The sequence below is a fragment of the Ixodes scapularis genome, unplaced genomic scaffold (genome assembly GCF_016920785.2).
Source record: "Ixodes scapularis isolate PalLabHiFi unplaced genomic scaffold, ASM1692078v2 PGA_scaffold12__126_contigs__length_90152505, whole genome shotgun sequence".
Classification (NCBI taxonomy): Eukaryota; Metazoa; Arthropoda; class Arachnida; order Ixodida; family Ixodidae; genus Ixodes; species Ixodes scapularis.
In genome coordinates, this window is record NW_024609838.1 from 69,038,395 (window position 1) to 69,110,483 (window position 72,089).

General features: G+C 44.8%; 1 protein-coding gene across 1 annotated transcript; it reads right to left on the reverse strand.

Annotated features, from left to right (window-relative positions):
• Positions 1-21,623: 21,623 nt before the first annotated feature.
• LOC115312498 (arylsulfatase B-like) lies at positions 21,624-47,765 on the reverse strand. Its single transcript, XM_040218729.1, has 9 exons — positions 47,746-47,765; positions 45,407-45,500; positions 37,298-37,457; positions 34,410-34,522; positions 33,574-33,684; positions 33,342-33,464; positions 30,628-30,754; positions 27,398-27,691; positions 21,624-22,069 (listed from the first exon to the last, which is right to left on the reverse strand). Exons 1-9 carry the CDS (start codon positions 47,763-47,765, stop codon positions 21,624-21,626), a joined length of 1,488 nt encoding a protein of 495 aa, XP_040074663.1.
• Between the last annotated feature and the right edge of the window lie 24,324 nt (positions 47,766-72,089).

Genomic DNA, 72,089 nt, shown 5'->3' on the forward strand with positions numbered 1-72,089 from the left:
TTCTTCAAGAGAGTATATTTCAGGAGACAAGTAACTCAAACCGCAGAAAGGGCGCTTGCAATTTGTTAGTGGAGTTCTCAAAAATACACAAGACGTTAAAAAAAAAATTTGCGCAACCTCCTTTTCTTGTTTCATTTATATCTACACCACAGCTCCTTAATCATTTTCATATCGACGTACAGGTTGAGCTACCGCCGCACTATCATCCTCATCCTAGTGTGGATGGAATTATCTTAGAGTAATATAGCAAACGTAAAGATTAGAAACTTCTGTAGGCCCCAGCCATAGAGTTATTACAATATACGCTAGAGGCTCAGCTGGCGCTAGTGTCTACGGGACTTCCGGTTGCAAACTGAAGCAGACCGCATGCAGTCTACATTTCCAGCCTCCCTGTGTATTCCTATGGGAAAACGCGCGTGAATTTTGTCTCTTCGCCGGAAAATAACATTAATAACGTTTGTTATTTCGGTTGTACCGGATAGTATGTACCTTTATTAATATTGTGAAAGTGTAACTGCTTTAGTTACAGCGTTTTTCCTTTACCACTGACCGATGTTAAACTTCGCTCTACTTCAGGCCCAAACCTTTGTTTCAAGAAAGGTATGTGAAAACGAGCGACGATTCTAAGCAAACTAACGATCGAAAGGAATGTAAAGTGTGTTCAAGGCTTTCTAGCATTTCGGTGGTGCTTATATAGTGCTAATATGCCCGTCCTGTCGTTGGATGAAAATTACTCCGTCGTGCATCTTTACGGACGGTTAAAACATTCCAAATGTAAAGAATAAAGCACGTGAGCTACGAAAGGTGTGTCTTTTTATTATTCTCTATGTCGGGCGGTTTTTGTCGGGTACCTGCACTCTGGCTCACCCTATTTGCAAACATTTGCAACGTGCGGGTGATGATTTGAACCCAGAACAAGCATCTTCGCACATATTCATGAGCAGAAAAAATAAGGCGGTACTTATATATTGAAAATCTGACTATATTACGTGGCTTTCAATTTATTTTGATCGTCTACGTGCACAAGGAGTTGCTTATCCAGTGTTACTGCGTAGTTCTTGCCGTCTCTCTTGGTTTCCCACATGTCCTTCGTTCGTTTGGCACGTATATCCCCCATGCTGGAAAGCGTCGACGTCGTGTTCGCGCTAACAGTGTCCGACAGTGCACATTTACACGTACGAAGTGGTTTTAACACCGTTTTTCATGCCACGAATTTCAAATAAAAGTGCTCTAAATTACCAATTATTTCGTCTGCGTGACTGAAAAATGTTCCAATGTGCCTAGTACGTACAAATTAGTCGTGATATTCGGTCTTATAATCGAGCGCAGAGAGAAAATGCACTCACTTTTTGCATAGAAATTGCATTACCGGAAGTCAGTTTCTGACTGCTTGCTGTCTGATTCAAAATGCAACAGCACACTAGCGCCACCTGAGCCTCTTGCGTTGATTGTAATAACTCTATGGTCTCAGCGGCCCATCTAGTGGACGAACAGGTAGGAGACCTAGCAGATGGAAGAAGCTCTAAATAAGTTTCGTTTCCGTATTTTTAGCTTTTGCTTGGCTTCGCTTCCGAAATTCTCTTTTAAAATTTTTTAGCTTACTTTCTACGTTACCCGCTCACTTTTTAGTTATTTTGAAGTCACCATTTAGAGCTAATGACGGCCTTTTTTGCGGTCAAATCTTTTGTTAAAACCTTATTTTTCTACGAACACAGTTTATCTAACAAAAATGAGTACAGCCACCGTATTTTAAACCTGTTGGCTTTTGTTTGTTTGTTTTTTCAATGGAAAACACAGTCCCAGTTCTATACAAAAATCTCTTCAGCTTTCATAACAAGAGCTAGATGAGCGATTACTAAAATAAAAAGCGCTAAAGACAAGAAGACGAGGGAGATGCACAGGACAAGCCCTTACTCGCAACTGACGTAATTCGGAAGCCCACCATTTCCTTTTGTTTTAGATGCGGAGCATCTCTTGCTCGGGTCTATGTCCCGCGGTGTCGTAGTCCGCACTCACACTACGTATGCGCAACTCTCCTCCTTCCCTCTCTCCAACAGCTGCGCGTTATTCTCTCCGCTCCTCTCTCTACCAGCTGCGTGCATTTCGCGTGCGTTCGCTTCTACTAACACCGCGCGCGCATGCGCAACTCTCCTCCTCTAGTTTCCTCTCCTTCAAGTGTGACCATAAGCAGCGGTAGCGCGCTGCGCGCGTTCAAGGGGAGGAAGTGGCCGAGTGGGCTAACGCGTCTCAGCTCGGAGCGTGGAGCGAAAGCTTGCGCTGGGAACCTCCTGGGTTCGATCCCCGCCGCCTCCGCCCGTTTCGATCTGGATGAGTTTCGTACCGGCACGCGTTCGTGTGATCACTACTGCGTGATGCACGTTAAAAACCCCAGGTTGGCAGTTGTACTGCACAGGCTAAATTTCTCATCTGCAGCTAAGAGACCGATTACCCGTTGAGGCGCATCTCCATCAAGGCTGTATAAACATAAAGAGCAAACCAATTCTGCGCACGTTCAGTTCACCGCTGTTGACTCCACTTCACTCCGTTCTTCCGATGAAGTGCGATGGAAGCGACAGTAACGATCCGCGATGCTCCGCATCACCCCATGGTTCCCCTCGGGAAGATGCATGTAATTTTTACTAATTTCCTTTTTTGCATTTTTTTTTTATCCTCAGTCTTTTCAGATCATTTCGCTCCTTTCTCAGAAGTAATTGTAGTTTTTAACGTTAGGGTCTTTTATGTCTTCGTCTTCCTCATTTTCCGAAATAAAACGTCAGTTCCGAGTAAGCGCTTGCCCTGTGTAGCCTTCCTCTTGTCCTTGTCTTTTGCGCTTTTTATTTTAGGAATGTTTAACCAACTAGGCCAAAAAATTATTTTGCTAGATGACCGCCCATGCGTCTTGTTGTAAGAAGCAATATACCCCAGTGCAGAAACTAAAGGCGACAAGTGATCCAAATATAGTTTAGTGTAGGCCGAATCATGTTCAGGCAGACGTGCGGCATGTTGTGTATCTAAAAATTCCTGCACGCGAAAGCAGGAGAAAGCTTGCGCATTTTTACTCGATAATTTAAGGGTGTGGTTCTGGTAGGCTGAAATATTTTATCAAGAAAGAACAAATGTGCGGGGAACGACGGCGTCCGGCGCAGTGTTGTACGGAACGGCGTTCCAAGGAACGGCGTTCCTGGAACACGTTCCTTTTAGGAGGAACGAAGGAACGCCGCCGTTCCATTTTGTATCGGTGGAACTGGAACGGGAGGTCGTTACATTTTTACTGAAACAGAAAAATGAACGGCGTTCCTTTTTTCCGTCCAATGGGGTATTTTTTGTATTTTATTTCTAAAAGGGAAATTCTAAGAGTACCAAAACCATATCTTTACAAAGAGCAAAGTTTCGTTAAATTTTTGGTTACTTAGGGTTTATTTTGTGTAGTCCTCGCTTGGTAACAGTCGGGTGCAGGAGACCTAGTGGACATTTATTACTATTGCAGTGCCCGAGAGCGCGCTACGAAACGCAAAACGTTTAGTCGAAGGAAAAGACACAGAAAGAGGGACCTTTCGAATTTCAAACTTAGCCACTTTCTTTTCTTCCACGAATACTCATAGACCCAGAAATCTAAGGCCGACTACACACATCACTGAACTTGCACAAACAGACTTACAGTTACAAGAAAAGGACAGGTTACCTGACATCGAACGCACCCTTGTATCCCAAATATTGGTCATTTAAATTATACAAAAAATAATCTTTACTTCGCCCCTTCTACCCAACCTTCAAACAGAACAACGAATCTACACTTCAAGAGTAACCTTCAAAAGCTGTACCCTCTTCTTTACTTGCTCCTCTTGCGGACGCTAACATCGAGAAGCAACCATTGTTAAGTTCGAACAAGGTACTTTGTTAGATTGAAGCGTGTGAGGTTGTTGTAAAAAGCTCGTGCAATGTGGGGTCGGAGTACATTTGGTTCGTCTGAATCGCCCATCCCAAATAGGAATATGGTAAAACGCTGAGATTTTTAAAGGTGAATATATCAACAAAAAGAGCCCTGCTGTCGTGTCTTCTTCTCCTGTTGCCCTGCCATGACTGCATTCAAATTCGTATGCTGCTATTTAATTGGATAGATAAAAAAAAACTTTGCTTGATCTAACTAATTATGGCAATCAGAAAAATCCTAAGGTAACGTATATGTAACGATACGTTCCATTTTTTAACTGCAACGGGGACGAGTTCTTTTTTCACAGATGGAACTTGTAACGATAACGCGTTCCAAAAATCAGATTGAACGAGGAACAAGCTTACGTTCCTTTTTTTTTTTTTTTTTTTTTGAGGAACGTGTACAACTCTGGTCCGGCGTCTAGCTCTCCCGAACTAACGCGTTCGACAAGTGCAGTAGCCACAAAGACAGAGGCTTTTATCTTCTACTCTCCCTCAGTTTCTCGGCGCATGATAAAGAGTTTTATAAAACCACGAGCAAGTTCCACTGCCGGTTAAGGTGCAACCCCACCCCTGGTTAGTGTGATTCTGAACCAACAGATGGCGGTGGGATCGCCTTCCAGGCCTGTACATCAATGCGAGAAATCGTGTGTGGTGGCACTTCGATACAGTTGGATATTCTTCTATATCCAGAATTTGACATCCCTGGTCCCTTGCTTGGTTTTCTCTGCACGAGCTTTCTTTGGAACGCGCACGGCTGCGCCAGTTCTCGTGCAAGGGGGCCAGTTGCCACGCTCCGAGCTCACGTCTCCAGCAAATGTAGGCAGAACAAAACGCGAAAATCGTCCTGAGCCAAATGGCGAGACACATGCACAACAAAACTACCGGCGCGTTGAAAAATATAAAATTGCCTGTGCGCCGTTATCGGAGATTTCAGAGGCCAATGACACATATTACAATGTGATCAGATTTATACTGATACAAATGAAGGTGACGAGAGGACGAACAGTGAACTGAAAAATAAAGGTTTAATTGGCGAACTTGTTCCAAACAAAAAAAAAAGTAAACAAAGAGCGTCGAGGCAGCAGAAAAGCAGGCGGTGATTCGGCAGCGTAACAAAGAGCGAGAGCGAGACTGACTCGACAAGGTCGCTGGCAGCCGCTCATCTAGAGTGCGTCACGTCACCATCTCGAAAGTTCGGCAAAGAAGGTTCGAGCGTCGCGCATTCGGGGCGAGGATGAACTGGCACCTTCGAGGACAAGAAAACAGGGCGGAAGTTCCGTCTGGTGCAAGAATGAACGCGAATCTTCCAGAAGTTCGTGACCGAGCGTTGCTTTCTCAGCTCTGCGGGCGGCAATATGACGGGCCGGCCCTTTTATCGTGCATGTGTTTGGATCTTTGTGGATTTCCAGCAAAACGTGATGACGTCATAGTCTGGTTTCCAAACTTCTAGGTTGAGGAAATAACTACCTAAAGGAAAAGACTATTTTTTGGGCGGTCAGGTGTCTCATTTAGGTGGCTGGGTGTTTATTTGGACCCAAACCACGAGACTGGAAAACACAGAAAATGACACTCAGGTTTAGATGTTGAGTTTGGTAAACCCAAAGTAGGACTGGTGCGGGGGTCATAATAAAAAAATGCCGAGGTTAAAAATAAACTCGCAGCAATAAAGAATAATTATTAATTTTAATACGAATTCGGTGATAAATGCAATGACTGACCATGCAAAGGTTCAGGGTCTGTTGATAGCTTTTGCACATAGTTTAAGCAACTTGCAGGGTGTCGCAAAAGAAAAAAAAATACAGGTTTTTTTTTACCGCAAGAATAAACTAGGCATCGCCGAACTCTCATTCTCCGCCCATAGGTAGCGCTAGAGGTACAACCAGATGTCAAAGTTTCAGCCCAATACGATACCTTCTTCAAAAATTATAGGTGGTTTTCTGAAAAGTTCAATGGGAAAATTGCGGCCGACGGAGTTTTCTAATACATGGGGCTCTATGGCACCAGAAACAAAAAACAGGCAAAAATGGGCTCCATTTTTCCCATTGGAATTTTCAGAAAATCGCTTATAACTTTTGAATAAGGCGTCCGTTCGGGATGAAACTTTGGCATCTGGTTGTGACCTAGCGCTACCTTTGGGCGGAGAATGAGCGTTAGGCAATGCGTAGTTTATTTTTGCGGTAAAAAAAAGCAACCCTGTAAATTGTTTTTGTGACATCCTGTGCCAGTCTTAATTTGGTGATTCATGCGCGCCAGTAGTGGTGTGCAAAAATGAAAACAATGCAACCGGGTAGGCTTTGACGTTGTATAAAATATAGTGTAAGCACGCACATGGTACGCTGATTAAGAATGAAAGAGCCCTACGTTTTACACTAGCGCTGAGCGTGTCAAAAGTTAAGGGTGCATCAAAAGCTAAAGCTTGTACACATATACTGCTCAGGCCATTGTGTTTGAATGCTCGTAGTAATTTATTACCCTCAGATTTGGTGTAAGTTGTCTCCTGATTGCTTGCAACAGAAAGAAGGAAACATTCTAACTCTGGGTTGGTAGAAAAACTCCACCTGCTGACGGCCACCAATCATCTCGGCGCCGATTATGAGTATTCACTGCATGCCAACGGTCGCGTGCTTAGAACGAGTTTTTCCCACGTGATTTCATACGATCGCAATTGTTCTTGACAAACAACGATGTTTAGTCAGGCAAGCGGTCATATGTGATGCTTAGAATATTTTCTATTGGTTGTGGCACACGTGGCAAGTTGCATAGGTTTTTTTTATTTTTTTGAATTCGCGAAAAAGAAAGCTCTTGGGTTACCTTAGTCTCTAATAATTCATGTCGCACACAAAAGAGCACGAACTGAATCGCTGTGGGAAACGAAAACAATAATGATAAACAAGCGCGTAATCACGCGAAAACTGAGGGCATTGTACATATACAGAAGGTAAGCTTTGTCTCACTAAATACATTACCAATAAAGCATTTGGTTTTATCCTGCGGGCGAAGCGGAACATACAAGTGCGAGCATACTGTCCTGAACTACACTTCCAGTGAACAAGCGCACCATCCAAAGCACCGAGCTCGCTTTTATAGCGTTTGGTGCGCTCAACGATCCCCCACTGGAACAAGCGCACCATCCAAAGCACCGAGCTCGCTTTTATAGCGTTTGGGGCGCTCAAACCTTTGAAAACAAAATTATAATCAATTCTATCATTTCAATTATTTTTATTAAATGCGCCTTTGCGTTTTTTTGTGTTTTTTTTTTTTTTTTTTTTTTTACTTTTACGTTTACGTGCCATTTTCTTAGTTATAAAATATTTTTCCAGAAGTCTGACAACTATAGTCTGTCTCATTATAAGTGAGAGCCACATAATCAAAGATGTAGACAAAAAAAATTAAAATAAAAAAGAACGCGAACACACGTTAGAAAACGGCGCATTCAAAATTAGTCGTTAGTTTTTTAGAGAGCAGCAATTTCGTAGGACGACATTGTTACCCGATGAAGGTTATAAAAAGCGCAGTGGAACTGTTATTTCGGGGTCTTTAACGTGCATTACGCAGCATATGTGATACACGATCGCACGACGGTAGGATGCGGATGGGCGACTGAACCCAGGGTCCCTGCTAAAGCCCCTTGATAAAGGCGTTTTTTAGAAGTACCGCCAACCATTTTTGTGAAAACGCGCAAGACACGTGCCACGAGCGGGTGCTCCGCCGCCTTTCGCTTTCAAGGGCCAGTCATTATATAGCCGTGCCCACGGTGCCCGTGCCACACGGGACTCGAATTCCATTTACAACGAATGACATTTGAAGGATCGGACAATCAGCGCGCGACACTCCGTGCGTGGGGCGTTCCACGCGCGACAGATCGCGAGCCGATTCGTCGATCACATGAATGTCATTCGTTGTAAATGACATTCGAGTTTCCCGTGTGGCACGCGTGCCACACGGGCAATTTGAATGTATTAGTGCTGCGTCGCCATTTGTGTCCAAGGGCCGGTCGAGACACGGGCTTCGTGCACTGGCACCTTTGAGGTTATTTGAAAGACCAACGCAAATACATCGAGGGGATTTAGTCCCTGCACGCTCTGCAGCGGGAGCTCCGTGCTTTAAACGGAGCTCGCACTCAAGCATTTCTCCACGTGCTCTGATCTGCGGTGCCACAACACACGCGGCCAACGATCCCCCACCGCACTTGATTTATCCTGTGAGCTAGACCAAATGAGCTACACTTAGAGTATCGGCAATTTTTTCCCCGATATTGTTTTGGGCGCCTCCATGTTGGTGGTTAGTAACAAATCAAATGCAACTGCCGGTCGTCATGATTCAAAAGTGCGACTTCCTCAGCAATAGTTTCGGTGTCAGGAAGTGCACGTAATATTGATTTGGTTTTTCGCCAACTGTTTAAACATTTGTGGAGGACGGAAAAGCGTTTCCTGTGATTTCAGACAAAGCTTCAGATAACTGACAACCATCATTTTAAGCATTCATATCTGTATGAAGCGTAGATTATTTCGTGGGTCTAGTTTAGCCCGACCGCATAGGCACAGAAAGAGAACGAACAGCTTAACTTGGCGCTCTTGGCGCTGCTTCAGGGGCGTCATCAGCCCGTAGCGTTGGTTGCGCTCCGAACTAAGGTAAAGCAAAGAAAATATTCAGATCTTAGGGTTTCACAAGCCAAACCAACGAAAAGCACTTAACACGCCCAAATAAAAAAAATTATTGCGGGTTCATTTTGACTAACCGTAGATCTTTTGACGTGCAACCGAAATCTCAGATTGGCCTCCGTCGGATTGCGGGCACCTCGGCCGATATTTAAACCCGACAAATATCGATTCATAGGCCAGCGCGTTGGCTGAGAGGAACTGAGACGTTGTAATGTCATTGCCACTTAAGAGCCACCGAGGTGGTTTTTGAAACAAAATATAGTCGGACCATTCCGACAAGCATAGTTGGATATCATAAATGATTTATGCAAGTGATAAAAACATTAAATGTTTTCGCATACGTGGCGGAATCTGAAATGACAGAATGCATTTCATGGCGCCCATTTCATTTGGATCGCGTCGGGAATGCGTACCGACGCACAGTAGAACGCGTGCAAAAGTAGTTGTGGTGCACCCGCAGCCTCGCGCTTGTTGTTCTCACATCTCTGGCTCGCTCACTGCGGGCATCCAGGCATCTGACACCCTGACATCTGGCGCTTTTTCTGTCTTTCACGTGGCGTTCCAAGCGGCACACGACGGAAAATGCACATCAAGCTGTTCTTGAACACGTGTCGCCATCTGTACTTTATATTAAGAAACTACAATTCGCCGTAACTGAATGGGAAAAGTTTGAGGTCTTATAACATCCTTAACGTGTAATATATCGATATGAAAGTTCTGGAAAATGTAATATCGAAGGATGCTTCATAATTTAATGTCTCGTTATTTTGATTAGTTGACGTGATTTCGTTTTTATAGCGCCATAAAATATTACAATTTTAAACTTTATTTTTTATTTTAAAATATACATTATCTGTATAGTTCGTTGCTTACTTTTTTTATTTTATTACATCTAACCGAACGCTCGCGTAAAATATCGTGGACGATGGGACGTTATAACTCGTTAAATATTTTTTTCAATATTAGAAACTGTGGTCTATCAAAAGCCAAATAAATAACTAACAACTAAAAATAATCGTGATATCAAGACAGTAAAGCATTGTTGAGAAACTTCTCTCTAATTTGACACTAACTTTATAATTGTAAGATGCATAGAAAGAAAGTTATAAGCCGTCGGAAAAGCACCAAAACGTCATGCACGGTGGGGTTGCACCTTAACGCACAGCGCTCTGCCGTGTTCGCCCAACCAAAGCCTCCTCTAAAGACCATTACATTTAGCGCTCTCAGGCCGACGCCATTTTGTTAGACCGCAGCGCCCTCTCCACACATCAGGAAAATTCAGCAGGTTCGGCGGAGTAAAACGAGAGAGAGGGCACGCACCCGACTCTGCTAGCAGACGACAAACGGGAAAGTTGCCGATCCCCATTTTTGCGCTGTACCGGCGGGCTGTACCGAACATCAAAATATCGCTCGTGGCTGTTGTTATGAAGTGGTTCGCGTTCTTAGAATATTTATGGCTACTCGAATATCAACCTTTAGTGATCTGTTGTTTTATTTCAGTAAATGATCAAATAGCCTATCTCTAATCCGTTACTTCAATAGCAGTGGAGTCAGCCGGCAGCTCAACCATTGCGTCTATTGCACCAGGAGATAACGTTTTTATTTATTATTCCTGACTTCCACTCATTGTCGCAAAGGGCCAACACCAGTACAAACTACGTATATTCAAATAGATACAGCAACCGGATTTACTTTTCGCCGGAGCGACCGGCAACTCTAACACAGTTTTTCTTCTTTTTTCTTTTTTTTTTTTTTTTTTGCTTTTTTGTTTGCACGCGTGTAACATTACAATTAGGCTCAGTTAGTCTTTTTATCGAGCATCGATAACTTGCATATCAAAATCCGCGCATCTGGCCCACAGATTTCTAAAATGACACGATTTGAAACCGAGTTTGAACGCCAGCCGGATGTTAGGTACAGCCCACCGGCGGAGCAGACCACGCGTAAGGTGAGAGGGGGAGGGCTATTTTTTTTTTCTCCGTTCTTTCTAGTGGAACCGTCTATACTCACAAAGCCTGGCAGTTCGGCGACGGAGCCATAGAGTGCCCGGTCCCGAATCGGAGAGCGAGGATCTGGTGGCCCAGAGCACCAAATAGCCATTTCTCGGGGAACTTGGACGTCAGCGCAGAGCTTTTGCAGCGGTGAGGACCCCAAACACTTTTGTTCGCTTGTGAGAAGTGATTTTTGGTGTCTCGCCGTAGCGGGCGTCAGTCACGTGTCTCTCCTCTCATCCGTTGTCTGCTGCTCCACCATTTCCATTTCGGCGGCCGCTTCCCGTAGCCATCAGCCAGGCTTGGCCCAACGCGTCAGCCCTGCGCCACCTGTCTCCCCTCCTGCAAATCAAGCAGCGAGCTCCCATCGCGCCGATGCAAAGCACGGCGGAAACTGGGCAGTCATGGGCGGTATCGGTAGCGCGCTTGTCGTGTGCGAGAACTATTCGCAACTCTCAGCGATGGTGGTAACGCGACGTTAAGGATCGCGCTCTCTAACTCCTGGACAGAGTGTCGAACCGATATTTTTATCGGTTCGGTTCGGGTTCGGGTTCACGGCTTTCGGTTCAGTTCCGGTTCAGTTCCGGGGCGCAAAAAATAACGGTTCAAACCGGTTCGAACCGGTTCGAACCGGTTTGAACCGCTAAATTGATAATATATTTTCCGCTTTGTTCTGTCATATGCACTATTTAGGCCGTGAAACTAACTGCTGTAAACGATCTGATTTTTGCGAGGACTTATTTTTGAGAATTTCGCGAATTGCCTACAATCCGCGAAAAATGGGTCCCGCGAAAAATTTCGGTAAAATGTAAACAGATTGAAATTTATATTGAGATTCCACCGCGTCGAGAAAATTACAACCCGCGAATTATTCCGAAACTTCAGCTTTGACCTAAATCGCGAAATATTGAGCCCACGAAAAATAAGTCGTTTACAGTATATAGATTTCTTCTTTTTTTATCGTTTGTTCAATCCAGTTTTGTTTTCAGGTACAAAAATGATAAAATTCTGTTATTTATACCTACACAACAAGAAAGGAAAATCTACATTAACATACAAAACGTCGTGTATATACGACTCAACATTCCTTCGTTTGCCAGAGTCACATACATTGTACCTGAATCGAAATGTTTTCGCGAAGTGAAGTAGGTTGCCTGAAATACCCGTGATTGGTACAACTTTGTATCGCAGTATTAGATGTTGATTCGTGGTTTTGCCCTTGAACTAAGGAATTTATTACAGTGAATAAAATCATGAAATGGGCAGTTCGTCGCCGTATACACCATAAAATGTGTTTTATGGAATACGTTTCACAATATATATATGATGACGAGACGACTGAACTCAAGGCAATATAATTTTCAAGATGTCACGAACGTCACGGGACAAGTCCTTCCAGTCTATATTTTACAGAAACACTAAGCGACAATCGCAATGCTTGTTTTTCTAACTAGCATTGTTTGCTCTCGGCAGCATGATGCGGGCGACGAATCATGCGAAAAGGAGTGGCTGAAATTATTCACGCTAACCTATGATCACCTTCGTACTGAGATCGAATCTGACCTAAAACAGTGCTTACCCATGTGAACATTTTCTTATATTGGATAAACTGGCGTAGCCTGGTTCTTGAGGTTTGCTCTTGACAAAATGCCGGTCAATTTAATTTGCAAATAAGCATCACCCTCGCTAATTGATGATTTTTGTTAAACAGAACAAAGTGGAATTTCATGCTCTACTCAATTCGGAAGCTAATTAATTGGACACTTTCTGAGAGTTTAAGTGTGCAATCGTCATAGTTCCACCATTCGTTCCAGTAAAAAAAGGCGATAATAAAAACACATAAAAAACGCAATAATAAACTTATATATATTTGAGAAGTTATATATGCGTGAGGAACACATATAGTTATTTAAATTAGCTTCAAAATAAAAAAAAAACATTATTTAAAGCTTTTCCAAATCACCTATAACGTGTCTATTGAGGATAAAAGCGCCGGAAAAGATTTGCAGAACATCTTTCAGATGATTTAAAGGTTCATTTACTTATATATCTTTGAGGTGACGATCTTCTATTTATGCTGCCAAATCTTCAGACAGGAATTAAGTATATTTTTATTATCATCGATAAATTGGACTTTATGAATTTCACATAACCGCCTGAGGCCGAGACGGAAGGACGATACTCGAAAATACACCAGCTGTTGAGTCTTCGGAAACGTGCTTTCGTTAGCTGTTTTGCAGTGTAAAATACTGGGTTGCAGGGTATGCAAAAAACACTGTGGTCACATGATATATCTGAAAACAAATACACGAAATGTGCAGAAATAAGGAGATGACACGCATTTTTTTCTAAATAATCCCTTACACAACGCTTTACTGCAAAAAGAGATGCATAGAAATGCATAAAATGATATTCCTAATTAAACCTAGATTCCGCGCAGGGCAAACGAAGATTTTTAGAATCCTAATATAAATCACTTTTGGGCATCAGCTTGCCTCAGCTCGAAACGTCGCGAGATACTACCTCGGGAGGCTAATGTTATCTTAGGTTTTACGTACACTTGTTTTGGGACCTTACTTCACGACTCTGTTCTTTATCAGTCATGTGCTGCAACATTTCATTAGGCTGCCGTATATCATCGTTTGGGAGCCTCAATGGCGTGCACACATGTAAAATGGGTCGTGCAGCATTTTTTTTTTTTACCTTAAGTTCAATAAATACCGCTAAGTTGTAATCCCTGACATTTATAACTTGCAAAAGCATCCATTAGTTTGCCCCTGCGCGAAATGGCAGACGCAGTCAAAAGAAAGAAATCAAACAGCTTTCCCTCCTCAACTCGCAATTAGAACTATCAGCCACGTGATCTGATCCTAATATATGCACCGTCAATGTTTATCATAGTCCTACGCAGGGTTGGCAGAGCAGAGAGCAGGGGCTAATCTTCAGGTATAGTTTTAGTTCGGCTATAATGGGGCCCGAGCCCCACTAAAGCGACAAACAGAAACAAACGACAGCGGCTAGCCTTAAACCAGAGAATTTCGCGATTTGACAGGCTTTGTAGAATAAAGAAGGCTATGCCAAAACACGAGTATCCTTCGCACGATGGTACCATTTGCAGGCTTGTAAACACACGTGCAAGCTTCGCGAGCTCCGAACAACTCAAAGCCGTATAAAGGTACCATCCCGAACATGCTGCATGTGTCTGAGGCTTGTCGCTTTCGTTTGTTTCTGTTTCTAGCTCTTGTGGGACTCGGGCCCATCATACTTTTTGAGTTGAACACGAGCCGTTACCCGAATGTTTGGCGATACTGGTTGTCATGAACCAGGGCATTCGACTCGGGATCATGACAATCGAGTACATCATGGTGTCACGTGACTCTCAGTGCGAAGTTGTGATGTCATGTGACGTCACGGTATCAACAACGTTAATAGATCTAGCGACGTTCTCGATTTGAATCGACTTAACGCGGTGAGTCACGTGACGTCACGGGGTCACGTGATGTGACATTACTTGACAGCATGTCTTAACATCATGACGTCACGTGACGATGTGACACATGGCTAGTCATAGTGCCAATAAGAAAGCGCCGCAAAAAACCAGGATTTATTATACATTGCAATTCTGTATATGACGATTTGATCAATACGTAGAGGAATACACGTGCCAATTTTTTATTTCCAAATAATAAATTTGTAATACTAACAAAAAAAAGTACCGTGAACCGTTTTGAACCGGTTACCGTTATATTTTTTTCCGGTTCAGTTCCGGTTCAGTTCCAAGATGGCGGCGAAGATTTCGGTTCTGTTCAGTTCCGGTTCGGCTAAAAATAACGGTTCTGTTCCGGTTTTCGGTTCGGTTCGGTTCCGGTTCGACACCCTGCTCCTGGATGATAAGCCTCACAATAAAGGTGCTTGGTTACACGTTCCTGATGCAAACAAATAAAGTAAGGCTCTCATACTGGTCGTATATATAGCAAAAGTACAAAATACGCGTGTATCATTGGGCGCCTTTCAACCTACCCTTCCCCCCTCTCCTCGGCGTTGTTTCGCGGCGACGTTGCGCGTGTATCACGGGCGTGTTTTAGCCTAACTAACCCCCCAAATGTGCGTGTGTATCACTGAGGCCCATGAATGAGCCGCCGCATGCTGTCGTCGCAAACCGGCGTGAAGGGAGGAGGGGAGATAGGAGAAGGTTAAAGCGCGAGCCAGTGGTACACACGCGCAACGCGCCCACAGGCGGCCGGCCCAGCAACCGCTCGTTGCAATGTGTAGCGACACAGCGTCCTCGTCGAAGAGGAACCAGTACGGCGCGACCGGTGTTGCCATGCCGCATATCGCCTACCGTTTACAAATACTCGTCCCGTTGTGGGGTTCGTGCCAGCCTTGAAATATCTCTTTTCGGAGACTGGTAGGAACTACAAGTAGCCAGCTTATGGTGCTGGTCCCGAATTTCTTTTTCAATAGGACGCTTTTTCGAATAACGAAGCCTGATAGATGTCGGGCAAAGACGCGAGGGACTGCACTTTCTCGACCTTCGATGTAATCCATCACGGAGCGGAGTTCAGGGTTATCGCGTTGAAGGTTCGCCGTGTCGTCGCCGTTTACTACACCGATCAACACCTCGTCGACGTCGTTGTCGGCACATGAACGAGCGCACTCGACGGGTGCACAAACAAACAGTCCGCGTGATTGTGCTTGCGACCGGACTTGTATATTACGATCATGCCAAACTCTTTCAGTCAAAGATTCACCGAGCGATGCGTCCTGGTGAATCCTTGATGTTAGTGTGCCAGCAGAGCGAGTGGTGGTCTGTGGTAACTCGAAAAGGACCCCCACACACGCACTAGCGGAACATCGTGATACCCCAGATGACAGCAAGACATTCTTTCGTTTTCGTTGAGTAATTAATCTACGCCTTCGACAGGGTCCCGCTGGCATAGGTCATTCCTCGTTCTATCCCCTCCTACAGTTAAACTAGTACAGCGCCCAGTACGGTATTACTGGCGTCCGTGTGAATTTCCGTTTCTGCAGACTGGTCGAAATGGCCAAGGATGAAAGATGTCTGGAGTCTTCGTTTCAGTTCATGGAATGCCCGCTATTGTTCTTTTGCCCAGTGAAGCCTCCAGTCATCTTTCGTGAGGTGTGTGAATGGCGCCGAAATTTTGGCGAAATCTTGAACAAAGCTCTTGTAGTACGCACACCGCCACAGGAATCTGCGGATGACCTTCTTGTCTTATGGTCGAGGAAATCCGGCTTTGGCGGATGTTTTCGCTGGGTCAGGGCGTACTCCCTTGCTACTTCCGACATGGCCGAGGACTTTCAGTTCGCCGTAGGCGAAACGACACTCCGATGTTTTTCGATGGAATCGAGAACCGACTTCTTTCTCGATGGCTTCCCTCTCCTTCACAGAGACTCCGTACGGCGACTGATGAGCAGGGGGCGCGTCGTCGTCATTAACAATCCGACGCTTCGCAACCGCTCCTTGACGTACCTTTGCGACGTGGCAAAGCACTCACTGAACTAGTCGAGAACGTCAGCCAGCTGTTGTCATTGTAGAGCTGGGAGGCTCGGGTCGATGTCGAGCTCTGAAGGCAGCGTTTTCTTGTGTTGCGTCGAAGAGGAGTCTTCTGAACCAGGCCGCTCGCAGTTGGGTCCCGGAGTTCCTCGACATTGCCCACGTCCGTACCCTTCGTTAGATCCTGCGACTCTGTTTGGAAGTTCGTCACAAGAGCCATGGTACGCTCATCCTTGATCTCTGTTATGCCCCGAGCAATGCCGGCTCCCCTTCTTATAGGAGCAGGTGAAGGGTTTTTTCCAGCAAAGCTTCACCGCACATGACTGTCTCGGTCCCGACAGGCACACAAACACGGGACAGCGGTGGCAGGTTCACGTGGTCGGGAAGGACGCGGACCGCGGCAGATGTCACTTCGGTCTTACCCTGCGTGGAGACCGGTTTTAAAGCGAACGCCTTAAGGCTTGTTTACACACTTAAAACCGAGAACGACCGAGAGAGACAAGAACGGTTTTTAAGCTTCTTGCAACGTCTTAGGACCGGGAGCGCTGCTGCGGAGCTGGTCTTAAGACGTCGCAAGAGGCTTAAAAGATCGGTCTTGTCTCTCTCCGTCCAAATCGGTTGCAAGTGTGTGAATGGCGCTTTAAGCGCCGTTCGCACTCTTGCAACCGAGTAAGACCAGATGAGACAAGACAGGTTTTTAAGCCTTTTGCGACGACTTAGGACCTGCTCCGCAGCAGCGCATCTGGTTCTACGCCGTCGTAAAAGGCTTAAAAATCGGTCTTGTCTCTCTCGGTCGTGCTCGATTGCACGGGTGTGAACGGGCCTTTATATGTCACATTACGAGAAAAGGCGTCGGCATTGTGCTTGTAAGATGATCACAACAACGCGTCATCAAGCGCGCGCTGCTCAAGGTCAAAGCGGACGTGCCTCTAATATAAAGCACAACGAAAAGCACAGCAACGCCAATGCTTCGTCACGAAAGCCGTGAGGCTGGCGGAGGCCAGCCAGCCTCACGCAGTAAGGGGGCGTGATATCACCGCCCGAGCGCCGTGTGAAAAGGAAAACGTGGCGCGCTGCTTGTAGAAATACGCTGCGTGTAGAAATGCCTTCGCATTCCTACACGTAAGCCGTCTTAAGTTTCTTTTGTGTGCGTTTTTTTAAAAGCATCAACCTGTTCGCTCCAAGGTCGATCGCGCCACCGTATCCACAAAGAAAGTAAATTCTAAGAATGACGTCTCTTTTCCCTTACTTACTTATTTACTGCCCTTGAGGACGACAAATTTCACTGTACAAATCCCACCTTGGACATCGGCGTGAACAGTGCATCTTCCCGTTGTTGTGATGAGATGTCCCCCGGTTGTTCGTCTTTGCAGGCCATCCTACGGCGTCATCACTTTCCGAAGGCGGTGAGTGAGCTTTCCGCTTAAAACAGAGTATCCTGCTCCGGTGTCAATGAGTGCCGTCCCGTCGTGGCCATCGATAACCACTTCGACGTTGTTTGACACCGTTGCAGAAGCGTTTTTCCGAGGCGCGGCGTTGTGAGGGGTGGAAGCTCTCAGTCCTTTTTGAATGACTATTACTCTTCTACGGGCAAAACCACCTCCCGGAGTCGCCGCCTAGTTTTCATGACGATTAGAGAGAGGTGACGAGCTGTCCTGGCGAGACCGGCAGAAGGGTGATGATGGACATCGGGGTGAGGGCGAACGGAATCTTCGACGGTGAGGCATCTCAGGAGATGTCGAGCGGCGTAGGTAGACCTCGACGTCCCGAGGTCGCTCCCCAAGGCGTGGCCGAGGGTCATAAGGCGCAAACCCTAGCAGGTCAGCTGGCGGTATATGGCATCGTTGGTTACCGTGGTTGACTTCACCGCAGTGATAGCAGATGGGTCGTTGGTCCGCCGTCATCCATACGTCGGTTGTTTTTGGCGACGGTTGGTCTCGGCAGACGTACTGATGTTGTTTATCGTGGCGTTAGGGGTACGGCTGCGCTGGTGAGTTCCTTCGTGACGCCACCGGGTAATGTTGAACAGCTGCAGCGGTTGTCGGTTCATTACGGCGTAGGTCAGCGTCGGGTCCTCGGGTGCGGCCATGGTGTTGTGGCGGTACGCTGAGCCCGGGTTTCTCTTGGGCAGCATGGTAAGACCTCTGGCGTACGGCAAACCTCAGGAAAGACTTTATCAGAGAGGTAGTCAGTCGAGAAGGAGAGCTTCAAACTTAACGACAGGTTTATTTTATATCGAAATGTTCAGATTGAAGACGATCGTCTCTCGAACGGTCGGGCTTTTTGTTGACAACTGAGAGATAGGAGGGGTCCGTCGGTGGCGCTTCCACTAAAGTGACTGACGGTAGCCTGACGAGTCAGGCCCCGCGTGTTCGGCTAATCCTGGGCTAATGCATCCCCAAAAATGGTCTTAACGACTGGGAAACATGGTCCGACCAGCTTTCTACGCACTCACAAACACAGGGAGACGAGGACGGGGGACGGTTGCGCGCAACGCAGATTGGCCGGGTCTTGCACCTTGGACGATTTTCTTGCAGAGAGTCGGCGCCGTCCGATTCCCGTTTGCTCACCGTGTCTGGCAGGTAGCCGGGAGGAAAGGCACGCGCATTATCTCAATCCGCCCGTTTGGCACCCGCCGCCGTAGAAGCCAGACGCTTTGGCGGGTCATAGCATCTCCGCCTCCCGAAGCCGTTTCTGAGGTGAAGCCGATCACCAGCCGCTCCGCCGAGGGTCGTTCAGTCGTTGACGCTGGGAGGGTCACGCTATAATCCCAGCCGCCTTAAGTCCTGCATCTGCCTCGCATTGGGTCGGTTCAAAAACAATGAGGGCCAAGACTCACGTTGGCGATAACCACAAACCACTCAGTAGGCAAGTGCCCAACCTATCCCTCAAGATAAACCAGGCTTAAAATAAACGACGCAAATGTGCTAGTGACGTAATAAATAAAATAAGAAATACACAACCGACACTCAATACAAAACGGTATCGCAGAGCAAAAAATATCAATTCCCCACTCCCAATTTTGTCGGCGCACAATTGGAGTTTGGCTCGCGGGCGTTCCTGGAGCTGCGCGTGCGCGTGTCCTGGGTCCAGCAACACTACCTCGCTCGTGTGTTGTACAGAAGGCAACGGGCATAGTTGAGCGGAACTGTCGCCCTCTGGTTCCATTCACTCCATCACAGAGTGCAGTGAAGACCTCTATATCGCCGGTCTCCGACACACCAGCTGCATCGACATTGCCTCCAGTGCCTCCTCCTGCTACTTCGCCGCCTTCGCAACCCCTACAGCACTCCACTGGGTCTCGGCAGTCTCGGGCGCAATCCCCTACGCTTCGTGCAGCATCAGGCCGCAAGGGGGTGCCTTCGTCGCAGATACAAGTGCGCCCTCAGCAACAGGGCAGAGTTTCTCACTTCGGGCGACTCATCAAGACGCCCGAGAGATTTAATGTATGAAGACGACAAGATTGTGTCTTTTCCTTGAACGGTAGATTAGAGGACGCAAGTGGCTTTCCCTCGCCCTTTTCCTCCTTTCGGGGCTGCGTCTACGTTATCACTCGGCTGAATAAAGAAGGGGTCACTCGCCGGTTGGAACGCTGCATGTCTGCGTGTCATCAGAGTCCGCGGCACAGACTGCCTCGTGACCATTTTTTAGTTTGTGCATCTGTGTTTGTATATCTCTAGCCTTTGAGTGAGCTTTGGCTCGTGATGAAAGAAAAAAAAATGCTCCGTTTCGCAATAGCTACGTCGGAGCCCACACTACGACTCAATGCAGCCAATCAAGCAGGGGCAAATGTGCAAGGTCCGGCGCTCGTCACCTTTTTTACTGTGTGTGATTGTTTTACCCGGTAATAGATCAAACGCATGAAGACAACGAGCGCAATGATGATGCACATTTGGTGCTTTTCGATTGGCTCCGTCAGATCGTAGCGTTGACTGTGGCCAGACCTAATGTCGTATACTAACTGTCAAGACCGTTTATAATGAAGTCGACAAGAATTGGAAATCACACCGCTATATCCGCTATTTCGTTGTAACAAATTTCCGTCATAACGAAGTGCACAAGGAAACGGAAAAATGGTGATCGCTTCGCTCGCTGTTGCCGCTATTTTGTTATAACCGAATTCGTTATAACCGGTCTCGACAGTAATAATCATTTCTCGCATATCTTCCATCGTGAGCCTCGAAGAAGCTTTATTCCACCCAGGGTGACCAGACGCCTCCGTGATTCTCTGGAAAGGCGCGGGGGTCGGAAGGAACGTCTAGCGAAGGCACCATCAGGCTCTCGTACGAAGACACTTTGTTCATTAAAAAGCGAAGTACCTGTAAAAAAAAATAAAGTGCATGTAATCGAGCGATAGTTCTTCATCTGTTCTTTCGATTGATCTGTTTTCTACTTTACATTCTACGCATAATTTGTTCTTACATTATAAACTTCACATTTCGGTCTTAATTTTTATTTTCATTGCAATTGGGCACACATCTTTTTTTTATAAAAGACACAAATGTTCAGCAAAACCCTTATTGCGTCATTATTTGACCATTAAACTGCCAGAAAGTGTAATACGGACAACAATAACGCTGCTGCCTCTAGTTTCAAAATTTGCATTGCCTTGTGATGTGTGAGAAGTAAGGGATAATCTCTGGCACAAGAAAAAAAAATCACAGCACCCAAAGGATAATGCATAAAGTTCTCAAACCGGGTTCAAACAAACTTCGCTAGAGTCGGCGCTACAAGGAACATTATGTTGCGCAAATATTTTCTTATTAAACTTAGCACTATTAACCAAAAATGTTACATTACACACTAAATAAATTTAAAACCCAGCGTCTGTGTCTGCGACGAGCTATTGACAATAATATTATGAAAAAGGACCTTTGACTTCTGTACTGCGCCTAAATTGGTGCGCCTACTTGCGCTTGTTTGTGAGTGTGTATTAAATTCAGGGGTAGAGGGGAGGGGGGAAATGCCTGGATGAATTTTAGCGGACGAATTCAGATAACTGGATGTGAGATTATAGTTTCTGAACTATTCATTGTAGTATTAATCATACACGCTAGAGGCGTTTTAGTGACCCAGGAAGCTGGCCCTAACGCTCATGTACGCGCCGTATTTTCTGCGGGCTATTAAAACTCCGTCTAAATCAAACTTCGGACTCACTTGTGACTGTTGAAGAACGTTCAACCATCTTTACCTCCAAATTTATATTTATAAAAATGTTGTATTTACTACAGTGACTTAGAGCTCCAGAAATACCGTGCGTAACTTATGCTCGCGCTTCTTGCTTTGTGATTTGTTCCTCTGCATCCCAAGAGACTAATAAGGCAGCCTCACTGGCCGCGGGCTGTTAGCGAGATGCTCGTGACTTGGCACGCCATTTTATCTCCAAGATATAGTGACGTGGACACAACGTTTACAAGGCTAGTACTACCAAATAAATACTCTCTCTCAAAAAAAAAAAAAAGAAGCATTCAGAGTCCAGTTAAGGACGTGCTGAGTCGCCATGTGGTATACAAAAAAATATATCTAACCCACCCTTCGGTTTATACCAGCCAGGTTGATTCTCTCGCAGGGATCTCGCTTCACGTCAAACAAGTATGGTGATTTTCCGGACACAAAGTTACTCCAGCGCTCTCGACCGCAGTCCACTATTTCCTGGTTTTTCGACTTGAACGATGGCAAGTCACTGGAATTGTACAGAGCTTGAAGGACCTTGGACACCGTCGAACGTCGTCTCAACTCGCCCACATAGCTTGCCGGCCGGCTTCCACCGGGAATTTTAAAGTGGGCGTCTCCCTGACCGTCGACGCTCGTGCCCAGGACTAACTTGTAGTTTCGGTACCGCAATGCGGCTGTTCGGTCGGTGGGGTGTATGTTGATGAGCACTTCCTGGCGAGGTGAAGCCGTGGCTTCTGACAATGCTTGCCACATGTCGAATCCATCGCTCTCGCCAAGGAGGGATATGTTTCCGCCTAGACAGAAGACAACAGCTAAACGTCATTGATAGTAGCCGGTGACCACCAAAAGATACTGTTTCCATTTTTACGGTAATAAGTATTAATTATAATTAACTTTTTATTGATCAGCTTAACCAGTAATTTAGTCACTATTCCTAGTAGCTATGGTATTTTACAGTTAATTATTCAAAGTTAAGCTAATAAGCTAGCGGTTTTCATCTAAGCTAAAGAGCTAGCGGTTTTCAGCTAAAAGAAAAACTAACCTAAATTATTCTATCTTGAACTAAATTCAACTAAACTAACCTAAACCGACCTGAACTAACCTGAACAAAACTCAACTGCTAACCTAAACTAAATTTAACTAAATGGAACTAAGCTTTACAAAACTAATCAAACCTAACCAGACTTAAGCAAACCAAACTAGACCAACCTAACTTGAACTAACCTAAATTAAACTAACCCAACCTAACCTAAACTAACCAATCCTTACTAATGGACAAAGTGCGTATTGGTGCGGGTCAAGATTGAAGAAAGAATAAACAAGTAAGACGACGACGAACGATGTGATTTTGTCGTCTTCGTCTTACATGATGATTTTTTCTTCAATCTTAACCTACCCTAATTAAGAGCGAGAGGTCTAAACTAACCTATTCTAATTTGTGCGAAGCTATATCAATCGAACTATTGGAAGCTGACCTAAATAAATATGCCATAACTTATCCAAGTCTAGCCTAGCCTCACGGAGTCAGGCAGAATATCATGCGAAAGAGACGCTCTTTTGAAAGCAAAAGCCAAAACCACGACAGCAGCCTCAGATATGAGGAGTCAAATATACGCGCGTCGTAAAACTGATCAGCAAAAAGAAAGTATAACGTGCAGAAGTGCCAACTTTACGTGCATGGAAGCCTCTCGAAGGCACCAAGTTAATATTAATTTTGGTTAATGCTGCACGGGGTAGGGGTGATCGCGACATGAGGAATGCTGTCTGCTGCAGATGTAGAACACCGATACAAAGGATAACACGTCGAGGAAGTGTGTTGTCAAGGGCAGGAGCCGAGCTACCCAGTTACAATACTGCCGCGTGCATGACCGAGATGAAACGCTTCTCCATGCACCCAGAAGATTTGGGTTTACCCTTACCCCGAGTGTAAAAGACAAGAAGGCCAGGATGACCTTGCCTATACTCCCTTGACCCCTAAGCTGAGACTACAGTAGGAGCTACTTGCCAGCGGCACCAGTTAGCCGCCTCCCTCTTACCACCTGACCCTGCTCTCCGCGCGCGTGGGGGAGGTGGGAGGTTGATGACGTGGCCAAAGAAACGAGTACGACTGGTCTAACGAATACGTAGCTTCCACCGTAGTCTCAGCAGCTGAGAGTCGGTCTCGCCCTAGCTCACTCCCGAACATTCCAGGTCGAATAGTCCAGATAACGAGTCTTGTTGATAAGGAGCTGAGTGTGGCCGTGCCGACTCACACTCCCGTCGACGACACACTCTTTCTCCAACGCTCGAATCTGGCTTTTACGACCACGATGCTCTGTACTTGACTATATCCCTATTGGTTGTTCGTTTCTTTCTGGCAAAAGTTCGCCGTATAAACCCTTATTTTCCGTTTACGCTCGTCTAGCTTTTTTCTATTCGCGACAGTAATAAGACTAGTTTATTAAGCGTATAAATATGGTGGTAGTTAGGAAAACAAGCTGTACAAGCAGCTTGACTGGTCCCCAGCCTCCTAAACAGACTCACAGTGGTGGCGAAAATATTTAAAGCAGGGCCGTTTCTTGATAGAAAACAAACTAGAAACGAACAAAACACCAAAAATATCAACGATAACAAGGTTGCGAGCAGGCATAAGCCTGAAACAGATATGCAACAGTCGAGGGCCATACCCACTGAAAAATTACATTACGTAAAATCCCTCTGTTTCGCGGTTAGTTGAAGAATAAAGCAGTGTACAGTATTTATCTTGACAGAATAAGATTGCGTGAGCTTATGAAGTTTATATCGATATTTGTTTGGCATGGATGTGTTTAGTAATGAAGTCAAGGTTTTTTTTTTTTTTTTTTTTTTTTTTCAATTGTTAGAGACCCATACGTTGTACGCTATGGATTGACTATCAAGAAGTCAGGCTGACGAGTGGAATATCTTCATGGTTTTGTTCTCTGAGGTGCTAACAATAAAAATAACTATTTGTTTTGAGCCTTTCTTGTTTATATTTCTTGTTAAGCCTGTATTCATAATGCTCATGTATTTTCATTACATCCAGTGTTTTAAAAACTCATTCTGCGTGAGAATAATAGGGCACGTTGCGAAAAACTCATAATTCTTTTCTTTTTGCTATAAAACTATTCTGTGTAGATGTGTTTTAGTTATAGTGCCCCAGACAAGAAGGCAATAATTCAAAGTCTTATACAAAAGCAAATTAACGCTTAATGGAGGTATTAGGTGATGTCGGTGAAATCTGCCAGAAATGGCAAGCGAGTTTTGAAATAATATGATATGATATGTGATATGATATGATATGATATGATGTGATATGATATGATATAATATGACAATCTGTCCAAGACCGTTCAGCCCTAAACTTACGTGGCGGTGGGAGCTACGGACTTGCCAGACCAATCAAACCTCTGCATTTCCTCACCTGACCCCGCTTTCTGCGCGTCGGTATGGAAGGAATGGCGATCACATGGCGAAATGTCGACGTATGACTGGTCTGATGAAACACGTAGCTTCCACAGCGCTGTCACCTATAGGGAATGCAGTCAGCCAACCGTTCGTCCGTCCAAAAACAAGAGACAGCATTCGCGCCTCGTTTTAGATGCTTCTTGAATGATCATCTGGCTTCTCGATATCATGTCCAACTTCGTTAATAATCAAGCGGGAGAATGTTCAAATCCACGCGAGATCTCTTAGTGAGGCAAAATCACGAAACGCACTATTATTCTTCTCATCCAGAAGCTCAAACTAGGAATTTTGCGAACCTGTCACGTTTTCAGTTCGACCAGGGTCGACATTTTCAAAACATTTACGCCGCGCTCGATTACGTAGTTTGATAAAAGTTCGACTTTAGTTCGACTGTTTTGCGCATGCGCGGAAATTGGATAATGAGCTGACGCCGCCTGGCAGAGGGAGATTGCAATATTTAGCTGTTATATAGGATAACAACTTATATCCTTTCTCTTATATTTCTTATATTAGATAATTTGATAATAATTTATTTCACAGAATGTTTACATTGTCTTATAGAACATCATAATGTAGAAAACCCGAGACTGTGGTAAAAGCAAGGAAACGGAGTCGAAGAAGAAAGACAGGGGAAAAGAACGTCTCAAACTCAGCTATTGCGTTTATTTCCTCGAAGTCTTTTATACCCACACTCTAACCATCGACTTCCAACGTCACAAGGTCATCCTTTGTTCTCTATACAATCCTACCCACACTGGTTTTCACCTCCACCGTACACGGTGACCTCAATTCCAACTGAAAGTTGAGGACCTCGAACAAAAGAACCAATACAAAAAAAAAAACAAAAAAAAACGGAACCATTTTTTTTCCAACCGGAGTGCAAAATCTAACCGAGAACCGATAAGACTTCCGACTGAACCCCTGCCCCTAAAATGACTAATCCCACGTTCACTTACAACTATTACAAAAAAAAAGAAAAAAAGAAACCTTTGGATTTTAAGAAATTTCTTTTAACCACTTCCGAGTTGCATCGAAGCATGGCTGATACAATTGCCGATGGATTTGATACGAACTGTCTCTCTTATGAGCCTCTTAGTGTTGTTGCGTTCTCTGTGCAGAATGTCAGTTTGCGACCAATGTGCCGTACAATTGTTACACTCACTAATGTGTCTAGCAATCTCTGAATTGGAAGCGTTTATTTTTACATTTCTTCTGTGCTCTACCAATCTATCATTTACACATTTACACACCTTGCCGTCTGCCCCACATACTTGAAACCGCATTTCAGTGGTATTTGATAGACCACCCCTTCCTTGCAATCAACCGACTTAACGCGGTGCGCTTTCTGACACACTTTCTGGCTCGTCTGAAACGGCGTCAAACGGTTCAGCTTAAAGTCGGACTTAAACGCTACATCTATCCCAAATTTTTTTGCGCATGCTTTAAGGTTATGAGAAATTACGTGAAAATACGGAATAACCGCATAATGCTTTTTCGCTTCCTTTTCTGGTCGTTGCTTAGCCTTTTGCTGTAGTTCCAATTGCCTTTTTATGAACACACCGTCATAGCCTGCATCCTCTAACCTTGACCACTGCCTTTCTACCGCACAACCCATAAAATGGGCACACGACTTATCCAGTGCGTTGCTGATAAGAGATTTGACTACACCTGCTTTTACTGATTTAGCATGACAACTTTTCCTACTCAAAACGGGTTTTGCGGCCATTCTTCCGTACTCCCAACATAGACCCCCCTCCACGTGAATGCGTAAGTCCAGAAATTGTAAAATGTCATTGTCCGGCTTTTCCGGACAATGGCACAATGACAATGATTAGTCATTTTGGGGGCAGGGGTTCAGTCGGAAGTCTTATCGGTTCTCGGTTAGATTTTGCACTCCGGTTGAAAAGAAATAGGTTCCGTTTTTTGTTTTTTTTTGTATTGTTTGTTCTGTTTGAAGTCCTTAACTTTCAGTTGGAATTGAGGTCACCATGTACGGTGGAGATGAAAACCAGTGTGGGTAGGATTGTATAGAGAACAAAGGATGACCTTGTGACGTTGGTGGTCGATGGTTAGAGTGTGGGTATATAAGACTTCGAGGAAATAAACGCAGTAGCTGAGTTTGAGACGTTCTTTTCCCCCGTCTTTCTTCTTCGACTCCGTTTCCTTGCTTTTACCACAGTCTCGGGTTTTCTACATTATGATCAACATCCACCAGCTCACCTGCGCACTCACAGATTTTTCGTTTTATAGAAGTTGGTAACTTAAAAAGACAAAATAAAAATAAATTAAGTGTCTGTATAGAACACCTATGTCACAAAAAACGAAAGAGAGATTTTCCCGAAATAAATAAAAAGTGCAATATTTAGGTCATTAATCTTAATCTACGTGAGGAGCGATTCCTAAACTTTGGTAGGTCGTTCCCAATGTAAGCATGTCGCTATACTCAAAATGAGTCTCGCAATATAAATAAACTCGATTTATTTTTAGCGAGCGAAATTCTCTTTTGTGATTGTATGCTCCATCTAAATCTTTTAAAAGTGGAAAATATTCTATTACTTCTCTTCTTTTTGAATCCACGGAACTGTCAAGTGTCGTAATTCGAAAGTTCACAGATTGAGTCGAACTTCCAGTGGGACGAAAGTTTACGACATTTTTACCAGCAGCCGAGAGGAGAGTTGGCAACCAGTCCGTGATGTGCATCATCTGGTCTGAAACCCTGGCACGCCTCCTGAGCCTCGTGCTCCAGACGAAGGCCGGCACCCGGGTTCCGCCTTCCCACAGCGTCCCCTTGCCTCCCCTCAGGGGCCAGTTGTAGCCCCGGTTGGACATGTAACCATACGGCTGGCCGCCGTTGTCGGAGCTGAACACGATGATGGTGTCGTTGAGCATGCCGGCAGCGCTCAGGCTTTCCACGATGCTTCCGATGGATTCGTCCAGGGCGTCAACCATTCCTGCGGAAAAGGGTGAAACTCGCTTGTGTGAGGATTAAACAATCGATGAAACTTTTTTTTTATACAAAGCGAGAAGAATGTTTTTGTGGGAGATCCAGGAGTTACTGCTAGATAAAAAAAAAAACTTTAAGATGCTCTTAATAGGGTGTTCGAATGTATTGCTTGCTAGATTTGCCTTGCTGAGAAAAAAATTCTCGCCTGACAGGGTATCGATATAATTTGATAGCCTTCTAAAATTTCTCTGCTTTGCTGATCTCTATATCTCCTTATTATCTTTTTCTTCAAAAATTGTTGGTGAGTGTATGCACGGGAAACAGTGTGAATTTAGGAGGCCTCCCACCGTCGCATGAAGGGAGTAAAGATGTTCTCGTAGTCGGCCGTTTAGGCATCGTCCAGTCTGTCCTATATGTGACAACCACCATACGTTAGTTGGATCTTGCACACAACACCCTCCGAGCAGGGAACCAACTTCTGCTTGTGACCCTTTTGTCATTCGGCTGTTGAGCGATTGTAAATTACGAACCCCACCGTAGAACAAATATTGGTGACCTTTAGAGAGCAAAAAGCCTTCCTGGAAAGCGCCTAGAACAATTGATTTCGGCTGACCCAGTATTTAATTCCTCATTTTTTATCAATTTTTATCTAATTTTTTTTTCTTCATCAGCGTTTTGTGTTTTTTACTCTTCTCTTTGTCACTGCTTGTGAGCTGTTCCTATTATGAATTTTTTGGGCACCATTATTTTCATAAAGCAAGGGCAAACAAGAGTGTGCTTATTGCTGTATAGTTATTTCTCCATATTTTTTTCAGTTTTGATGGTGACGAAAATACAACTGGTCCTAACGAAGCGCCAATCTACAGAGACGTATTTATAAAATTATATAGCCTAACGGCAACTAGCTCTAGAGCCCCTTATCTGCCGCCAACTGATCGACTGGACCCAAGCTCGAAATGGGCACGCCATGACACTGTTAGCACGAACAAGCGATCACCAGCTTGTTCCGTTTGAAGATATTAATCACATTCTCTTAGAGTGCCAACGTTTTGCCACTGAACTTCACGGGATGAAAATTCGTCTTGGACTGCTGGACAGGCGTTCTGTCATTAGCAAATATACTGAGCCCTTCGCAAGGCACTTAAATGTAAACATTTGACTGAAATCTGTCAGGTTGGGGAATAAAGTATTAAAATAAAGGACAACCAACCAAGCCCTAAATGCGGGACCGAACGTTTCGAGGCCGGTTCGACCTATTCTTTAGGAGTAACTGTAGTGGAAAGGAGCAATACTTCGTTTTCTTCCATGATAGTTAAGGCGTTGTTTTTTTTCTTCAACTTCCATGGTCGTTGTTCCGTAAAGTGTCAAAGCCCGTTGACATGCACAGATGGCAATGCTCCAAGGGACCTATTGACGTTTCCCGGCGTAGTTTGAATGTGCCAGGATTCCAGGAACAGCCTTTGGCGGGAATTAGTATTAGCCTCCAGGATAAGCGTATTGGTGAAGTCAATTTGATGGTCATTTTTGACGCAACGTTCGGCAACCGCGCTGCGTTCGTGGTCGAATTTTTTCACGTCATGTTTTTGCTGTCCGATCCTTTATAGATAGTGGCTAGGCACTCCGGGCAGGGAATCTTACAAACTACACCTTGTGCACTCTATCTAGATGGTCGATATTTCGGCAGTGGTAGAAACTTCACGAGAGTTGAAACTGGCTTGTGATTACCTTCCTTTGCTAACATACGTGCCAGAGCTTCGCTGGTCCCTTTATGTAGGGCACGCTGATACGCGTGGCGGGCCGGTAATGCGTACCATCAGGCAACTGCAGGCGTCGTCAAGCTCGGTTTTGGCGGCGGGCAGTGCGGTGCATAAAGCTACCCGGATACCCGTTCTCCTTGAATTTACGGATGACCGTTTTTCTTCGTTTCATCTTTCAGATTCAAAAACGTAAATGCTTTTTGCCTTTGGCAGGAGCGTGGTGACCAGCGACAACTTATAAGTCGTTGGGTGGTTTGAGTCAAATGGGCGGTAGCGCCCAGTTTGCGTTGGCTTTCTGTTGACTGAAAAATTCAGCTCTTCATGAGCACATCGAGGAACGGTATGGTGTCTTCGTTTTCCCGTTCCAAGCTGAATTGTATGGCGGGCTCGATGGAGTTGAGATGTGCTAAAACGTTGTCTACTTCAGAATTTTAAAGGATGCAGAAGCAGTCGTCCACATATCGCAAGAACACTTTGGGGCTAATGGCGAAGGACTGGAGGCCCTTTCGCCTTATGGCTTCAATGCAGAAATTTGCCTTTGTGACGGAGATGGAAGCACCCAGTGGTGTTCCGCTGGTCTGCTTAAAGTGCTCTCCGTTGAAGCTTAAGTAAGTTCTACGCAGGGAGAACTCGAGAAGGCGGCAAAGATCATTCACACTGAGCTTGGTCCTGCTGCTCAAGTCACTGTCTCTCTCCAGGGCGGTTCTGGTTGTGGTGATTGCTAGGGAAACCACCACGCTCTGGATTTGGTTGAAAACTGGTAGAAAAATTAGATATAGAACCTTCAGTGGTACTTCACTATAATGCCTTTCCCTCCTAAGAGTATATGACCTATTGTTTTGGAATTCTTACGTTGCAGACTGCAATTCTTGCTTCGCAGGTATCTACAACTATTGACGCAATATTGTGAGCAGCTGTACTTGTGTTTAAGCTTTTTATTTGGGGATACTTTTTTTTACGATATTGCTCCTTCATCAAAGTGTGGCAAGGCGTGAGAACCTCGTCATGGTGCAACAACAACCTTTTGTCCTGGTTCCGACTTGTTGTAAAAAGACAAAAAAATGGAAATGAAACTCTCGTAAACAAAATCATTGTATTTTACGTCACAATTTTCTGTAGGGAAGTAAATTTACTTGAGTTGCATTTTATTTAACTGCATCCACCGCATTCCAGAACAGCATCTTACCCGCATAACGTGTTCTGTTCTTTTCTCCAATGTACGAAAATTTGCCAATATTTTCTTGCGGAGCCTGAAAGAAGTCTCCAGGAAGCGCGCAGTGCACGGATTGATGCGCCAAGTAAAGGAAAAGTGGCTAGGAAAGAGAAGAGCATAACATATAAATCAACGTATGACGGTGTTTTAAAAGAGCCGTGCAACAAGTTTTAGACATTCAACAAAGAGCAGTTATATACAATCTTTGACACTCTTAACCTAAGAAACAAAAGTTAGATCCCTGCAATGGCAAATATTTTTTTTTTCATGGATCCCTTTTGTCTCCAGGCTATTCCATAAGATACTTCTCTTAGATGTTCCAGAAATAATTTTGGATAGATTTGTAACCTAGAAAAAAATTGCCTTGATCATAATTATAATGCAATTAAATGCAAAGAGGCAAGCGAGCTGGACAAGAATGGCGAAATTAATCCCTGGAGAAGGGGACAAGAGGAACAAGGGACAAACATAAATCTCCAAACACAGCTAGGTGACTGGTGAGCGACCGAAAAAATCCGCCTGGTCCGGGTATTTAACCCGGGACCTCTCCATTACAGGTGGTGCGCTCTACCAACTCAGCTAACCAGGGGTTAGACGTCAGTAGAGCAAACGGGTTTTATCAGCCGCCACCAGTCTTACACCAACAAGGGTGAAGCTTGCAATTGTCCCTTGTCCCTCTTGTTCCCCTTCTCCGGGGATTAATTTTGCCATTCTTGTCCAGCTCGCTTGCCCCTTTGCATTTAATTGCATTATAATTATAACCTTAAATTGCAAGCTTCACCCTTTTTGGTGTAAGACTGGTGGCGGCTGATAAAACCCGTTTGCTCTACTGATGTCTAACCCCTGGTTAGCTCAGTTGGTAGAGCGCTCCACCTGTAATGGAGAGGTCCCGGGTTCGATACCCGGACCAGGCGGATTTTTTCGGTCGCTCACCAGTCACCTAGCTGTGTTTGGAGATGTATGTTTGTCCCTTGTCCCTCTTGTTCCCCTTCTCCAGGGGTTAATTTCGCCATGCCTTGATCATAGCGCACAGATAAAAAGAGCGGTGACGTTGTTGGCATTTTCAATATTCGGGGAGTATAGAATATTCCGTCAATCTTTTTTTATCTAGCAACGGCGCTTTACAAGAGGCCATGAGCATTGCGTGTTCAGAAATGAAATTAAGAACGTCCTTCCACTCTGCTAGGGTGAGACTTTATAGGCGGTGGCTTACTAGGATATAGCCGAACCACAACATCGCGAACGGACATTCCATCGAACCATTCGTCGAGAACTCAGCGCGTGTCTACATAATCGCTTGTAACCGGAAACGGAAATTAAAGATAGGTACATTTCTCTGTCGTAACAGTGAACACGATGGAGTAGTACTTAATCCTTTCACAAATTCGCTTGAAGCCAACTTGGATCTGAAAATTTCTCCGCCAGACCACGTGATTTAAAAAACACATACATTAGAAAGAAAAAAGAAGTTAAAACGAACGATAAGGCATGCATTCTTTTTTCAAAAAATATTTTTTGCGCCCTTAGATAACAGTGTAGGTGGAGGTCAAGGCCCGCTCTAAGCCCCACCCACAGATGAGTGGCCCAACCCGTAACTACTTGATTGGCTTGGCTGTCCGGCCGAATATTTTCGGATTACAAGTGGCTCCTATAGTCACTGAATTTTCTTAGAAAACCAAAACCCCCAAGCTCCGTTTCAAAGTCGAGTTGCGGCGCAGCAGTCGCGATCTCCCATATGGTGCTGCTCTGTGGGGTCAAAGCGAAGAGCGCAAGTGTAGCGTTTCGTTCTCGTGCGAGCTCTCAAATCCACTCTCCTGGTCTGTCGCGACACTGGTTCCTTTTTATTAAATGTATTTTCTACGTTCCGTGCAGTGCGTGACTTGCTCGTCGCTGCCTCGTGTCTTGTCCCGAAACAAATCGAAGTCGAGTGTTAGGCTTAGCGTCCTAGGCGCAGAGTTTGAAACGCAGCACCAGCGCAACCGCAGCGAGCAAACGAGCCGGCAATCCTCTCTTGGCCAACCAGATTAGCAGCTACTTCATTTAAAACATAGAAAAGATAAACGCCCACATTTATTTCGTCCTACCTGATCGATGCCTAGAACTCTCACCCGTGAGTACTCACAGTAGCCGTGGTAACGTGGAAACGTTTTTTAACGTTGTTTGTTGTTTTGGGCCTATTCCCAAAATGGCCGTCTGATAACTTCCGCCACGGTATAAACCAGCCAATCAAAATTGAATTCGGCGAGATTGACTTCCGGTAAGTGGACTGAATGGAATTCGGCACTCTGCTGATATCATTCAGCGACTCTAATGTCTCCTTTTCGCGATATTCGGTGCGTCTAGTCTGCCGTCTGACACCGCCAGCAAGTTGTGCGAGCAGACGTGTGGCAGCCTAAATATGATTACTGGATGGAGAAGCAATTTTGCAACGAACGATCCCCACATCATTCATTTTTCAAACCCATGAAAGCAGAGAAATAGAGCGTAGTTAACTATGTTTCTGAGTGGGTCCTAAAGCGGGCTACCTCCCTTTAAATTGCATCAAACGACGTAAACATTTCTCTAATCGATTTTTTTTCGTTACAAAAAAAAATATGTGTCCCTTCTAGGCTTCTTAAAAAAAACATTTTATTTTTTATTTTTTTTTTATTTTAGTGTTTGCACAAGAGAAGCCAATCGATCGTTACCTTCGACTTGTCGTGATGCTGAATGACCGACTTGAAACGCCTGGTGAAAAGGTGCGTTGAATACTGACCACTCTCGTTAAATACCGGAGCTTCGTTGTCTCGAAAATCCAGACCTCTATGATCCTGGAATTGAAGATTGGGTAAAATATATATATTTATAAGAAGTCCTTACTGTAATATGTCCTTAAATATTTGAAACTGATCTGTAAAATTCTTCAGACATTATTCATACCTCTCCAGCTGTGTGGTCGTAATAGTCTGCAGCGCCCGTATAAAATCCATAAAATGAATCAAAACCCCGATACAGTGGGGTGTATTCTTTTTCAAAAAAGCCGAGGTGCCACTGATGGAAGAAAGAAATGCATACAAAATAATTGCGTGTATGTTTAAACTATTATAAACCTAAACTATGGTACAATCAATAGAGGCATGCAACCATCTTAGCTTCAGGATAAAGTTGTTTTTATATGTTAAAAAAATAAAGTGACTTCGTTAAGTTTTTATTTAATGCGAACTTCGACGCTCACATCAAAAGTTTTCTTTCAAAGTTCATCAAATTATAACAACCTCGATGATGTCTAGATATACATATACTAATCTTTGTTTTCTTATATTTGCTTTCTTAATAATAACGAAATGAATTATTTTGACTGGGATTTCGTGAATTGCACTGTAGTTATGTCATTGGAGGATACTGTTTGACTCTAAACGTAATATAAATGTTTAAATCCTTAGTTCCTTTTTGCGCTGAATTTTTGTTTATCTTTTATGCGAAACCTTCCAAGATCCCTCACTTTTGGTTTTCTTTATTGCAGACTATACCTTTATAATCCAACCGCGAAATTTTAATACAGGTTAATACTAAGACGATACATTACATGTATCATAAGTATGATTCAAATGGCAGTAGAAATGTTTCCGAAAGCATTGTGATATGACAAGCTTTAGAACTTTTCTTCAGGTGCGTGTCCTAAAAGCACCAGGTTACAACGGGCCAAACTCTCAATCTATCAAAGCAAGCAGATTTGTTTGTGAATCATGCAACCAAAGATGAGGCAAACGGCTTACTTTGCCGATCATGTGAACGGCATAGCCGAGCTCTTTAAAATGTTGGGGCATAATCTTGAACTTTAACGGAAGGCCCCAAGGTTCGTCATCCTGGATTGGTCCCTCCTGCATCCCTAGGAGTAGCGGACAAAGGAAACATTGCCAACTTAAAAAGTACGCCTTCCTTCTGTTTGCCGCCAAGGGAGATTTAATGCGATGGCATTTGGAACCGTTTGCACCTTTCCAGAAGTTCAACGAGTTCGACGCATTCGGTCTACTTTAGTGCGGGGCTGTTGCTTCAATTTTTCTTTCATAAAAAAGGTGCATAAGTATTCACAGATCCAATTTCTCCGAGCCATTTCAGAACATTTATGAACATCACATTCATTTAGACATCATGTCAGTACTTTCGCAGCCGGAAAATTTAAAAGAGTTGAATTCTTGTGAATGAAGGTTGGGCAATAATTTTATTAACTGTGTTCCGAATATTCACTGAATTTTACAAAAAAAAAAGTATGTTTTTTCCTTATGGTATGGATAGACATTATCTTAAATACTTATTTTGTGGAGGTTAAATTTAAGAATACTGTATTCCTGCTAAGAAAAATGGAGGCGGTGTTAACTGCGTTCCGAATATTCACTGTATTTTGGAAATTATAAAAATTGTTCTTGTGGTACATTTGTAAATTACGTAGAGCATATATATTTCCCATAGAAAATTAGAAAATAGAGTAGTTTGTGTAAGGGAAAGTTAGCTAATATTTACAGCGTTTCAAAGATTTACTGAATTTTCCAAACTCTATGATTAATTGTTTCTATGGTATATTGAGATATAGGGTAAAGCACTTTTTTTTTGCGACAGAGAAACAAAGAATATAGATTCGTGTGAGCAAAAGCAAGGCAGTAAACTTAACTGTGTTCAAAAATCTACAGAACTCGGCAAAATATAAAGCGTGTTGTTTTTATTGTGCATTTGGTCATCGAGTAAATCAAAGGCCATATTCACGAAACGATTTTACTCCAAAGATCTGCGTACTACAAACACCTAAGAAGAAATGTGTACACGGGAAAAGAAATTAACTTAAGTTTTGCGTACGTTATGATGGAATTTTACGACAGTTCCAGAGTTGTGTTACTCACTTTTTTACGTTCAAATCAACATGGTCAACAACGTCGCTCAGCCACTTCGTCGCTACGACCAACGAATATTTATTTTTCTTCGTCCTCCTCACGAACGTCTTGACTTCAAGCAGCAAGAAAAGAAAGCGATACTTGAAACCGACCTTGACGGAGATGAACGCTGGATCCACGGGCTCCGTAAGAAGCCACAACGGCAACGATTTCACCGACCAAGCGACCCCCAAAGGCTAGCTTTGCAGGCTATCGACTTAGCAAGGCACTCCGACGTAGCTTTGCTCCGGCGGTCCCTGGTCAAGATGGTCTGCCAACGACCGACTGACTTGCTCAATGGAATATGCCCGCGCGGCCCTTGTGGACCCTTCCCGTATGAATAGTTTAATCGCTGACCTCGCCTTTTAATTAAAAGGTCAATCTTTTCTTTTTTTTTTTTTTTTTTGTCCGCTTCTTGTTTTCAGAGGCAGCGATGGCGAACACACTTGTCAGAAAGGGACACTTTCATCGATTCTATCTCCTTGTTTCGTGTGATTAGAGCTCAAATAAACCCAGTATGAATAACGTTCGTAACATATAGTAGTATAATTCGTTATTAATATGTTTTTATTCTGACATGACGGTACGTCAACACTGTTGAGCTAGTGCAGTTCGTGGGAGCTGCGCGATGCCGATCCAACCTTCATCTGCCCAGTGTAACGTCAGCATCGAGTTGCAATCGTAAAAGATTGGTCCCGAAGCACATACCGAGATCGCAGTCCAAGAGCGCGGATTCAGCGCTTCGATCAAACTCGCGCGTGTGCGCTCCCAATGCAAACATGCATTTACGTGGCTCTTGTTGACTCGTTTAGTTAAAACGCATCTTCTTGGGCGACCATTCCCGATGCCGCCATTCCCGATGCCACGAAAACGCCGTAGCGATTAGTTTCCGTGTGCGCCGATTTCCAAACGAGTGGCGCGGGCCGACTTCTTTTTTTAGCAACGATGATAGTTGCTTTGACATCGTAACGATCGAGTTCGATTGCAGTTGACGAAGGCGATTATCTAGGCCTCGGCATTCGAGTCCGTTTAAATCATGGTAGCGTCGACATTTCACTGCTAGGTCACGATCCACAGACAAGCGCTGGCGAAACGGCCGCCTGCGTTTGTTAATAAAAATCCACGTGGTCCGAACCATGCCGAGTTCCTTGATTGGTGGTTCGTGTTGCCGAAGACGCTGTCGCTATAGCAACAGCCTGCTCTCGAGGGTATCGGGAGCTTGCGGGACATCGGAAGTTCAAGTTTTTCCGCACAATGGCGTCGCTTTCCTCCTCTCGCTACGCGTCTGTGAATACCAATTTCTCCACTTCTTTCGATATGCATAACTTACGAACTGCTTAGCTAGGTTGTCGTAGCCTAAGAAGTATTTCGTAAATCTGACCTCAGATCTTTTGAGGCAGAGTACTTTAAAAAAAAAAGAAGTGTAGCGTCCGTGTAAGAGTTGGTCAGCTAATAACTGAGTTCCGAAGATTTACTGAATTTTACAAAACAATAAATGTACTCGTTCTTGTGGTGTTATTGGGAAAGAAGCGAAGCACTTTTTTGTGACAAAGAACAAATGAATTAAGTGATTCGGGGGAGCAAAGGTGAGGCAGTACAAAAGTCCAAATTCCGAAGATCAACAGAATTTTACAAAATTTAAACATCATTCTTCCTTTGGTGTATGTGAATATCGCGTAAACCACTTGTTTTGGCGAAGAGAGTAAAGACGGTACCTAGACAACTATATTATTGAGTACCTGTACGAATCGGATACAACCCGGTGAGCAACGCTGCTCTAGATGGTGTGCAGTAGGGCTGCACGTAGTGGTTATTTAGTAGAATCCCGTCCGCAGCCAAAAGGTCCATATTCGGCGTGGGAATTTGCGATGAACCGTGGAAGCTCACGTCGCCCCAGCCCTAAAAAGAGAAGCAAGCGAGTCACTCCAAAGTCAGAAAGTACGCAAGAGAACCGTGTGAAGCTTTCTTCCCAATCGCATGCGACTTCAAACTTGGAGCCTCAAGCCCGATTTGCATAAAGCAATCTCGCAGTTGCGACGATGACAAGAGCAACTTTTACCGCGCTGTTTTGCGTGTAATGACACAACTGCGAAATCGCAAGTAAGATCGCACCTTGATGTGCGTGCGATATTGCGGCTGCGACTTCCGGCACCAGAGCTACCACCCCGGTTTTGTATTACACAACCGACGTTGTCACTGCGAAATCGCAAGTAAAATTGTACCACGTGAATCAGAAATCAAAAGTGACCTTTCATTGAGCGGTCCATTAGATGGCATTTGTTTGACTAATATGCTAGGCGCTCTCCACTCACCTTTTGACTCCACTAACTGTTCAATCGCGTTTGAATAGAGACAGGCAACTACAGGTTTGAGTCTACCCACTGATAAATATAATCAGAGCTTGGTTCTCTTACCTCCTCCACACGATTTAATCTCCTCTTCATCAGTTTTCATCCGTAATATATAAGCGTTCAAACGCGTTTAACCAGCCCGTAGGGACAAAGACAGCTAGCTTTCCATCTATTCGCAAATTGTTCAACACCAGAGCACGGTGCTGCGACGTTTTCGCGCGCTCTAACGTCCTCCTTTCTCCCTCTCTCGCTTTCTATACGTATGGTGAAAGACAGGAATAGAACCGCAGGGCGCCTCTTTCAGATGCTCGGCTCCTGGAACAGGATCTTTGCTTTTCACTGTGCTTTGGCTGCGCGGCACGCTCGATATAGACGCTTTACACACGTGCCAAATTACAGCCGCCATTGCTGACCTTCTTTTGTCTTACCGAGATGCCAAAAAACTGAAACGGTAGTTGACGATCCTCTACAAAGGCCGATGCTTTAGAAAAGGACACCGTTGAATCTAATATGGCAATAACCTGGCCTGCTATGGTAATGATGAAGTGAAATAAACGAAATAAGAGGAAACAAAAACTGAAGGTCAGTTATGGCGGCGCCCATGCACAGCTGCTGCAAAGCGTCTATACACGAGACGCCGAAGCCGCTGTCGAAAGTAGGAAGCTCGCACTTGAAACCAGACAACTGAAGGACCACACTGCTGTTGTAATCCTGAAAGCTTATTCACAATTAAAATGGCAAGACACTGATGCAAAAAAGGAACTGTGCATACGTTCAATAGACCCTAAATTAATTAATTGGGGTTGTGTGGATATTTGTGCAGCATCTATTTGGTCAGACATTTCAAAATTTAGGCGAGTCACTCGCTGTAGGTGAGCAATTTAGCCAGTCCAGTACAACCGCTCGCCTGGGGTCTTTAACGTGCACCAGTCAGTAGTGATACGCGACCTCACGCCGGTACGATGCTCATCCAGATCGAAACGGGCAGGGGTGGGGATTGAACCCAGCATCCCTGGGTTCTGCAGCGCGAGCTTTCGCTCCACGTGCTCCGAGCTGGTGTGCGCTATTTATTCACTCGGCCACCGATACTTTTTTCTTTTTTTATGAAACAGCAAGTTTATTGAGAGTTTGGAAGCTTATTCCGAACAAAAGCAGACAGCCGACAAGCCGGCTGCTTTTCCGTTAGAATATGAGCAGCCTGAACGTTATATTATTATACGCTAAAACTTCACATACACCATTTCTGGAGACGTCTTTCGATTAAGTCCCAGTGCTCCTTGTCCTCTGGAAATATTTTTGCCGCAACACTGAGAGTCCACCTCGAATTGGTCGCAAAATGCCACTATGCTCGCTTGGCACGGATGTCGCACTCGAGATACGCAGTTCGGGATCGCCAGATCGCGTGCAGTCCGAGCACCACTAAAACACGCAGCACAGTTGGAGAGTGCTTCTCGCTATCAACACACAACCATTTGAAAACGTTCCAGACAATTTCAAACTCTACAGTGAAGAGGCACTTCAGTTCCGCCCAAAAAAAGGTCAGCGTTGCTACTTTCCACAAACACGTGATGTAAGGTTTCAGTCGCCCCGGCACAAAGCAAAGTTTAGCGACCACGGCACAAAGGATCCTTTCCTATCAAGCCACACTTTCACAGGGAGCACTTCAACATAAACACGGACGAAAAAATCTTTGCTCCTTGTAGGCACAGGCAGCTTTCTCAGCTGCTTAATGTCATCGGATGAGTTGAGAACGTTGACGCACTGTCGGTAGAACTGCACGGGTAAAACTGCTCAGACAGTGTCCCCGTAAAGTGTCTTCCGTTTCACCGTCAAAAGATACTCCTAAGAGAAATGAACCAAGAAGAACCTGATTGAGTCGGCAACTTCCTTGTAATATCCAAGATGCCTCGACGTGGTCGTCCGACTCGTGGTGCTCGCCATTGATTGTTGCAGGTTTCCATATCCTAAGCAGTGGAATGCGCTCGTAAAAATTGGATCTCTTTGATCTCTAAAAAATAGAAAACGCTGCACATAAAGTTTGAGGGTCATATTCAAGCCCGAAGCCACCACTTTCGAGATTCCAAAACAGGTTGCTGTTTCACATCTTTTCCATTTGCGATTGCCAAATCAAAGTGGCCCAACGTCTCTGGATGGCGTTCACTGTGCCTGCGCTACAATAAGCCACTTGCGCCACGTACAGGATCGCAGGGTATGACACCGCGTCGCAGACATAGCTTCTAAAAAACATTGACAAACGTTTTGCTGTCCGAGAAGACAGTTTTAGTTGTATGGTCTTCAGTTTCTGATTCCACTGTTGTGACGTAGGTACTGACAGATCCATGGACACGCCGAGGTACTTTCCACGCCTGTAGACCATTTGGCGCCCATGAACTCCAATCGCTTTGTGGCCCACTCTCCGAGCCAGCTCCCTTTCGACTTGTTCTTATTGGGTCTTGCTCCGGAGCACCGACCGTAGCTTCCCTGGTTCATCCAAGACTGTATCGATTTCTCGCTTTGAAAAGCATACAAAAGAAACATCGTCCGCGTACGCCAGGAGTTTTACAGATGCTCCCCCAGGTTAAGACCGGAGATCGACTTGTTGCGCTGCACCTCGAGGCATAGTGGCTCCAGCTGTAGAGCGAAGAAGATTGATGACATGGGGCAGCCTTGCCGGACAGAACGCTGAACCGAAACTGGCTTTCCTTTCTTCCCATTTATTAAAAGCCGCGTGGTGATGCTTTTGTAGCACAGCGCTATAGAATCTCTCCTCACTTCGCCCACCCCACATCGCTCCAAAATCTTCATTAAAAACTCGTGGGACACTCAATCAAACGCTTGACCGGGATCCGTCTGCAGCATTGCTAAAGGTTGATGACCTTGGCTGTCGCTTCACAGACAAAACGCATGACGTGAAGGTTCCGATAAATGTACCGTCCTTTCAAGCCATAGGTTTTGTGCTCTCCGATGACGTTTTTCAGTCCAATAACCAGACGCCGTGCCAATATTTCCGCCATAATCTTGTAGTCTGTGCTTAACAAACTCGTAGGACGGTTTGTTACTTCGGGGATTTCCCCGCAGGTTTGTACTTTTAGAATCAAAACAGTGAAGCTCTCTTTCATCGATGGGGGAAATACCTGTCCGTCTTGTATGTCTTGAAACACTGTCAGCAGAATGGAGCAGAGGAGGATTATTAACATCTTATAAAACACGGAGCCTATTCCGTCCGGGCCCGGAGCTTTGTTTGCTGGCAGATTCTTGATTGCCCAGTTGACTTCTGCTGTACTGATTGGCTGATCCATGCGGTCCTTATGTTCGTCTGACACGTGTCGCAGATCGTTGAGAAAACTATCGGTGATGTAATTATCTATATCTTTTCTTCGAGACAACTCACTGTAAACGGCTGCAAACATTTTTTCAACTTCTGTTTGTCCTTCCGCTATGACATCACCGTTTCTTGCTTTCAGAATTGTACTTTTTTCCTTTCTGTTCTTTCCAGCATTGCGAAAATGTTTGTCGGCAGCCCTTCTTCGGTTAACATACGAGTGCGGCTCCGGACTGCAGCACCATTTTGCTTTCCTTCCAGTAACTTGAAAAGTTGTGCTTTACATTCTTTTATGTCATCCTAAAAAACTCCAGGGCTTCGTTCATCTTCGACAATCAGTGTCTTGAGGGTCTGTACCAACGCCCTTTTCTCTCGCGTGCGCTGGAGCTGTCGCTACTGCGAACAGTCAGTTGCGTTCGAAAAAGGAAACTCGGCCACCGATCCCCTAATAGGCCCTTTTCTATGCAAGCTTTACAGACCTGATCACCATGCGGTGCTTCAGTCTTTCACGTCCCAGCGAACTTCCAGTTCATGTGCATAGAAATTTTATTTGCATTGTGTACATCAATCTACATGTATGGGTCAGTGAGATATTTTGTGTTAAGAAATAAACAAAACTGGCACCTCAAAGGACGTGACATACTATAAGGCAGCAGCTACGAAAGCGCGATCATGTACAGAAGAAAATATTTTTTCTACAGGTGCGGGCCTGCCCAGGTGCGCACGTTTCTTACACTTTGTTGAGGGGCGCGAAAGACAAGTGGTCGTATTCACAAGGGTCACGTAGCGACAAGGCCACCTCCGCAGCAACTGCCACTCCCCCGACCGGAAACGTTCCGCATAGAGGTAGTGCCGCGAGGCTCCGTGGAGAAGTGACAACAGAGGCCACATGGCTCTGGGTCGACGTTGTTGACCAACAGCCAGGTTCGGTTTCTGCCAGAGGGTAAATTAGCCAACCGCGAGAAGAAGCGGTCAAGGTGATCAAGGTGGGCAGAAGAACCGGTCAAGGTGGGCGACGTGATGAAGCTGGAGGGCTCGGACACCGTAGTGAATGAGCCGCCAGGAAGTCCGCGCTACTGGGCAGGCAACGAAGATATGAGATGTATTATCGACCTGCCCACAGTTGGGGCAATAAGGGCTATGCCCCATCAGTGGAGGCCTTGTCTGGCGGGCAGTATCCCCACCCTCGGCGCAATTTAAAATCCTCTACGGGCTCAGGATGACGGCGGGACACCAGCGTCAGCCACGGAAAGGAGGTCGCCCGGCTTTGCTCCTCGGCGGTTGCTCGCTGCACACAGACATCTTTGACAATGCGAGCGGGTGGTCCATCGTGCATTGCCAGGTCTGGGAACTTGCGCTTCGGCTCAATATAGAGGCCCACCGCCGCCTGGTAGAAGGGGGGTATATACTCGGTACTTGGACAGAGGTTGTCCAAGGCGCTTGGGATAAGCATACTACGTGAAGATCCCAAAAAATGAAAGCGAGGGAACGCGCAGGGTGCTCGTTTTGTTCTCTAGTACCTCCAAGATGATGCCAACAGCTATGAGATGGGACATGGTGTCAATACACGGCATAGTTCTGCCACCAAGGGACGTAGGTAAGCGAAGCACTGACCATGTGACGATTTTGGTTCCCTTCCTCTAATAAAAGCGAAAGAGGCAGCAGTTTGCCCGCAGAACGAAATAAGAAAGGGGGGGGGGGGGAGCTCCGATGTGAGCTGCGTAGAAATGTTGGGCGCAAAAAACTGCTTTAACCAAGTTCGCTTTGTCCAGAAGGAATAAGTATAAATGCTTCTGCAACCAAGAACTGTCGTCCGAGACCAGAGATCGCAGCCTCCTATATACTGGGCGCCACTCCCCGGCAGTCAAAGACAACGCCGAGTACACCCATCTCGGTGACGACCAGAACATCTGTTGGCAAGGTTGGGGGAACACAGCATAGAATAAGGAAGCAAGGCTCTTGGAGCGGTTTAAGCGCGTACCATGGAAAAGTACCATACCCTAAGAAGTACTTAGTGGCAACTTCAAACCTCCCAGAATCTCAGGGAAACAAGAAGAGGACGGTTTTTATTTCGCAGATTTTATATGTACAAATGCTGTGCATGGCATCTGAATCCATAGCCATAAGGCTAGTTTTAGAGCCGAAGGCATCGGCCGCGTCCGAGGAAATGTTGGAGACGGGGGCGTCTTGGGCAACCGCTTCCACCGAGGAGCCGGTGGCTGGGTCAATGGCAGGCGAAGGTGGGACTCGTCGAAGGACGGGGGGTTCGGGGTCTTCCTCGAAACAGGCGACTGGGAAGGGACCTCCTTCGACGGGAGCGCATGCCGGAGGAGAGGGCCGGGGGTCTCGGAGCAGCTCTTCGGCTGAGGCGTATACATACGTCTTTCGTTGCGTGCAGTCGGTGATTGCGCAGCCGCGGCCACACCGCAAGCAGGGCGCCGTGCAGCCAGCGGGCTGGTGGCCCAAGACGCCGCACCGGCCACAATGTGGGGCATTGCAGGTCGGACCGATGTGACAATCCTGCCAGCACCTGCAGTATAGGCGTCGGAGGCCGCGGTAGTCCACCATGACTTGGTGGACTACCGCCAAGTACCGGTGGCGGACAAGGACGAAGATACAGAGCCTTTCTGGACTCGGCAAGTAAGCAAGCCGAATTCTTATAAGCGCTCTGTCCTGTCCTGTCTTACCTTTCTCTTCTCTTGTCGTTTGCGCTAATTTTATCTGATCATGTCTAACCAACTAGCCCAACAGATGATATTGATGACTTGGTGGCCGGGGACAGTGATGAAGTTGGGGATGGGCTTCCTCATGTCCTCCTTCACCACACTGGTGCCGGTCTCGACGTCGGGGCGGTCTCGGAAGGTCGCGTTGGTGATCGCCTTCACTCTTCACCCTTCCTAGACTAGGAAGGCCTCAGCGCTCTTTCCGCACGGCCGAAAGAGGCCATCAGGGCAGCGCGAAAGCGCAGAAGAGGAGGCAAACACACGCGCACTTCTTTTCCAAAACATTCGGCCATACGTTAGAGATATCGATGTATCAGTGTTGTTTTTAGGTTTTGGAGCGTCCCGCCTATCGCTCCCGCCTTGTTTTGTAAACTCCGAATTTTGCTTCAGTATCCCTTTAACCAAGTATAGAAACACATTAAAAAAATGGAACTGTACTTTTTTTAGGTTTTTGGAAGACCGGAACGAGTAACGTAACTACATTACCCGTAACTTTGTTTTTAAGTAGCGAGTATGTTACTACGTTACTGAACAAAGTAACGCGTTACCACTAATGCCGTTACATGTAACCCGATACCGGCAACACTGGTACCAGCGTCTCGAATGTATAGGACTCACATCATCCGCTCCGGAGCATCTTCAACTTCTTCCACCACCAGCAACCACAAGGCTGCCATTATTACGAAAGCCAAGGTTACTGGAGCAAGCTCAGGTTCACAGCTCCGCCTGCGACGTGGGCTCAGTGGCGGTCACGAAAACTTGCAGCGCTGCAGTCGAGTTTTGCTTCCAGATTGTCTAGCCCACCAAGTTTGAATAGCAATACTTAAGCTTGGGCGAGTTGGTGATTCATACTCACACTCCACAGCGCAAGGAAACAGACGAACACAAAATTAAATTTAGAACACTTAAAGAAGGAACACTCACAATGCGCTGACTCTGATCTTTTTTAGTGTATTACACTTCATCTTCATCATCTTTTTTTTTTCTTTTGTTTTTGCTATTACACAGATGGAAGTAAAAAAAAAAGGAAGAGACGAAAAAGAAAAGGAAGCTCTCAACGCAATGGTAGCAGACAACGGATGAGACAGGGAAGCAAGATCCGACTGCAGCGCCGCTAATTTTCGTGACCGCCACCTGGGCCACTCGCCTCGGCAGGCGAGAATAGGGAGCTGCGAAACTGAGCTTGCTCAAGTAACGTTGGTTACGACAAATGTGCCATTCCTCAGATGATGATAGTGAACAAAGTGGCCAGACTGAATTTTGGAAAGCGTCTATTCTTTCACAGTATTAACACTCCTGATGTCACAGAGCCCTCGTGGGAAGATCTAAGTCGAGTCGTTACGGCCCTAAATGTGATCCTCAACTGAGTACTATTTTTGCTTTCCATACTTTCCAGACGCGCTTGAATTTTAAGAAACACAGTTTTGTGAAAAGAGAAAAGTTGTCACTTACCAGATCGTCGGCGAGGATAAAAATAATATGCGGCTGCTTCAGTGAGGAGGAAACAACGGAGAAGCTTAAAAGCAAGCAAAGGACGTAACAACACCTGTAATTGATAGAGGAAAAAAATTTTAACAAAACGGACTAATCAGGAAACAAAGTATTCGTGCTGCAAGTTGTGTTGATTTGTGACTGAACTGAAGACACAATTACGATGGTAGCAACGACGGACAGCACAAAGAATACTGTTTGTCACTATTCAAAACGAGATTATAAAATATACCAACTCAAGATGGCTTTTTTTTTAGAGTGCACGAAGAGTATAATGTTTGATTTGACTGGGGCTGGGTTATTCATTGCCCTTAGTGCTAAGGGTGAACCCACGACATACCGCATCTTTTTGCACTGATAAATTAAGCTAGGGGTGACCCTGCTATCTGCGATCCGGAAGCAGTTCTAGCGCATGCCTTGTTTATTATCATTTCTAATTGTGAAAATGACTATGCTAAATATTGAAACCAAAACAAAAACGACTGGTATTTGCTTATAAGACATACTGACCATTAACAAAATATTACGTTAAAATGACGTTTGAACCGACAATGAAAACGTCATTAAAACGCTATCGTCTGCTCAAATCTCTCTTTTTTTCTCACTCTTCTCATATTCAAATTACGTAGTAGCCGGCATTCTTCGCAAGGCTGCCAAACTCAGCACCAAAAACTTTACTATACTTTGTCGCAAGTCCAGACGGAGCCGCAGCTACGAGCTGATGGAACCAATCTCAGCCTCGAAGGTACATCGTAATTGTGGTCGTCATATTTCTGTATGTGTCCTATCGTGGATGAATCAATCACAGACAAAAAGAGACCAATGACTTGCGCTTTTGACGCTGCTAGATTAGTATCATGACCTCGTAGCGTCGGCTGTGTTAAGCTGAAACAAAGTATAGGGGGAACATGTTGCTCCGGGAAAATGCGGTGACCTCGGAGCCGACAGCCTTTGCGTAGTTGGAACAGTCAGACGCACGGAGTCTCGGGGGTTTTATTTTTAAATTGGGCGATGCGGCTGCCTCCGCCGGTGCTCATCAAGCTTAGCCGGCAATTTTCCTGAAGTTTTGATTGCGCCCTACAGCGCGGCACGCTTTGTGAGATGCAATTATTAGATTACAGATTTTTTTCAATGAAATCAAATGCAAGGAAAGGTATTTAAATCACTCAAAGCCACAGTTTTTTTTTGTTTTTTTTTTAACGTAGGTAATCTGATTAGACGTCTGATTGTTCCCGTGTCTCACGTTGCGCCATCTGTCGACAGCAGATACAAGTCGGCCAGCTCCGCTATGCCACCATCTCTGAGACGCAGCACTTATTTTCCCAAAACAACTTTCAACGACCGCTGACCGCTCGTAAGAAAAAACCGTGGTGTTCAATGCGAAAGCAGATAATTTTCCTCGGCCTACACGGTTTGTCGCGTCTTCATTTGGCGAGCTAGCGTCTGATAAAGTTTACGCACGCGACAGACTTGCTGCTTTTAAAGGGGTACTCCACCGATTTTTTGAGCTACCTCAACTAACTATATTTTCTGACTCCCCGGCCTTTACTCTCTCCGGTATGCTATTTAGAATCGCGAAATTCATAATAGTTATTGCAAAATGGGCAAATGAAAATGATGCAAAAACCAACATTCAAATATACGCGCGCTTTTCAGGGCCGTGACGTCAGTGGCAGGCAGGCTTGCCAGTCGAGCAAGCAGCCAAAAAATAGAATATGCCAATCATTTGTTCCGTGCTGGAGCGCGGGTACTGCAGCGAGCTTCCCAAGCATTCATTTGACACCATGAAACTGCTTCGAATCAGTTTAGAACAAAATCTACAGCCCAAAGAGTGAACCCCTGCCTTCCACTGACGTCACTTTTTCATTGTTGCCAGTAGAGACTTCGAGCTTGAAAAACACGGTGAGGACCAAAACTGTAAATTCAATAACTTCGCGAAAAAACAATATTTTGACCTAATATTTGGGATACTATTTTTGCGATGTTTGTTGATTAGTTTAGCAAAATTTCAAGCAAATCGGAGACAATGAAAAAATCGGTGGAGTAGCAAATAATATAAATATTCACGACGCTGGAGTTTTGGGTGTTTGTTTTTATTGAAAAAAAAGATGAAATAATGTGCAATATTTTTGCACAGGAAGACTATTACCATCAGTACCAGATTTCTCATAAGAGTAACTGCGGAATGCTTGTGGACTTATAATTAACATACTCTGACCAATGGTCAGGCCCCGACACTTCGTGTTGTAGGTTGTCATTCATCATGTTTCTGACTGGTTCTCAAAGCTCTGCAGACTCACCATTTTATGGGGGCCGTCATGCCGCAAGAACCTTTTACTCGTGTGCTCTCGTTGGCTCTCAATACTTTCTTCTATTATGTATCAGTCTGAAAGATGTAGTGAAATCAAGATCTTAACAACGCGATCGCTCTTTCAAGTTGTTTGCTAGTACAGTGTATTGGTGCTGGAATTCAATCTCTAACAGTCATCAACATGTCTGAAATGTTTACGTCATTCTTCCCTTTTGTAAAAGGACTGATATGTACAATCCTTACGCTTCAAAAATATATGAATCTTTAAATGAGGTTTAATGATTATTACACACCTGTTGCTGCACATAACGGTGCCCTAATCGTTAACACCATAGTGACATGAGTAACAAATCCCAATGTCCTGAACGACACCTTCAAGATCAACATCATTTGCGCTAAAGGTACATAAGAGCAAATTATTTTAAGTTCTCCTAATTCACACTTTGTAAACTTTGTTTCTTGCTTATTGGCGCTTTTATCTAGCAGTGGAAAAAACGTTCTACGATACCTGCGTATAAAGTATACCGGGTAGATAAGAGAGAACTTTCAAAATTAAAAAAAATAGCGTGGTTGAGAAAGAAATTAACACTTTTCGGGACCAAACAAACCAAATCCCTACCTGGTGACCAGGTAGGGATTTGCACCCTACCAGGTCACCAGGTAGGGTGCAAATACCACGGTATCTTCGTCACCACGAGGAATCTTTTGATACACACAATGACGTGGCCGGTGCCCAAAAACGCTTGGCAACTTTTTAAAAAGTCACATGAAACCGACGTTATTTTACTTTTTAAAAACGAAGAGGCTCTTTTTCCTAAAGCGCGACAACAACTCCGTCCCTTGTGATATGCTCCTGCCCTGACCGCTTCGCATTTGGAGCCAAATAAGTATAAATGTAAACACACTGACCAGCGCCCGCGAGCAGGCGCTGAAAAAATCTTATCCCCGTCCCTTCTGTCATCTTATACCTACCGCCCCACCATTCATACGGCGTTAAAGTTGCAAATAGGTTTCTCTTTTTTGGTGGAGCGCCCTGCCCCAGGTGGTCAAGGCGCGCATCTACTGCCTCGCCTCCCTTGTAGGATGGGAATTCAGTCTTAATTGTAAACGTTACTAAAAAAAGTAATAGATTACAAATACTATTACTCTTGGCTAAAAAGTATTTGATTAGAATACTTGATTACTCGACAGCAAAAGTAATTGGACATTACTTTAAGAAGTAACCGTTACTTTTCCGCATACTTTACTGTGTGAAGTCGTATATCTTTAGCGCACATAACAATGAACTGCTTTCAGCCTGTATTTCACATTTTCACAAGTATTCAAGAAGGAAAAACGGATTCCCTCTTCGTAATCGTTTCACCTTCACAATGCGGACACAAGCATAGCATTTGTTTGAGGAAGTTTAATGCGCTTCTCCAGATATTATTCACATAAGGATGAACTCGCATGTTATAGAAAAGAGCAGCAGCTCCAGGATTTGAAACGGATCATGTGTAGTATTCATTAGCGGAAGAGATCGCCCCGACCACTTCTCAACTCAAAACCTTTCTTGCCACAAAGACCACTAGGGGAAATTTTGGATCTTGACGCGTATTTGAACAGGCTTTGCTATACGTCGCATCCACTTTAGACATTTCTCGGTTCGGGTTCTCCTACGGGCTGCGAGTAGGTACCGTAGCAGGATATCTTTTTATTTCTCTGTGTGTGTGCGTGAGGGAGCTAGTTTTAACGTAGTACTAACAAACCTACAATCTTCTCCCTCAAACTTTGCCCTGAATGGCCTATGTCACGCACTGGGGCTTCCCTGAGGCTTCCCACTCCCAGACCCAGCTCGAAAATAAACGGATATTCCACAGAAACTGTACATACAAACGGGTTGACCTGGTTTCCTACAGCTCCGCAAAAATCTTTCTTTTTTCCGTTCGAAAAAAGAAGCAAATTTTATTTTTGACATTTCAGAAAACAAAAGTGTGTGTGTGTGTGTGTGGGGGGGGGGGGAGGGGGGGGAGTGGAAAAATAGTAACAGTTGGAAGTAATTTTTATTACTTCAAAAAGTTATCAGATTACTCTTGTGATTACTGCCTAATAAAAGTAATCATCTTATTACAAAATTACTTCAAAAAGTAATCGATTACAAGTAATTTGATTACTTGTAATGCGTACGGTAGAAGTCTGGATGGGATGCGCTCAGCGCAGGTGCGCTGAGCGTTGTAGGTGTTGCCGAAAAAAAGTAACGAAATACGTTACTCGTTGCTTCCAAATGAAAGGAGCGCGTTACGTTACCGATAGAAAGTAAGGCACGTTACTTTTGCGTTACTTTTTTTAATTATTATTTAACACTTTTTACAGTTTTGAGGTGACAGGTAGGCATAAGCGCCATATTTCAAAAAACATTCTGTTCATGCAGGAAGTGAACATAATTACTTAATATTTTTTGCGGTTTCACCTAATTACTCACGAGTAAAAACGCAAAGCAAAACGCAAAAATACTCAGATTAACACGGCTTGGCGCCTGGAAACACGAAACAATTTTAAGGGCTATTTTTTTAAGGCTATATAGGGAAAACTAACCAGTAACGTAACTGTGTCACACCTTACTTGAAATAAGTAATGTAGGTACGTCACCCGCTGCTGTTTTGAAAAAGTAACTTGTCACGCGTTATGGCCAACACTTGTTGAGTGCCTCAGCACCGGAAAAGGAGGGGGGGGGGGGGGCGCGCAGGACAGTGCCGTTTGCGCAAAGATGCACTTCTATAGAAAACCTTAACCTAGCGTCCAACCTAGCGTTTTTCTTTTTTTTTCTTTTGGAACACCGTAAAATGCAGTAGGTACCTTAAATATTCCTAAGTTAAGTTGATTTAGTGTCTTTTTACTATGCTCACCAGGATTATAATTGAAATTGTAATCACTGCTTATTAATTACATTGTTAACTAATAATTCATAGGAAAATATTTCGCTCATTTATATCTTGTTTTACAATCCCTGACGTCCGCCCTGGTTGGCAGTCTGTTCCCGTAACACCTTCTTTTCTTTATTCTCATCCACAACATTCTGAAAGATTTTTTGTAGGCTCCACTAAAACATTAGGTGTATGTTTAGACAAGACATATATATATACATTAAGATAGGTAGTAGAAAGACATTGCCGCATTTTGAAAACTTGTTTGGTTTCCAATCTCGGGTAGTTGAAGTTGTACTGTTGAGTATGATTTCCTTGAGGCCTGTCTGGTTTGAATATTTACTACACTTCCTTCCGTTGTCTTCCTTAAAAATTACACGAGAATCACACGTCGAACTACGTTCTTTGTCATTTTTTTTTTCATTTTAACCCAGAAACGTATGCTACCCTGCTTCTATTATAAATGCGCAGCGCTAACCTGAGAGAATTATCAGAAATTCACTCTGGCTACTTTGATCACTATCATCATCCAAGAAATGGCATATGCATCGTACTAATGGCGGCCTTGTGGTAACTGATTATGGAAGGCGTTGAAGATACTCCAAAGCGGATTATGCGTGGACTATGCATTTGAAACGTGAGTACGATGCGACGCCGGAATTGATTGCAAGAGCTGCGTAAGCATTCATTTCTAGCTCGGGTCCAGTCAGTCTTTTGGCGGCACATCACCGGCTCTGTAGTCCCTTGGTGTGTAAAACTTAATCACGGCGTCAATGTGTATTTGTGCTGCTTCGTTCTTACTACTTATATATATATCATCATCGAAAATGAGAAATCCAGAAAGAGTTGTGAGAAAAACGAGTCATTCTCGACTGCTGTTGACTAGCGAAAGTGATGGGGCCCGGCAAAATACTACAGATTGCAGGTCCATTTCCGCCATTAGTACGGCAAAAAGGTGAACTTCTCGTTGAGCCCCCAGATCAGAGTAAATTTCGAAAAGGGCCTATTGCTGTGTTAACTGAGGTCAGGGCTCGTAACAGTCAAGTATCGCCAAGCTCAATGTTGATTGGTTCCCGTTTTTTTCCCTTTGGCTGAATGCTCACTAAGAACTAAAATGTAAAACTGCACCGTGGTGCCACGGACTTGAAGTTTTAAACATTCCAAGTCGTGTATTCACTGAAGCTCAATGTTGCAATGCTTGAGTCTAGCTATCAAATGATAGTATATATATTTGACAGCTTGAACCAGGGGAAGATATAGAGAAATTGAGACAGGAGAGAATAGACAGCTGACTACCAACGATTATTTAGTGGGAACTTCTTTTTCCTTGCGTGTTTTCAGACACCAACAAAAATTATTACATATTAAAACCTATTATACTAATATAATAATGCATGTGTATGTTTACAAAATTTTCACATTACCTAAACCTAAACTAATATTTTAAATTCACCCGCCTCAAGCTCATACTGCCATTTTCTGGACCGTGACGCACCGTAGATATTGTCTCTCCTTTTTGTGTATAGTGATGGACGGGGTGCTGACGCACCCACTCGCTTGTTCTTCGATAGCAAACGCCTCGAGCATCTCGCGCGCATGAGTATTGTTATTACTGGCTAGGATGGTTATGTCCTTGAACGCTGCACTGCAGTGGCAAGTCCTGCAATGAGCTGCAAGATGCCCTGCCGACGTTCCTTTAAAGCGCGAAACACATGTACGACGAAACCGTCCGATCCGACGTCCGACCGCGCAATACGACGGTCGGAGGCGAGGGTTTTCAACGCTCTCCGATGCTACGAAAACCCTCTCCCCTCAAGGCCATTCCGGCAGTCCGCACGTCGGATCGGAAGGTTTTCGTCGTACATGTGTTTCGCGCTTTAGGGATGCTGCGTGCTCGCGGGCTCTGTCGTTAATGCATCGGCCCGTCTGGCGGATGTAGCACTTCCCGCATGAAAGGGGAATGTTGTAAACCACTCCTGTCATGCATGGTACATATTGTGTTCTGTGGGCAATGTCGCACGTTTTTTCTTTGCCTGTTCTGTTGTTAACTCGTCTGCACATGGAGTACGCTTTGTTAGGCGCGGAGCATACTACTTGGATCTCATTCCTCGCGGCGATCTTTTTCAATTTGTGCGTAATCCCGTGAACGTATGGTAGCACAGCGATCTTCCTTCGGGTTTTCTCGTTTACTTTTTTGCCCGACTTTGCACTCTTCAAGTTTCTGCAGATGGTCTCACAAACGGGTACCAAGATACTTGTTGGGTACCCCGAATTCCGTAATCGTGACATCTGTTTTTCAAAGCTCTGCCCTATCTGGTGTTTACATGATTTGTTTAAGGCAGAAACTAACGCCGTGCTGGCGATACCTCTCTTAATAGTTCTTGAGTGGCCAGAGGTAAACGGCAGAAACCCTTTTGCTGACCGGGGTTCGTACCTCCAGCAAACGTGCCCTTGTTGAAAAATTAGCGCGAGGTCTAGGAATTTGATATTTTTGTCCACAGGTGATTCATGTGTGAACACCAATTCGGGGCAACTTTCTTGAAACACTTGCAGAATAGTATCCTTGCATTCTTCACTCTGGTCGTCACCTTCTGTGGCACACAGTACTAAAAAATCGTCCACATATCGGAAGATGGCTGCGACCCTTGTATCTGTCAGATTACTTGCGATGATCTTTCCGCATGCCCCCAGGAATAAGTCACACAATTGCGGCGCTACCCGAGACCCAATACACACTCCACTCTTTTGCACATATTGTTGATCTTGAAAGTCTACTACAGTGGAAGTCAAATATACACCTAATAGTTCCAAGAAGGTGCTCACACTTAGTCCAGCAGTGTTCTGAAACGCTGTAGAGCCCTGCTCCTCGATGGTGGATCGGAGAATTGCCATGAGTCTTCTGTGTGGGATTGAGTAATACATATCTTGGATATCGATGGAAAATCCAGATGTGACGCTTTCTCCATTCTTCTTAAGATATTCAATTAAATGTTCCGAATTCTTAATTCTGTACGGATCGTCGGATTCTATCAAGGACAACTGTCTTGCCAGGAACGTCGACAAATGGACTTGCCAGGTTCCTCTTTCCGACACAATGGCCCGAAACGGTATGCCTTCCTTATGTGTTTTTGCTGAGAAAAAAACTTGCAGGTGTCCCTTCTTCGTTTTCTTTATTTTTGTGCTGAGGCTGTTAAGCTCGTTGTTATCAAGTAGCTTCAGGGCTGCTGGTTTAGACTTCTTGCTTCTTTTTTCTTCCACATGAATGAAGTTCTTAGCCATTGCAGCAGAAGCTTTTTCTTCGTATGCGTCTGAATCTAAGACCACAAATCCGCCTTCCTTATCAGAAACACAGAGCTTAAGATCTTTGCTGATTAGCTCATGTACTGTGGTACCAAAGCTCCTATTTGCTTTTGCTGAGCTTCTTTGGCTTGCGATGCAGTCAATCCCTTCACTGATTATGCTTGAAGCGCTCTCATCTTGAGCCTTGGATGCGATGTTTCTGACCAAGGCAACCTTGTCAATGGGCTGTAGCCGTGGTGGTAGAGCAAACTTCGGCCCTTGTTCTAGTATGTTTCTCGCCTTATTTGAGATACTGATATCTCCGATGACTTGAAGGGCCTGTCTTTTTGGATGTTCCTTGTCCTTCCTTGCCAGGTGCTCCTTGAAATAGGGGAGATACTGTGTTGTCCACATGGTCTCTGTTGAATGCCTTGCGATAGTCAGGTGGTTAATAAAAACATTGTAGTGGGGGCACTTGGCACGTAGAAAATCTGTGAGAAGACGTTGTTGTCGCCAAGTCTCTGACCTGAGGATCTTGCTTACTCGCATAGCATGTCCCTGCGACGGAGCTATAAGGCCGAAGACTTGCCTTACATCATCTAGGATGATATTCTTGTTGATGCTACGTGCTAGTAGCCCACCTTGGCACGTGGTGGTGGCAATAAGATGGCTTAGAGTCTGCGGGGCCATTGATTGAATGCGTAGGAAGGAGGGGCTCAAATAACTAGAAATAACTGTCAAATATATATACAAGTATGTACCAACAAGCTCCACTATCAACCGTTACTATCAAATGAATTGGTTCAAAGAGAAGAACGCGAGACGAAGTGTACACAAAGAGCGCTATATCAACTTCGTTCTCTTGCCCTTTTATTTTATTTTATTTTGTTTATTTTGTGCTATGTTACTTTATGGCTATTGCCTTTAGCCAAACTCCGTGAATTAAGAAAGTCTAGTAATACGTGATTTTATAGGAAAGAACAGGTTCAAGATTGTTTCACGAAATGGAAGAATCTCTTTATGTCATAGAAACGAACACAACGCTGCGAAACACGCACACATCATTTGCCATGAAAGCAGATTGCCTCCCAGCTGCTTCTGTGGCGAGCGAAATTATCGTTGGATCATCCGATACGCAGTGATTGAAGTCTACAAGCTCGAACTGAGAAGTTTTCGAGTCTCTTCGTTTTCAAAACTTTTTTTCGCAAAGGACAAATTACGGTTACCGAATTAGAAAACTAAACTGGAGAACTGATGTTTTCAAATACTCGTTTTTTGTATGTTTTTATTTTATTTTTGCTTTTTATATACAATTGAAAGCTTGAACGGGCTTCCCCGTAATTTTTGTTCCAATGTTGTCAGGTGATTTGTTTCTCATTCTCTGTTAAACGAAAGTGACTAATGCTTTTAAGCTCTTGTAATGCCTGTATATTTGTGTTTAAATTACTGAGTATATTTATCGGCTTTTTTACGTACACGTTTGCAAACATTTGCGTATTTGTACTTCTAACTTTTCTGCAATAATTCCCGCTGGGCGCTGTAGGTTAAATAAGATAAATAAATGAAGTAACTTAAGCTGTGTTGCTTTTTGCATTGTTTTTAGGGATTATTTTTTACGCCTAGTGTGACAGATCTAAACCCCAAAGATGGTTTCGCGCACTTATGCAATAGGTGCAAAGTGACGCGATTGATTCTTCTTCGCCGAGTTGACTACCAGAATCCAGTTTTTAAAATTAAGCTTTTACTTCATCTTCACCTATTGCTTTTTCCAGGCACAATCACCACCACAAAATTAGGTTGCCCTCATGTCGCACCAAGCAGTACTCCGAGTCTCCTCTACATTTGTTTATGAAGTAATGAAATGACCTAACCGATAATATGGTAAACATTTATTGTAATAAATTCAGAAGTGCTCGCGATGAACTATACCACATATTTGAACTTTAGTCTTTAAGAAGGTATGTGGCTATTGCTTTCTTCTGTTTGGTGCATATTTAAGACCTTGTGAAACATGTTTCAATGTTATGTGCTTTGAAATTAAAGTGTAGTGCTTTCTTATTGCCCCCCTCATGTATTGCCTTTGGGCGGCTTTGAGGTAATTAAATGAAATTAAATTAAATTATGCTTGTTAGCTCGAAAGAGCACCCGTACCTTTAAAACCACGTCTAAAATTATCGATTCTGCGGTCGCGTTCTACTGTTTATCCATACGTGGCTTTATGCCAGGTGATGTATCAAACAAACAGTAAAACAGTTGCGTTAAAGATTAAAAGTCTGTTCGCTTATACAGTTCGTTCACCCATAAAGTCGTTGAACTCATCGCGTATATCAATTAAATGTTCAGTTTCTTTTTTTCTTTTTATTTCTAGTCGTAAAGTGATAATGTGTAACTTCTAAATCCGGTCACAGTTTTTCAAATGGGGACATAAAACATTTTCATTTGAAAGCTTTGTTCTTGTTATTGCCAACGTATTTTTTAAACATTTAACCTGCGATTTCAAACGCATCTAAAACAATATGTAGTTTCGCAAACCTCGGAGCTTGACTTTTTTAGATTAGTTTAAACAGAAGTGGCTGCATTTTTTATTTCATTATATATCGAACGTAAACAAAGTTAAGCACTACATCCAAATGTGACTGATTCAGTTGGTACCGTCTAAGGAAGCCGTGTTACTTTAATCCAAACACAAAGCTAGGTTAAATTTATATAATTTAATTTGGTTCTTACTTCTGAGGATGCATCCGTCAAGATATTGAAGTTACTTGTAATTTATTGTTGTTTCTAGTATGTACGTAGGTGCTTATCAGAAAGCAGCAATCCTGTCTGTACGCGTTCTCGACCTCGGCATACACCAAGGCGCGAATACGACCTGATAATTCTCTATCTCCAAAAGAACTTGCGCCACCAGTCGGAAAATTTGATTCGAAGATTCTGAAGATGCACCAAGGAACGCCATCAGGAAGGATGGTGAAGGAGCTACCTTGAAGAAACTTCGGAACAAAATTTAAGCTAAAGTGGACACAAAAGAAGGGCTGGGAGAGCTAATTCTAGGTCAATACAGCTGAACACTAGGGCGCGCGCTCATTTGAGCTCACGCTCATATGTATGATTGCTCATACAGTGTGTAACATTTAAGTTGCAGCACATAGTAGAAGCAGAATAAAATGAAAGACGTTTACAATTCTCTTTTATGCCGAATTAGTACGCAGCTCTTGAGCAAAAGGGGAGGGTACGGAGGGGAGGTTATGCCCCTGCTCCCCCTCCGTACTCTCCCCTCCTCCTCTTATGCTCCCCTTTTATTTAGCAAAATTTATCACTTAGCGGGAATATTTCCCCCTAAATTTAGCGGGCAAATTTAGCAAAATTTTTTCCGCTATATTTAGCGGAAACCTGGCGAAAATTTTCCCGCTAAATTTAGCGTGGAAACTGAATTGGTGTTAAGGTCGCGTGACGTCAATATGCCAGCTAAATTTAGCAATGAAACTTAACCCGCTAAATTTAGCGGGCAAATTATCCCGCTAAATTTAGCCTAAAATTTAGCGATACTTTCCCCCTAAATTTAGCAGGGAAATGGACGCCACGTGACCTCAACAACAATTCCCTTTCCCCGCTAAATTTAGAGGGGGAAACTGGGCGCCCCATAATGCAACGCGCGCGGTTACGGCGACGCCGACGCCGCTCAACCCGGAAACGGGCACGTAAGTGCTGCCATTACCCAACAGCCATTATTCATTGCGATAAAGCTTGTTTAAATGCAAAACAAAAACCTAGTGCTGCCTCTGGCAATTTCATTAGAAGGACGCTATTAATACCTATTTGCTGGTGATACTATGAGCATAGATATATTTAAAGAAGTTGTCGGCGGATATTTTGCTAATCAAACTCCCTGTAATAAGACTACCGTCAAACTAGCAAAAAACCAATTGAACAAAACATATGAACTCGCATAAGCTATATGACATAAAACCACATTGAAGGACCATGGACGTATAATATGCATTTTAAAGCGCAGCTCTTAGGCTCCCGTTTCCGGCTTGAGCGGCGTCGTCGGCGTAACCGCGCGTTGCATTATGGGACGTTTCCCATAATAATGTCACACGCGACGTCTCGTGTGACGTCAAGAAGATTGCCCTCTTGAGAGTTGAGAGGGTTACCCGCACAACAGTCACGAGTGTTACCCACACGAGGGTCATGAGAGTAACGTCACGACGTTACCCTCGTGATGTCACGTGTAACGTCATAAAAAACACGTGAAGTGGGACGTCACACGCATCTAACAGTGTCAATACTCCCGCTAAAATTGCTGGGGAAATTTTTCCGCTAAATTTGGCGAAAAAATAATCTCGCTAAATTTACCCCCATGACGTCACGTCTGACGACACGTTTGACGTCGCACTTGACGTCACATGCGACGTCACGAGGGTAAACGTTTCCCGCTAAATTTAGCAGAAATATTTCCCCGCTAAATTTAGCGAGGAAGGAAGATGGGTATACCCTTTACTCCGTACCCTTCCTCCCCCCCCCCCCCCTCAAGAGCTGCGCTCTAAATGGACTTTACAAAACATTGTGAACGTCTTTCATTTTTTTCTAGATAAAAACAGTTTAATATTTTGACGTGGTTGCCTATCAAAATCTCCCTGTCGTATGGCACATAAAAGGAATTGTTTTCTTTCCCTTGAGTCATTCCATGCGAAAGGAGACGCGGCAATGTTTTTATATCCGGTATATGTGCGAAAAAATTCATTTAAATAAAAAAGTCTGTAAACCCCGCAAAAAAATTGTGAAAAAAAACTTTTTTTTGCTGATATCATGATGTCGATTTCCGGAATTCGCATGAAACCTATGTAGTTAAGAGCATTGTTACAAAACGGTTGCTTATTCACAAATTTATGTCGGCTCCTAATTACGTCATATTACGCCCTCTTTCATTAGAATACATATGTTTAAAGACGCCATTTTGAGTCCAAATACACGCTCAAAAAACAAAATACTTTATAATTTTTTTTTTTTTGTAGTTAACTTGGATTCGGGTGTTAGCCACAATACTTTTTAGGGGCGAAGGCTAGTCATGTCCGTATGTCCGTCCGATGTCCGGCGTCGGGGGCTCGTGCTCACGAGCACGTGAGCAAAGGTGCTCCCGTGCTCGTGTAGGGCAAAAAAAAAAACGCATCTCCACGTGGTGAATGATGTTGATTGGGGCGAAGCTCTGGTGGTGCTTGTCTGCGGAGACGGTGAGCCTCAACATGCCGTGCCTTTCGTTCGTTTTCATCCATATCAGAAAGAGAATGTGCGGTATGGAACGTGGTTATATGCGCATTTGAGCAGTTGACCGCAGCGTGACGTGGATGAAAACGAACGAAAGGCTCGGCATGCTGCGGCTCAGCGTCTACGCAGACAAGCACCACCAGAGCTTCGCCCCAATAAACATCATTCACCACGTGGAGATGCTTTTTTTTTCTTTTTTCTACTTTGTTTTTTTTAAGAATAAGGATTGAATTACTTGTACTAAATTTTCAAAGGCTCTTTATGTTGGGGTTTAAGTAAATATCAAAATCTTCCGTTTATGCGCAAACAGACATTTAATGCCAACGCGCGTCGCCAAGCAAGCGCGTACGTGTAGTCTACGATATCCCAATATCTTGTGGGAAGTTATATGTGGGGCGAATGAGGACGGTGCATTAATGTTAGGCTAAGAGAGCATTCTCTCTCTCTCAAATCTGCCCGTCGGGGCATTTACCAGTACATGCAAAGGACTGTGGGTGTCATCCGTTGTTTGATCGAACATTGATCTTGTGACGATCCCTTGACAAAAGAACACGAGAAATAATGAAAGTCAGTGCTCCATCCGTAAACTTGTCAGCGAAAGAACTTCACTACCTGTATTTGTATAGGCATTTTTCCACCTTTTTCCTTTTCTTTTTCTTTTTGCTTTTGTGCGAAACGCTTCAGATCTGTTCTTTTTGTTTTATTCTTTCTCTTCCTTTCCTTTCTATTCTTTTCTTTGAATATTTAGTAGTTTTTTTTTCTGAGTTTGTCTTCTTCATTTGCTTCCTTTTCCTTTCCTCTGCCTTAATTGATATTTTATTTTCCGCCAGCTTGTAACTTAATACTTTTAAATAATTTTATCGATTTTTTGTAAATAATTTCTCTGTGGTTATTCTTACTGTTACTCTTTTTTCTCTTTCTTTTCCTATTTTTGTGCTTTTAGTCTTAATTGTATCTTTGTCTTCCTCTTTCCTCTCATAAAAACGTCAATTGTAAGTAGCACTCTGTCCTGTCTTCTCATTCGTTCCTGTGTCCGTACCCAGTGGCGCTAATGAACCTTTTCCAAATACCGACGGCACCAGGCGGTGGCTACACGAACTAAAAATCAAGGAAGTGACCTACCTGCGCTACCAATCGATAATGGGAGCTATGCTACCAGTTGCTTCGCTCTCTGAGCTGCGTCCCGTGCCCAACATGCCCAACGCGACTTTAAAGAGGGAAATCCGTAGGGTCCACCCAAACGTCGTGTTTTTCTTTCCGTCCACATTCTTTTTTTATGTAACACAATTATATATATGCTGCAATTACGTGTTCTACTCGTCGACTTACAGCCTCATTCCGAATTTCCTCGATTTTTCGCGCCGACTTCCACCGCTTGGCATCGAGCGCTCGCGCGTGCGCAGAACGCTTCTCGGAAAAGGTTCATTGTCTGCACTACGTACGTGGCCGAGTGGTCGCAGTGCTTGTCTTTCGCGCGGAGGCCCCAACTTCAATTCCTGTGAGCGATGCTTCTTTTATTTATACTCTCAACTTAGCGTTCTCGTAACTTCGAGAACTTTGTCGTCCGACTGAGTTACGAATGTTCTACGCGCCGAAAAATCTACGTAGAATGTTCCAGAAGCCCACGCGTCTACATAAGGGGCTCCGCGTGGCAAGCCGCAGTCAGTCTCGCCCGTCTCGCCCCAGCGCTCGATACTGCTGTTCCGCCGCCATCGACGCCTGCAACGATTCTATTTTGTTTTGGGCACAAGTTCGCCCCAGCACACGTTTAGTTTCCTTCAGTTATTCGTTGCGTCATCAATTGTCATTCGTGACAATAATGAGAGCCATAAAAAGCAATGTGGGCCGCGGAGCCCGGAACTTTCAAAAAAGCCACATTAAAAAAAAATTGAAAAGTACTTTTTTCTTTTTTTTTTTTTTTTTATCCGCCCGCTGATATTTGCCTGCGAGGTCTCCATCGCCGCAAAGTCTCCAACGCTTTCCTGAATACACGTGTTATTCAGTTTAAGTGGATGCTGACTTCCATGCATTTGTATCACCTTCATGTTACGTAACAATGCTGGCGTCTTAATTTTAGTCTACTTCTGCCCAGGTAACTGCCGACGAACGCAGGCCTGCATCGTCTGCTTCCCGAGTTTCGGAATGCGTACTGCACGTCAGCATTGTCCTGTCCGTATGTCCACATATAAAAACAATTCAGACCGAATAGCTCTTCACCGATGTGAAAGATAACGTTGATTTCGCTTCTGTACTGCACTTATATGTATTTTGATGGAATATGTAGTGCTACCGAAAGCACTGTAATTATAGAAAAAGCATTTTACTTCTTGGGGCGGACGCCTCACACCCCTGAGGTTCAATTAATGTGCAGTATTTTAGACTCCGGAATACACTGGAGGCCAGCAGAGCATGTCTCGTGTTCTGAACGCACTGGTGTTTTTAGATGAAGTTTGTTTGATAAGAGGTGGGGATCTACACGGGTGCTTTCTTCGCGATTTCAGTGTCAAGCTCGGCGCACATTAGATGAGGTTATAACCGTCATGATAAGCCGGTTTTCCAAGAAATTGTTGATTACATTTTTAATTAGTGGTTTTATGGTTCATGTTGCAGTTGCAGTATTGACGCCAACTACTATCAAAGGGCTGAACAATCAAGATAATTTTTTAAAGGGTAATACCTCTTTAGATGCTAATTATCGACCGGTTCGCGCTTTTACTCTTGATTTCAATATTACGCGGGAAAAAAAAAACGTTCCACAAGTCCTGCCCAGAATCACGCTTACAAGACTGACGTAGTCGTTTCCATGACGTCTTCACTATCTCGGCAGCTCGCCCTAGTCCTTTGTGGATGCAACAAACTTCAATACATCTTAGTTCTATCAAAATACATTTAAGTTCAATGGGAAAGCCATGTGGCTGTTATCATTTTTTATCGGTGAACAGCTACCCGGTCCGAATTTTTTTTATATCAGGATATACGACAGACGATGCCGACGCGTAGTGCCGGTCCCCAACTTCGGGAAGCAGACGATGCAGGTCTGCGTTCGTCGGCAGTTACCTGGGCAGAAGTAAAGTCAAATTAAGACGCCGATATCATTACCTAACGTAACGAGGATAATGATGCATGGAAGTTATGATAAAATCCACTTAAACAAAGTAAAACGCGTTGTGGACACCTTGCGGCGGCGTCTCACGCCGTTGACGCCTCGCTAGCTAACGCCGGCGAACGTAGCCTACGAGGCGGGCGCCTGGGACATGGTTGGAGAGGCTAATCTTTAAAAAATACTTTCTCAGCAGCAACAAAAGCTACTTTTATAATTTTTGATGTGTTAATCAGATCAGGCTAAGTAAACTTTTGGCTATTTCGAAAGTTCCGTGCACTGCGGCCCACACAGATTTTCCTAGCTTTCAATTTGACCGTTATTGCATAAACTGAAGATTTTGCCATTTAATTAGGACGCAACAAAACGAGGCTTTGTAAATTTAATGCAAGAAATTCAGTTATTAGTCTTAACATAAATAAAAGTATTGCAGCTAACACCCCAATTGAAGTTAGCAACAAAAAATAAAGAAATCTTGTAAAGTCTCTTCTCTTTGGAGCTCCTATTTGGACTCAAAATGGCGTCTTTAAACTTTTCACATTTTAATGCAAGAAAAGACATATTATTAATTAGGTCCCATGCTATATTCGTGAGATACGCAACCGTTTTTTTATAATGTTTCTTTCCTACATATGTTTTATGCAAATTCCAGAATTGTAAAAGCATTATATCAGCAAAACTATATTTCATTTTTTCACAAAACAGTAATTCTATTGAAGTTCAAAGGCTTCTTTTATCCCAATTAATTCGTTCGTACATATCCCACAGGTTAAAAATTGACGCGTCTTCTTTGGCATGGAATGACACCCTTTATTTAAAATTGTTAAAATAAGCGATATTTCAATTAAATGGGTGTGATCCAGAGCACAGCAAATGTTTTTGGGCTTATGTGTGTAAAGCGTGCATAAAACAACAAAGACTGTTTTACCTAAAATCGTGAAAACCGTTTATAAGTTTGCAATTTTTAGATTTGTTTTATAAAAGCCTTTTGCATGTATTGTGTGATGTGGATTGCATGGGTGCACATAGATTCTTCAGTCGGAGAGACCAACGCTACTTTTAAACAAACAGATATTCCCGGAATGTCATTTTACTGCAAAATTGCCTCTGTATTAAATATACCAGCTAGTTTTTACACTTTGTTTATTACAGTATATAAAGAAAAGGAAGACTCTGCAATGATCAACAAAAATGTTCTCACCTGTATTGCGGAACTTCACACAACAATTGCTCGTTCATCGAGTGAAACCTAGAACAGTTGCGTTGGCGATGAAAAAACCTGTTCGCGTTTACGCAATACTATGGTGTCGTTGAACTTTGCGCCAACATCACACAGGTGTTCGAACTTTTGTTTTTTTTGTTAACTTTTGAACAGTAGAGTGGCGATGTACCACTTCTAAACCTGGTGCTCGTAACAAAACACTTTGGCGCGGGAGCATCTTGTGCCAGTGTGCGCTACCTATTTTCAATATAATTTAATACTGTCCGCGTGCCCTTCCAATCATAATTAAGGCGACACAACTGCGATTTCGCTGACCCCTAAAGCCGGGTTCACACTGCTTATAGATCATACAAAAGACAGTCTGTAAATATATTCGAACTCAAGTCACTGCGAGATTCGTGCTTCGAATGCCGCGTGGCACTGTGTTAAGGCAGAAAACATGGCACGAAGCATTCGAACCACGGATATCGCAGTGACTTTTGTTTGCAGACTGTCTTTTGTACGATGGTATGAGAGTGTGAACCCGCGGCTGAACACTCGACTTTAGTGGGCGACTCACAGACCAGATAACTTCAATAAATATTATCACAAAATGTGCTTATATGCTGAATTTTATCCAAAACGCGAACCGCTCGGGTGTGACGAAAAAGCGATATACGCAACATAAAGTATACATAATCTCTAGAAGACAACGTATAACGTCTAAAACAAATATCATGTGTTTTGAGTCATAACACTATATTCATAATCATAACATAGGCGCAATAAATCAAACGGGAACGTGACAGAAGAGCACACGACAAAACAGCACGCGACAAAAAACAGCACGGTCAAAATAGCACCCGTCAAAACAGAACGGCGTCAAAAAATCACAGCAATAGAACAGCACGGGTTGAAACAGCACGCGTTAAAACGGCACAGCGACAAAACAACACAGCGACAGAAGAGCGCGTGCCAAAATAGCACGGCATCGAAACCGCACTTACGTAAGTGCCTGCTGATTTTCAGTGTCGTTATATTTGGCTACCTATAATAGAAAACCTTCCCACCCCATACCAATGAAGTTGAATCCCTTGCCGTTTTCTCTCGATTGATTCTTAATTTGTTGACGCTCGAGATGGCAGATTTTATTTTTATTGCTTCTATCATAAAAGTTGCATATTATCTTTCCATGCTTGGCAGATTGCTGATGCTGCCCCTAATTGCCTAATGCAAAGTAATAAAATAACGTATTAAGCCACATTACAGATATTGTGAATATAGCAAACATAGTGCACTTGAATATTTTGTTTCAGTGGAAGGTATTCAGCGCATGTTAAAATCCGCTCCTTTGATAGAGATAAATATTGTGCTATTTTGCGACTAAAATAATATCCTTGTTCAAGACAAGCGTGCTCTTTTTAATAAAACTACGATTCAATAAAAAATTCTTGCGTATGTGAAAGATTAATCTGAAATATAGAAACAATAAAATTGTGCCCTTTCCACCACCAAGCTGTCCCCACGTCCATGAGTTGCTGCTGATCCTCTACACCCGGAGACGCAACACCTCGATAGTACGCGATTGTGCATACTTCGTCCAACACGACTGACAGCCCCTCATCGACACGCTTCTGGGCTGTCGCTTTTCTTACTCCATGTAAGATATACTCAAACAAGAGCGCACGTCAAATAAAACGTTTTCAGATTTTCCTCTAATTTCGTTCATTGTGATGTTCATTATTTCTTTCAGTTGCGGTCAGTAAATACGGTGCCGCATTTGCATGGTTATAAATATGGTTCCGTGTTTTCGATATATATCGATAATCCCCAAAAAGTAACCCTCAAAGGGTTTTTCTCTAAATCGGTAAAAACCGAAGAACACCGAATTGAAGCTCGCTTTGAAGGAGAAAAACCGCAGTTTCACGGCAGGAAACTTTTATAAATAACTTTCTTAGTGTGCAACCCAAACACCGACCGCACTAAACTGTCCGCGACGCCACTTGTTTCTCGGAAATCGTTTCTATGTGCTTTATCTAGTAATAAAGCATGTAATGCGTTTTCCAGAGCGCGCCAGATACACCTTTCCTCTTACAATGAGCCCCCGATAAACCCCGATTTGTGCGTTTATCGGGGCTCAAATGGTAAAAACCTTGATTTGTGGGTCTGTGTGTATTAGTGATGTCAAAGATAAACACCGAAAAATTACCCACGAATATGAATAAAAATAAGTACCGAAAACACGGAACCCTAGTTATAAACTGACGTCAGAGAATTAACAATCAATCGCAAGCAAGCGAGTAGGGATTCAACCCCGCTAGCATGGGGTGGGTAGGCTTTACATTATAGCCATAACAACACCGAAAACCAGAAGGGACTTACTGCGCTGTTTTGACGCTGTACTGTTCCGGCTCCTGCTTTTCTATCGCTTTACTATTCCGGCACGTGCTCTTCTGTCACCGTGCTGTTTTGACGCCGTGCTGTTTTGACGCCGTTCTGTTTTGACGCCGTTCTGTTTAGACGCCGTGCTGTTTTGTCCCCGTGCTGTTTGGACGCCGTGCTCTTATGACACCGTGTTCTTATGACGCCGTGCTGTTTTCACGCCGTGCTGTTTTGACGGCGTACTGTTTTGGCGCCGTGCTGTTTTGAGACCGTGCTGTTATGACGTCGTGCTGTTTTGACGCCGTACTGTTTCGACGCTGTGCTGTTTTGTCGCCATGCTGTTTTGACGCCGTGCTCTTATGACGCCGTGTTCTTATGACGCCGTGTTCTTATGACGCCGTGCTGTTTTCACGCCGTGCTGTTTTCACGCCGTGCTGTTTTCACGCCGTGCTGCTTTGTCGCCGTGTTGTTTTGACGCCGTGCTCTTATGACGCCGTGTTCTTATGACGCCGTGCTGTTTTGACGCCGTGCTTTTTTGACGCCGTGCTCTTATGACGTCGTGTTCTTATGACGTCGTGTTCTTATGACGCCGTGCTGTTTTGACGCCGTGCTGTTTTGACGCCGTGCTGTTTTGACGCCGTGCTGTTTTGACGCCGTTCTGTTTTGACGCCGTTCTGTTTAGACGCCGTGCTGTTTTGTCCCCGTGCTGTTTGGACGCCGTGCTCTTATGACACCGTGTTCTTATGACGCCGTGCTGTTTTCACGCCGTGCTGTTTTGACGGCGTACTGTTTTGGCGCCGTGCTGTTTTGAGACCGTGCTGTTATGACGTCGTGCTGTTTTGACGCCGTACTGTTTCGACGCTGTGCTGTTTTGTCGCCATGCTGTTTTGACGCCGTGCTCTTATGACGCCGTGTTCTTATGACGCCGTGTTCTTATGACGCCGTGCTGTTTTCACGCCGTGCTGTTTTCACGCCGTGCTGTTTTCACGCCGTGCTGCTTTGTCGCCGTGTTGTTTTGACGCCGTGCTCTTATGACGCCGTGTTCTTATGACGCCGTGCTGTTTTGACGCCGTGCTTTTTTGACGCCGTGCTCTTATGACGTCGTGTTCTTATGACGTCGTGTTCTTATGACGCCGTGCTGTTTTGACGCCGTGCTGTTTTGACGCCGTGCTGTTTTGACGCCGTGCTGTTTTGAGGCCGTACTGTTTTGAGGCCGTGCTGTTTTGACGACGTCCTGTTTTGACGTCGTACTGTTTTGAAGCCGTGCTGTATTGACGCCGTGCTGTTTTGATGCCATGCTGTTTTGACGCCGTTCTATTTTGACGCCGTGCTGTTTTGATGCCATGCTGTTTTGACGCCGTTCTATTTTGACGCCGTGCTGTTTTGACGCCGTGCTGTTTTGACACCGTGCTGTTTTGACGACGTGTTGTTTTGACGCCGTGCTGTTTTGACGCCGTGCTGTTTTGACGACGTCCTGTTTTGACGTCGTACTGTTTTGAAGCCGTGCTGTTTTGACGCCGTGCTGTTTTGATGCCATGCGGTTTTGACGCCGTTCTATTTTGACGCCGTGCTGTTTTGATGCCATGCTGTTTTGACGCCGTTCTATTTTGACGCCGTGCTGTTTTGACGCCGTGCTGTTTTGACACCGTGCTGTTTTGACGACGTGTTGTTTTGACGCCGTGCTCTTATGACGCCGTGTTCTTATGACGCCGTGTTCTTATGACGCCGTGCTGTTTTCACGCCGTGCTGTTTTCACGCCGTGCTGTTTTCACGCCGTGCTGCTTTGTCGCCGTGTTGTTTTCACGCCGTGCTCTTATGACGCCGTGTTCTTATGACGCCGTGTTCTTATGACGCCGTGCTGTTTTCACGCCGTGCTGTTTTCACGCCGTGCTGTTTTCACGCCGTGCTGCTTTGTCGCCGTGTTGTTTTGACGCCGAGCTCTTATGACGCCGTGTTCTTATGACGCCGTGCTGTTTTGACGCCGTGCTGTTTTGACGCCGTGCTCTTATGACGTCGTGTTCTTATGACGCCGTGCTGTTTTGACGCCGTGCTGTTTTGACGCCGTGCTGTTTTGAGGCCGTACTGTTTTGAGGCCGTGCTGTTTTGACGACGTCCTGTTTTGACGTCGTACTGTTTTGAAGCCGTGCTGTTTTGACGCCGTGCTGTTTTGATGCCATGCTGTTTTGACGCCGTTCTATTTTGACGCCGTGCTGTTTTGACGCCGTGCTGTTTTGACACCGTGCTGTTTTGACGACGTGTTGTTTTGACGCCGTGCTGTTTTGACGCTGTGCTGTTTTGACGCCGTGCTCTTATGACGCCGTGTTCTTATGACGCCGTGTTCTTATGACGCCGTGCTGTTTTCACGCCGTGCTGTTTTCACGCCGTGCTGTTTTCACGCCGTGCTGCTTTGTCGCCGTGTTGTTTTGACGCCGTGCTCTTATGAAGCCGTGTTCTTATGACGCCGTGCTGTTTTGACGCCGTGCTGTTTTGACGCCGTGCTCTTATGACGTCGTGTTCTTATGACGCCGTGCTGTTTTGACGCCGTGCTGTTTTGACGCCGTGCTGTTTTGAGGCCGTAGTGTTTTGAGGCCGTGCTGTTTTGACGACGTCCTGTTTTGACGTCGTACTGTTTTGAAGCCGTGCTGTTTTGACGCCGTGCTGTTTTGATGCCATGCTGTTTTGACGCCGTTCTATTTTGACGCCGTGCTGTTTTGACGCCGTGCTGTTTTGACACCGTGCTGTTTTGACGACGTGTTGTTTTGACGCCGTGCTGTTTTGACGCTGTGCTGTTTTGATGCCATGCTGTTTTGACGCCGTGATGTTTTGACGCCATGCTGTTTTAACGCCGTACTGTTTTGACGCCGTGCTGTTTTGAGGCCGTGCTGTTTTGACGCCGTGCTCTTATGACGCCGTGTTCTTATCACGCCGTACTGTTTTGACGACGTGCTGTTTTGTCGCCGTGCTGTTTTGACGCCGTGCTCTTATGACGCCGTGTTCTTATGACACCGTGCTGTTTTCACGCCATGCTGTTTTGACGGAGTACTGTTTTGACGCCGTGCTGTTTTGAGGCCGTGCTGTTATGACGCCGTGCTGTATTGACGCCGTACTGTTTTGACGCCGTGCTGTTTTGTCGCCATGCTGTTTTGACACCGTGCTCTTATGACGCCGTGTTCTTATGACGCCGTGCTGTTTTCACGCCGTGCTGTTGTCACACCATGCTGTTTTTTCGCCGTGCTGTTTTGACGCCGTGCTCTTATGACGCCGTGTTCTTATGACGCCGTGCTGTTTTGATGCCGTGCTGTTTTGACGCCGTGCTGTTTTGACGCCGTACTGTTTTGGCGCCGTGCTGTTTTGAGACCGTGCTGTTATGACGTCGTGCTGTTTTGACGCCGTGCTGTTTTGACACCGTGCTGTTTTGTCGCCATGCTGTTTTGACGCCGTGCCCTTATGACGCCGTGTTCTTATGACGCCGTGTTCTTATGACGCCGTGCTGTTTTCACGCCGTGCTGTTTTCACGCCGTGCTGTTTTCACGCCGTGCTGCTTTGTCGCCGTGTTGTTTTGACGCCGTGCTCTTATGACGCCGTGTTCTTATGACGCCGTGCTGTTTTGACGCCGTGCTGTTTTGACGCCGTGCTCTTATGACGTCGTGTTCTTATGACGCCGTGCTGTTTTGACGCCGTGCTGTTTTGACGCCGTGGTGTTTTGACACCGTGCTGTTTTGACGACGTGTTGTTTTGACGCCGTGCTGTTTTGACGCTGTGCTGTTTTGATGCCATGCTGTTTTGACGCCGTGCTGTTTTGACGCCATGCTGTTTTAACGCCGTACTGTTTTGACGCCGTGCTGTTTTGAGGCCGTGCTGTTTTGACGCCGTGCTCTTATGACGCCGTGTTCTTATCACGCCGTACTGTTTTGACGACATGCTGTTTTGTCGCCGTGCTGTTTTGACGCCGTGCTCTTATGACGCCGTGTTCTTATGACACCGTGCTGTTTTCACGCCATGCTGTTTTGACGGAGTACTGTTTTGACGCCGTGCTGTTTTGAGGCCGTGCTGTTATGACGCCGTGCTGTATTGACGCCGTACTGTTTTGACGCCGTGCTGTTTTGTCGGCATGCTGTTTTGACACCGTGCTCTTATGACGCCGTGTTCTTATGACGCCGTGCTGTTTTCACGCCGTGCTGTTGTCACACCATGCTGTTTTTTCGCCGTGCTGTTTTGACGCCGTGCTCTTATGACGCCGTGTTCTTATGACGCCGTGCTGTTTTGATGCCGTGCTGTTTTGACGCCGTGCTGTTTTGACGCCGTATTGTTTTGACGACGTGCTGTTTTGACGCCGTTCTACTTTGACGCCGTGCTTTTATGACGCCGTGCTCTTATGACGCCGTGCTGTTTTGACGCCGTGCTGTTTTGACGCCGTGCTGTTTTGAGGCCGTGCTGTTTTGACGCCGTACTGTTTTGACGACGTGCTGTTTTGACGTCGTACTGTTTTGAAGCCGTGCTGTTTTGACGCCGTGCTGTTTTGACGCCGTGCTGTTTTGACACCGTGCTGTTTTGACGCCGTGCTGTTTTCACGCCATACTGTTTTGACGACGTGCTGTTTTGACGCCGTGCTGTTTTGACGCCGTGCTCTTATGACGCCGTGCTCTTATGACGCCGTGCTGTTTTGACGCCGTGCTGTTTTGACGCCGTGCTGTTTTGAGGCCGTGCTGTTTTGACGCCGTACTGTTTTGACGACGTGCTGTTTTGACGTCGTACTGTTTTGAAGCCGTGCTGTTTTGACGCCGTGCTGCTTTGACGCCGTGCTGTTTTGACGCCGTTCTATTTTGACGCCGTGCTGTTTTGACGCTGTGCTGTTTTGATGCCATGCTGTTTTGACGCCGTGCTGTTTTGACGCCATGCTGTTTTAACGCCGTACTGTTTTAACGCCGTGCTGTTTTGAGGCCGTGCTGTTTTGACGCCGTGCTCTTATGACGCCGTGTTCTTATCACGCCGTACTGTTTTGACGACGTGCTGTTTTGTCGCCGTGCTGTTTTGACGCCGTGCTCTTATGACGCCGTGTTCTTATCACGCCGTACTGTTTTCACGCCATGCTGTTTTGACGGAGTACTGTTTTGACGCCGTGCTGTTTTGAGGCCGTGCTGTTATGACGCCGTGCTATATTGACGCCGTACTGTTTTGACGCCGTGCTGTTTTGTCGCCATGCTGTTTTGACACCGTGCTCTTATGACGCCGTGTTCTTATGACGCCGTGCTGTTTTCACGCCGTGCTGTTGTCACACCATGCTGTTTTTTCGCCGTGCTGTTTTGACGCCGTGCTCTTATGACGCCGTGCTGTTTTGACGCCGTGCTGTTTTGACGCCGTGCTGTTTTGACGCCGTACTGATTTGACGACGTGCTGTTTCGACGCCGTTCTATTTTGACGCCGTGCTCTTATGACGCCGTGCTCTTATGACGCCGTGCTGTTTTGACGCCGTGCTGTTTTGACGCCGTGCTGTTTTGACGCCGTGCTGTTTTGACGCCGTACTGTTTTGACGACGTGCTGGTTTGACGTCGTACTGTTTTGAAGCCGTGCTGTTTTGACGCCGTGCTGTTTTGACGCCGTGCTGTTTTGACACCGTGCTGTTTTGACGCCGTGCTGTTTTGACGCCATACTGTTTTGACGACGTGCTGTTTTGACGCCGTGCTGTTTTGACGCCGTGCTCTTATGACGCCGTGCTCTTTTGACGCCGTGCTGTTTTGACGCCGTGCTGTTTTGAGGCCGTGCTGTTTTGACGCCGTACTGTTTTGACGACGTGCTGTTTTGACGTCGTACTGTTTTGAAGCCGTGCTGTTTTGACGCCGTGCTGTTTTGACGCCGTGCTGTTTTGACGCCGTTCTATTTTGACGCCGTGCTGTTTTGACGCTGTGCTGTTTTGATGCCATGCTGTTTTGACGCCGTGCTGTTTTGACGCCATGCTGTTTTAACGCCGTACTGTTTTGACGCCGTGCTGTTTTGAGGCCGTGCTGTTTTGACGCCGTGCTCTTATGACGCCGTGTTCTTATCACGCCGTACTGTTTGGACGACGTGCTGTTTTGTCGCCGTGCTGTTTTGACGCCGTGCTCTTATGACGCCGTGTTCTTATGACACCGTGCTGTTTTCACGCCATGCTGTTTTGACGGAGTACTGTTTTGACGCCGTGCTGTTTTGAGGCCGTGCTGTTATGA

Bases quoted from the DNA above. Each gene is read 5' to 3' on its own strand.
- LOC115312498 (XM_040218729.1), bottom strand. From the start codon at position 47,765: ATGACGGCCCCCATAAAATG. The intron at 33,685-34,409 runs GTAAGCCGTTTG...TTCTTCCATCAG, and splicing joins CCGTTCACATGATCGGCAAA to TGGCACCTCGGCTTTTTTGA. The intron at 30,755-33,341 runs GTAACGATCGAT...TCTCTTTCCTAG, and splicing joins AGCATCACGACAAGTCGAAG to CCACTTTTCCTTTACTTGGC.